A 72,089-nucleotide genomic window follows, 5' to 3' on the forward strand; every position below is an offset into this window, starting at 1 on the left:
AGCGACAGTGCTCTTCTCTCTACCCGGCTCGCGTGCTGGTTTCTGTGTGCGCATGCGCAGAACAGCCAAACACCACGTTCCTGGAACTGTGAAGCGCGCAGTTCCAAACAAAGACTTTCGTACCTTTTTCGCAAAGTGGGGGATGGCTATTGACAATAAGCTTAAGGATTATGTATTGTAAAAGTATAATGAAAGAATTAAAGACTAAAGAGCATACTATATTAAATATTAAAAATAATAATAAGTGGACATAGGGGGTGCTGCAGTTCCACAGTGCTTATTACGAGCCGCCACTGAGGAAATCTATAACAAATCATCATCGCAGAGATTTTTTTGCTGATAAGAACTGTAATGTTTGTGGAGTGGGTACGAGACGTACAGTTGGAGCTTCCATTTGGTTTGGTTTTCCATATTTACAAAACATGCCAGGGTTATCTGCCTAAGGGGAGGAATACCTTCATGAAGAACTTTCTAAAGGAAACTAGCTCATATCCACATTACACATTGGTAAAACCACTAAAACGCACAAGCAGCCCACCCAGTCACCTGGTTTTTGGTTTTATTAGATTATGGCAAAGCACTCGAGGGCTATCTGCCTTAAGGGAGGGATGCCTTCGTGCAGGACTTTCGAAGGGAAACTGGCTCGTATACACGCTACACATGGGAAAAACCACGAAAACGGCCATGCAGCCAGCCCGTTCGCGGGATTCGAACCTCGGACCGAACTACCAGTGTTCAGCGACGTTACCGCTCGGCCGCTGGTGGGCCACCCAGTCTCCTGGAATCAGACGATTAGTGTTCAGTGACTTCACCGCTCGGCAACTGCGGGCCTAGAAATTTCATCTGAAGTTATCGGTCCAGCTTTTAAAAGTTTTGCATCAGTAACTGCATGGAGGGGAGCTAGGATGATTTCAGTCATGAAAAGGAAATAAATTCTAGTATGGAAGTATCAGTATCAATCTTGCTTTTTAAACAAGAAGAAAGAAGATGAGGACTTTGGCGAACGCCGTTTCCTCCAATCCGTGAGGGTTAATATTGAAATTAACAACAGACGTTTTTACAAATTTTTATTAAACATATACAAACATCCATGCCTTCTCCGGGATTCGAACCCGGACCCTTCGGCACAGTAGTCAGCAACGCTAACCACTATACCGGTTGGGCGGCATAGTATGGAAGTACTCAAACTGATGACAACATGCATCCAGACATAACACCAAGTGAATTTTACAAATTACTTGGAAATTCGAATTCTGACACGGACTTTGAAGGAATTATATGATTTTTTTTTTTTCCTTTTTTTATACAGGCTACATTCAAAACACTAAAAAAAAAAAGTTAAAAACTGAAGTAATTTTCCTTTTTTTTTAAATGTGCTATTACTATTTTTTTTTTTTTTTCCATTTCCTTTTTTTTTTTTAATGTGCTATTACTATTTTTTTTTTTTTTTTTCCATTTCCTTTTTTTTTTTTAATGTGCTATTACTATTTATAGTTTTCTTTTATTACTTCTGGTGTACATTTTAGTACTTTTCAATTAGCCGGCCACAAATTTCACCATCAGATTTTTCATTTTGGTGATAATGCAGCAAGCCAGACATATAAAAAATTTCTAAAATGAAACTACTCATTTTCATAAAATGAATAACTTCTTTCGTTTAAAAAAAATTTCTTTTAGTAAACATAAGAAATATAAACAAAATAAACAAATGTCAAATATATTTGGCAATTTATCGCTTGCATATGTTTAACGGACAATTTCCTACTTTTTTTTGCAAGATTAGTGGATCTGTATATAAGCCGACCTCCATAACTTAGCTTTAGGAAGACTTCCAAATATTCTTGGCTTATACCTGGAAACATATGGTAATTTTTAGAGGGAAAGTGTTTTCTAAAATAGTAAAATATTCCAATTAGTTACATGTTAGATAGTCAGGCTTTTACTGAAATTAAATTGTCTACATTGGAAATGTACAAGTTTTCTATATTAAGAAGAATATTTTTAATTTACAGAGAATTCTTCTGTTGTATCAAAGTTGTTCATCAGCACTGAAAAGCTACAGAAGACTACTTTATGTAACTACAGAATACCTTTTTATAATATTCCAGGAATCTGGTACTAAAGTATAACTGAAGGTTCAAATTTCTGGCTTGTATTTTGAAAAAGGATTATTTTGCAGATAATTTTTCACATAAATTTTAAAGGCAACATTAAAGGTATTTAAAAAAAGAAAAAATGTGGCAATTCAAGTCAAAATTAAAAAAAAAATTAATAAGAAAAATTTGGATTTACACATATACTGAACATTTGAAAATAATGTAATGTAGTAATGTTCATTTTGAAATCTCCAGAGCTTTCCAAATTTATTCAAAAAATACGCATACGAATTTATCATGAAGTAATAATGTATTTTTCATACTGATCTATATGGTTAATTCACAATATAAAAACAAAAAGATATGACATAAATAGTGACCAATTTCAACATATGCTTTTAAGTAATGATTTACATTTCTTCTCTCAAAGAATCCTCCACCCACAACAATCAGTTTACTACCTCTTACATCACAAGAATTCAATGACCATGGCAAGCCAAATATACATATAATCATGCATTCTTAAATGCACAATCTATTTCTAATTGAACACCCTGTATAGTACATTGCCTGAGCCTTAAAACAATCTACAAAAACAAAATAAATATAAACACAGCTCTTCTTTAATGATGGCGGCCGAGCGGTAAAGACGCTGAACACTGGTAGTTCGGTCTGAGGTTCGAATCCCACGAACGGGCTGGCTGCATGGGCGTTTTCGTGGTTTTCCCCATGTGTAACGTGTATACGAGCCAGTTTCCCTTAGAAAGTCCTCCACAAAAGGCATCCCTCCCTTTAGGCAGATAGCCCTCGTGTGCTTTGCCATAATTAAATACACCAACACTTCTTTAATGATGCAAACTACAAACCAAAAACAGCAAGTCAAATTTTTCACAGGTGCTACTGACCAAATTCTAAATATCAAATGTCACTAGTTTTAAAAAATATATTTTTATAAAATGTTCAACAGAACATAAAGCACTGCAAATGATACAAACAAATTAAAAATGATTTAAGAAAATTTATAAATGGACTTCAGCCCATAAATTTTCTTCATTGAACACCATTGGCAATGCAATCTCACGATATCAGTTTCTGCTAGACAAGTGTTCATTCAAGCTACCAGTCTTTCTAACAGTACTTGCTGGAATACGACTTGCGGAAGCACTTCCGCAAAGAACCCAGTAAATATAAACACCGCCAACAATGGTGATAATAGTTCAAATCTGGTAACCCATCGGATGCAACCTATTCGCCTGTTCGAAAGTTGCAACCATTCCTCGTATGTTGATTTTGTTGACTTATCACCCTTGTTGTTCACATTTGCAGATTTAAATTATTCTACATTTATTTATCATTATTTTTTTGGGTTTTCATTATTTTCAACAATGAACAGATAAAAATATTTTCATATAATTAAGGAAGTTTTCGGAGACATGCTGATTTTCCGGAAGAAAATATGGTAGGAGGGGGTGAATGATAGTTGGTAACACAGTTGTTAATGTAGTGTTAAGTACGCAGAACCATGACGTTTCCAACCCCTAAAATATTTTGATTTTGTGGGCCATCAAAAATATGAATTTTAAATAATTTTTGTTATTGGTTATTGTCATCTAAAATAATGAGAATAAATAAATATTTATGACTTAAAATTTTAATGAGATAATATAGTGTTAATGCGTTTCTAACAATGAACTTTGAGAGAATGACAGGTTAAATTGAAATTAAAAATATTATTGATTCTCTAAGATGACAATATAGTTTTATAGATCCCCAGGGTCATCAAAATTAGCAAACCACCATTTGTGTAATGAATCAAAGTTCAAATGACTCATGAAAAGTAATAATATGTATAATGTTTTAGTTTTATTACAAGAATGAATATATTGAAGAATATATTCATTCTTGTAATAATATATATTGAATTGAAGAAGAATATATTGAAGAGAATTTGATTGAAGATTACTGGTAATGTCAAATATATTATGAAAAAGACAGACACTTATTTCAATAGAAAATGCTTTAAAATGTGTGCTAGTAAATCGAAAAAAATTGAAAAATGAAAAAAGACACTTGTAATAGAAATATTAGTATTCTATATGAATTATAGAAAATACATAACATGAATGACCAAACACTTAAAAAAAAAAAAAAAAAAAATTTCCTTACCTCAGTATTTGAAAAAGCAATCCTACCATGTAACACGTAGCTAACTTTTGGTTATATGATGTTACAAGCATTTTCTTTAGATCTGTGCTACGAGTGGTTAAAATGGCTGAATACTGGTAGTTCAATTTCAGCTCAAATCCTGGTGAATGAGCTGGCTGTGCAGGTTTTTTTTTTTTTTTTTTTTTTTTTTTTTTTTATGTGTGTGTGTGAGATTTTTCACATGTGTTTTGTGAATACAAACCAATTTTCCTTATAAAGTCCTTCATAAAGGCATCCTTCCTCAGGCTGATAACCAATGTGCTTAGCCATATTCGAATAACCTAATTTAACATTACCTTTCCTTCAGATTCTACACTCATATGTTATATCTCGTATCTGTTAAGATTTGTTCAAAGCAGAACAATAATCACCAAGCTTCTACGAATCTGGCAGGTGCATACTTAAAACATGTTAAAACCATGCGATTTATAACAAAATTGATCATGTTTGCATCTTGCAAACATTTATAAATGTTCTGAATTTTCTTAAGGATTCTAATATTTTTAAGGATTCTTAATAATCTTTTTATTTAGAAATGTGTTTATTGTTACTTTTATATTTACAAAAGATATTTCCCTTTTTCTCCAGCTCACTGTATTGAAATCGAGAAGACAAATGAATGGAATGATAACCTAATAATTCAATCCAAGTTTCAAATCTGGCAAATAGGCTGGCTGTTTAAGCTGCAATTTAAATTTATCAAAGGGCTCGTACTTTATGTTATGAGAAAAGTATGTGTCTAACTACGTGTTTCACTTCTTAGAAAAACAGAAAATATACATAATTTGAATACAGAAGAAAATATCTTAAAAGCATAAAATATATATTATATATATAAGTCTATAAAATATTACAGAAATTATATAAAACAGCAAATAAATTTATGTGATCCAAGCTACTGCACATTATCTCTTTCTCTTGTATCAGTTGATTTTGGAGGATCCATGGCGAACAATGACTTTTCAAAAAAATTTTACGTAAAGTTTAGGATTAAATTTTCTTAAAACTTTTTCATTTAAGGATATTGCCATTGAATCTGTAGCATCTCTTCTTGTCAGAAATATTGTTCATCAGGTTAAAAGGTTATTCAGACTAACAAAGTTCAGTGAGTAACGTGTTTTTCTTTGAGAAAATAAACTAGCAAAAAAAAAAAAAAAAAACAGCGGGCTTGAAAATTAACCTTTTAACTGTCATGCCCGAGATGCACTGGTGTTCGAAAATGTCACGCCCGAGTATTTCTCGGGGTAATTATTTATTTATTTATTTTTTTTGAGTGCATCGTATTGTCATTCCCGAATATACATCGGGAGATGTTTATTTCGGCTACATTTGGTTTTTCCAATAAAAAAATTTGACAATTTGTGTACCCAAATCATCAAAATAACTTGACAGTTAAAGGGTTAAGAAGCAAATTTAACAAATGGATCAAGCCTCCTTATGGCTCGATTCATTAAACACTGGATCAACTATAACACTTAACCATTGTGTGTGAGCATTTTCGTGGTTTTCCTTAAGTGAATGTAAATGTGACTCTATTTACCAAAGAAAATATTCACAAAAGCATGCCTTTTTCAGCTAGCCCTCACATGCTTTGCATACTGAATTAAATAAACACATAAACCCTTCTTATTCTTAAAATAATAAAGTAATTAATTTCACATTACATGCAATGAAGCTTTTTAAAAGCTGGGATACTTTCTTTTAAAATTACAGTGCTAAGTAGTGCTATGCTTCTCGGTTACATGTGAATAAACATCTCAATATCACTGCTTATGATATAACATTTGTTTCATATAAATCTTCTTATGCAGTCATAAGATGGCATGAAAATACATAATCCATACACCCTTAATAACTGATATTTGACATAGGTTTTATGTTGCATCTTTCAGATTCGACTGTGTGATATTGTGACTAAATTTCAGAAAACATCATTGATAAAATTATCGTGTGAAAATTTAAAAGTAAAATTAAAATCAGAAGATAAATTGAACAGTAAAATCAAAAACAGAAATGCTGTCCATAATATAATATTAACGAACATAACCTGTTACAAGTTTATGTTCCTTAACCGATCGATTTACCATAGTTTTTTTTGTGAAATCGATTAATTCGTTCTGGAGACCCTAAAAATTAAATTTAAGAAAAGATGTATAATTTCTTAGCAAATTTATTAAAAATAATACATACACATAGTCTTGTATATTAGTCAGTCCTTTTCCTTTTTTGTTTATGGGACATGTCCAATGTCAATTGCTTTTCACTCTTTTTCAGGATTTTCCGGAAGTGATTAATAGCATTGCCATTGTAAAGATCCCCAACTCTACTGACATCAGTTTGGTTTGGGTGCCATTCTACGACCATTGCTCTGACATCCTCCCACTTCTTCAAAATATCTTTAATGGAATTGGCACACTTTCGTCTTCCTCTTGTTCAGAAGGAGACACATGTAGCTGTGTTTCTTGGTGTTCTTCATTCTTCGTTGTCCGAACATAAAAATCTTTCGTGAAAGTGGTCATTGTCTGATTTGTTCACAGTCCGAACTGTTCATTAACCAATCACTCACTATATTCTTAATAATAAATAATGATAAAATAAACATTTTAAATATTCATATAATAAATATATGCAATTCATGTAATTCGTATAAATATATGCATTTAAAATTAGCTAACTTTGACCATATTCACAATTTTTATAACAGTATTAAATATGGACTTTAAATAAAATTTTTAGCAGCATGCATCAGTTAAGTTTGCTTTGTTTAAATCATGGCAAAGCATGGTAGAGATATCTGCCTAAAAGGAAGGATGCCTTCAAGAAAGACTTTCTGAGAGGAAATGGCAAAGAATATATTTTGTTAAGAAGGAAAACTTCGTAACAGGAGTGGCTGTGTTCCAACATAGAGGGGAAACAGCCTGTGCATGCGCAAAATATTTGTTGCTAAAGCTCGAATCCGGTGTCGAAGTTCGAAGGTCACAATATCAAGAGTTCATAAAATGAATATATTTAAAAATTTCTTTAAACTTAAGTCGGACAAGAAAATATTTTTTGCACAAGTAAATTAATGAATCAATGAATGAATTAATTAATTTAAGCAAAAAAATGGGGGGGGAGACAAAAATCCGACTTTAAATTATTGTGAAAAGTCAAAAAAGACACGTTTCGTCAAAGAAAGTTTCTTCTCAACACGTGTTCGCCAATTTCCTGTACACATCACGGAGAGGGAAATTCTTCACCAAATCCCTTGTCGAACTTTCTCCACTTTCTAGTGGCATAATAGCAAACTGGTTTACATTAAATCTATGGAACCTTTCCTTTTTTACATAGATGTTCTGTGCAAATGGTTTACTTCCACGTTACATATTAAGAATACCATGAAAACAATCATAGCCCATTTGCTTGGCTAACCAAACTACCAGACTTCAGTCACTTTACTGTTTGGTTGCTGATGAGCTGCATATCAGTTGAAAAGCACTGAATAATAATTAATATGTTCCTTGGTTCTTGTTGCGAGTTGCATGCAAGAAAACAAGTCTTAATAAAAATTAATATGCCAAATTTAAAGTGAATATTTTTTTTTTAATTTTTGTGCAATACATAAAAAAAGGTCAGAGCAGAATATAATTTTTTACTAAAAAAACTTTTAAGTAATCAGATAGTTGCAATTAAGTTTCTGTTTAAATGAGAATATCTGTTGATTTCATTAATGTGATGAAAATGGATTTTCAATCATAGTTTTGGAAGTACTTTGAAATTATGCAATGAAGATATTAATTACATATTTAATTAATACCTATCTATATTATATATATAATTAATAATTCATATTAATTATATATATAATGAAGATATTAAGTGGATTTTTGTTTCTACAATTTCCTTAGAAACTGCACCCTTAAAAACAGGAATATTTTGGAATTTTACAATATTCAAAGATATTTAAAGACAGATCTGAATTTTACTAATTTTTTCCATTAAATAGATAACTTTGTCAAGAAAAGGGCCCATTATTACATATTATTCTACTTCTGTTAGGCTTTATATATTGTTTTCTGTGCTAACTTGAATTTAGTACAAATTTATTTTCGTATATCCCATTTAATCGGTTAATTTTGCATCCATACGCTTAATATCTATGAATGTTTATTTTCATCTGCTTAGTATATTGTTTTTCTCTGCTAACTTGAATTTATGCCATTTTATTAAACTTATTTTGCTTATATGCACTAAATATCACGTTTATATGGCTTACTTCCATGTATTTTTAATATCTGATAACCATACGCCATTCACCGTCAACATCGATCAACCATTGGTGAGCTTGGCGGGTGAAACTGCAATGACCCCAACAGGTTCTTTGCCAGAGCGCCAATGGGTGCATTGTGGAAGAAAACCAAAAGCATTGTTCTGAAAAATTTAATATTCGTAAGAAAATGTTCAAGAATTTAGTAGAAGGTTTAATTCAGAACTCAATGTTTATGTTTGAAGGAAAATTATTATATATTCCTGAACAGTGCGTAAACTTTTTAACATGTTATACTTTTTAGAGAACGATATACATATATTACATACACAATTTCAAAGCACAACCGCAGAGCTTCGTATATGTAAAAATCAGCAAATGTGGCCATATTCAAAGCTACTAATCCCATTATTCTTAGGTAACAACCATACCTTCTGCATTCATTCACTGCTCTTAGCAGTTTGCACGTTGTATCGCGCTTATCATTGTCTTCGCATATTTATTTATTTTCTCTGATTTCCACAATATGTTTTCTAAAAGTTATTTTCATGAAGAAAATGCCTTTACTTGTTTTGTCATGAAATTAAACAATGGCTAACACCCATTCAGGGAAATTTTAAATGCAGTTCTTTCCCAATAAGGTAATATTCTTAAAAATGCCATTTGGGGGTGGGATTCTATTAAAAAGGAAATGAAACATTGCTGGGTAAAACTGGATATTATGGGCCAGTTTGGCACGTTTTGGAAAAAAAATCACAAATTTGCTTTGCTATAAGTGGGAAAGCACTTTTAACCACTTTGTAATAACATATTTAATTTGAAATCAATTTCGATATCTAACAATTATTTTATGCTAATTTTTACTTATATATGCTTAATATGTTTTCATCTGCCAAGATAAATTTATGTACTAAATATTATGTTTAACTGGCTAATTTTTTTGTTTGTTTGTTTGCCAACTTAAATTTATATTTACTAAATATGTTTAACAAGCTGAATTTTACACACATGAACTTAATACTTTTCTCCCAGGCTTTAATTCATTTATATTTATAGACTAAGTAACCTGCTTAATCAGCTAAAATTGGCATATACATATAATGCTTTGGCTCTACTCTTATATGTGCCCTAAGATCACCATATGTGGCGATATGTGTTCTGTGCTGGTTTTTGGCACAATTGCATGTTGTATGGCAACCCTTTTGATGTTGAATACTCTTTTGCTGGAGTGTTTTAATTGCTCGCTGGTTTGTGTCATGCGTCAGTGCTTAAATTGCACCGGAGCCCTAAATAAGATGAGCTCCAGTACTTCTTTTTATAAAACTGAACCACAATTTAAAGGGAAAAAATTTAGAATTCCTAACATTTTAGTTTAACAATAAGCAGACTTTGCAATACTCTATTTCCCTAGAAATACGAACTCATGAGAACATGAGACGTTCAAGTAAAGTCCCCTCACTTACATGAGGAAACCAAGTGGAAGAAAATGCATGTGGAAGTAAAGCAATAAATTTGGGGGAGTTTGTTTAGGAATGCCTAAATTTCTCGCCATGCCATTGTATCTAGTGTATTGTTACCGATGCTTACAGTTAGTTATCCTCGCAAGAAGGAAAATTTGTATTCTGAAATGTGCGTTAAGTGACAGAGAGTACATAAGAGAGAAAATATTGAGATAAACTGCTCAAGCACGTCCTATACACAGTCTTGCCACAGTATCCACTAATGGGGTGGGAAGCGTAACCAGCAACTTTACATTTAGGCATGGAGGTAAGAAACTTCCTACCTCCATGCATTCAGGAGTCCGATGCATTTACCCCTGACACGCATCTGCTTGATGGCTATAATTATATCAACAGAGAGCAGCAGTCAAACAGAACGTTCTCTCTCATCAAGATTCCCCTCATTTTTTGTTTCCACCCACTCATACCCTCATTCTGTTTCGCCCTGGAATTTTCATCAGCTATACTTTAAGTATATTTAATTTTTGTGATGATAAAAGAACTCCCCCCCCCCATGATCAGAACTTAAATTGGGCCGGAACCTACCGGATCTCAACTGGCGGTGCTTCTTAGTCTCAACTGCCGATGCTTCTTAGTTTTTGTAATAAATCATAAGCCAGAACGCACTGGAGCCCTGAATAAGAAGGCTTCTTTTATGTAATTGAATAATAATTTCTGTAGAAATTTTATCTCGAAAATTTTATTTTAACAACAAAATTATATTAAAAATCACATATTAAATTTCAATACATCTCTTTGCATTTTATTTAATTTTAATTAGTTAATTACTTCAATCTGTTATTATTTCAATAAATAATAAATAATTATCAATTAAATTATAATTAATTATATAATAATTATTGATTTAATAACAATTTATAAACATTAATTAAATATCTATTAATTAATTTGATAATAATTAACTATTTAATTTTAAATTTATTAATGAGTTTAATAGTCATTTTATTTATTTATTTACTCTTGTTCCTCTCGTCTGATGGTCTTCCATAGGGCTCCGGCACTTCTAATTTTAGAAATTAAGCCCTGTCGTGCGTGTTTTGAAATGGCCTACGTTGCAATAAGAGACGTGGTTGCAAGAGAATCTTACAAGGATTTAGAAAAAGAAGGTTTTGAACATTTGTGAACCATAGCATGAATTTTCTGGATAGTTGTCTGGCTGTTATATAAATACAATAGTGATTACATGGCAGCATGAAATTGGTATTTCTACTGTTGGAAACAGCATTCATTCATTCATCAAAAGTGCATTTTATTTTATTCTTGTTTTGTAGAATGTTATGTTCATTGTTTTTTTAGTATGAATTTCTGTCGTTATTGTTGTTTTTTTTAATTGTTTTAAATTTTAGTTTATTTTGTTGATTAGTGCTGGTGCCTAGATTGTGCAATTCGTAGATGTTTTTTAAAGTTGAAACAGAATGCTGTGTACATGGTATTCTTTGAAATTTATTGTTATGTTAATTTATTAAAGCAAGGTATGCGTAGCTCATAGATTCTTTTGCTGTCTAGATTGTGCAACTCGTAGATGTTTTTTAAAGTTGAAACAAAATGCTCTGTACATGGTATTCTTTGAAATTTATTGTTGTTATGGTAATTTATTAAAGCGAGATGAGCGTAGTTCATAGATTCTTTCATTGCCTAGATTGTGCAATTCGTAGATTTTTTTTAAGTTAAAACATATCGCTACATACCTGGATTCTTGTCAAATATTCTTGGTTAGAAACTTTGTTTTCGCTACATAAATATTTTGTTTTGGATTTTTTAGCTTAAATTGCGTGTTCAAAACATGGTTTTTGCATGCGCGAAACCACGTTTTTGGAGACATTTTAGGCTTAAAGTTTGAAATGTACGCAAAAAATTTAGATAGTAACATGGCACCGTGGAGTTTCTCAACAAAAATGTTTGGCGGCTTAAGGGCGCACATAAGAGTAGTTCCAATGCTTTTTCTAACTTTACGCTTAGTATGATTCCCTCCGCCTACTTAAATACAGTTTAACTTGAATATGGTTAATGCCACACTATTTCTCCCAACTTTAATTAATGTATGCCAAATACCATATTTAACAAGCTACATTTGGCTATATATGCTGAATATCATGTTTAAAATCATTGACAATTAACTACAGGGAAATAAATTCATAGTTACCAACAGGTTCTCTATGTCAGTAAACCTGATAATTTCATTGCGATGCAAATGAGATGATGAGCAACGACTTAAAATTTGCTATATCTCGTAAATATAATGCAGTTCAAAAGGGTCAGGTTATTTGTATATAGCAAAGTACAAGAAAGCTTTCTGCCTCAGAATGATAGCTTAGGAAGACTTTTTAAGCAGTTTAAAAGGAATGAAGAAGCTTTACCCTATATTCTCAGAATAAAAGGTTTATGCATAGTTTGCTACTACTCTTATATATGTCCTCAGGTCACCAAATATGACGATATGCGTCCTGTGCTGGTTTTTGGCACAATGTTGTTTGTATGGCAACCCTTTTGACATTGAAACTTGATTTTGCTGTGGTGGCTTTATTTGTTGGACGGGTGTTTAAAATGGCTTATGGCTGTTGGAGAAGTTTAAGATTTGGATCGCGATTTTCGTGTAGTAAGTTAACTTTGGAAGGAGTTTTGATCGTTACTTTAGAAATTTTCAATCGCAGAAATATGTGCGATATAGAAAAATCATGGCACTTTTGTTCACAGACGTTTGTGTGACTGGTAAAATTTTATTCACAAATGTATGCTCTGTGTCTCAGAAGATGGGGGAAGGATAAAGTGGTAGAAATTCAGTTTTACTGATGTTTGAAATTGATATTTCTGCTGTTTGAAGAAACATTCACAATGGTAAGTTCATTTTATTTTATTGTTGTTCTTATTTTGTAAAATGTTGTTTTCATTGTTTTATTGCTATGAATTCTTGAAGAATTGTTTGTAATTTATTTTAGTTTACTTTGTTGATTTGTGCGCAATGCCGAGATTGTACAATTCGCTAATGTTTTTTTAAGTTAAAACAGAATGCTGGGTACATGGTATTACTTGAAATTTATTGTTGTCATGTTAGTTTATTTTAGCGAGGTGTGCGTAATTCCTTCACTGCACAGATTGTGGAATTCTCCGATTTTTTTTCAAGTTAAAACAGATTGCTATGTACATGGATTCTTGTCAAATACTTTCGGTTAGAAACTTTACGTTTTTGCTATCTAAAATCTTTGCTTTGGATTTTTGGCATAAATTGTGTCAAAAACGAACCTTAAATTTCGAAATTTCTTGCCAACCAAAAGCATATATAACTGTAGTTCCCACAGTTTTTATTTCTTTTGCATCTAATGAGAATTAACATTATATGGAGGTAGAGGTTACATATAAAAATTACTATAGAAGACAGCCTTTTTTCAAATTTTGCTTACATATGCTGTCCCAGAAGGAAAAGCCATTGGCAATAAAAAGCCAATCGATCGGTAAAGTGTTAATTTGAGCAATGCATTGCGTAAAATGACTATAAATATATCTCTACAATTTAAAATATGTTTTTCTATTGATTTGTTACAGAAAAAACTTGTAATTAATATTTTATCACTAATACAGTCAAAAGTCGTTAATTCGGACACCCATAATCCGGAATGATCTATAATCCGGACCTCAAAGCTAAAAACTTTCTGCGCATGCGCCGCGTTGGCACATGTGCACAGGCGTTTTACGCGTGCACTTAAGACCTTGACTACTGCACATATGCGTGTGCGCAAGTGCAGAACACGTTTTCGCCTGCGCGTTTAATGTATAACGGATGGTGTACGCTAAAATTATCTAATTATATATTTCAGTTAATGTTAATGATTGCGTTGTTCCTTAAACTTCGAATTGGATCCCGCTTATTATTTTTTGCAGACTGTAAGAGCAATTTTATAAAAGTAAACTTGAACTTTTGATTATGTCAAATAGAATTTCCGATGCTAGAACTTCAAAGGATCTACAAAACGAAATTATGTTTCGATGTCCAACAAACAAAAAGTGGAATTGCTACAAAAAATGGATAAAGACATGAAGAATGTGACAGAGAGGTTAGTGAAACGAAAAAATTTCAATTGACAAGTTAGTCGGTATTCTCGGCACAGCAATTAACGGGACTTGAACAGCGGAACTTTGTAACTGAACAAGAAATTATGTCTTTTTATAGAATTAAAGAGAAAGTATTATCACATAAAACGAAGCAACTTAAACAACTTACATTGAAAGAAATGTTTAATAAAATAAACAAATAAATATTAAGCTCTTTTTTTTTTTTTGTAAATTTTGACACCCTTTAGATCATAATTATTCTTTATTTCATAAATTATGGTTTCATATTTTTAATTTTAGAATTTCTGCATGCCATCTTACGCGATTTAAACTGATGATCTATAATCCGGAATCGCTGAAGTCCCGACAAGTCCGGATTAACGACTTTGGACTGTAGTTTATATTTAAAATAATTAAACTTCTTTATTTGAAAAAAATACATTAGATTACAAAACAAAGATGTTGAATAACATGAAACTTGAAAGGGACAGGTTTTTTTTGCCTACAATTACACATTTTAAGATTTATATCTAAAAATTTCAATTGACTTTTTTATAATTTGAATTGTAGAAATGGTTGATCTTTGGAATATGGCAACAGGTAGTTTGGCAACATTTTGGAGGCGATAAAGGTTACTACCTAGGACTTTGGGAATAATGTGAGAAGTACTCAGTTCCGATTATGCATTATTTTGTGTGAGGGAAATGAGAGATCATGAGATATGTCATGTGACATTAATGGTCGAATCACTATTCTTTAATCGGAAAAAGGGGTATATTTGTAAAAATATCTGCTGTACTTTATAGCAGTAGTTTCATTCTATGTTCTGTGAAACAGTGTTGTTTAATATTTGGATCCCATGGCCCTATATAAAGTAAATCCGAAATTTTTATTGCGTTTATGTGTAATTGAAAAGAATTGCTTAATTGCGGATAAGTATGAATGTCCAATATGTGGGAATGAAATGAGATTGTGTGAAAGGAAGGATATTACAGATAGTTTGAATGGCGGTGCAAGAAACCTGGTGAAAATGGACATTTTGTGATCCGCCATGTACTCAAGATTCTGTAGATTAGGTAAGTTAGTATTTTTAATTATTTGAGGATATTATTTTTATGCTTTGTTCTAAATGTAAGGAGTAAATAAATTAATATGGTATTATTGGAAAATTGTTATTAGCAATGATTTAGTTTAAAGTAATTAGGATTGTAAGCTAATTTTTATTAATTTAATGTATGTGCTTATTTATATTTTAAGTAGTGTTTTTTAATTTAATTATATTTTAATTTAATGATCGTGATTTTGAGAGTTATATGGTTGTAGTATTTTGGAATACGTTTGAGTAGAATTAAATGTGCATGGAAAGAATTTAAGTATTTGTAATCATTTTTAATGTTTTGTTATAAATTCGTTGGTGACGTTTATAATAGATAATTTAGAGGTAAAAGTTTTTGGATATTTTATTTATTTTATACGTGCAAATGTCCATCCTTGCAAAGGGTATATACTTTTTGGAGATCAGCTAATTTCATACATGTCCTTTTTACCGAATTTAAAGATTCACAAAATTTTCATGCATTTTCGTGAAATTTTTCTAATTTATGAGAAAAAAGCAGTGTACATGGATATAGTGAAGAGTGTGCGCAATGCCATTTTTGTGCAATTCTGGGATGTTTTTTTAAGTAAAAATAAGTCGACATGTACATGGTTTAATTATATTTTAATTAAATGATAATTATTTTGTGAATTATATGTTTGTAGCAATTTCGTATATGTTTGAGTCGAAGTAAACGTGCATGGAAACAATTTAAATATTTGACACTAAGTATTTGTAACCATTTTTAATGTTTTGTTATAAATTCGTTGGTGACGTTTATAATAGATAATTTAGAGGTAAAAGTTTTTGGATATTTTATTTATATCATACATGGAAATGTTCATCCTTGGATAGGATATATACTTTTTCGCGATCAGGTAATTTCATATATGTGCTTTTTACCAAGTTTAAAGATTCACAAAATTTTCCTGCATTTTCGTGCAAATTTTTGTAATTTATGAGAAATTAGCAGTGTAGATGGATAAAGTCAAGAGTGTGCGCAATGCCATTTTTGTGCAATTCTGGGATGTTTTTTTAAGTAAAAATAAGTCGACGTGTACATGGTTACTGTGTATGTGCAATTTTGAAAAACGCGGCAAGGAGTTTGCGATTCTGCACTTTTCCCCAATTTTGCAGTTAGTATTTGTCATGATTAAGCAATTTTGTTCCATAAAATTTCTAGCATAAGTGTAATTCGGCTAGCAGATTGTTGGAAAAAGTGTTGAGTAAATAAAAAGAAAAGAAACATGTCTTTACTTCGTGAAGACAAAATGGCGGCGGGAAAAAAAAATAGGAGGTTGCTGTAGCAGAGTTGGTCGCCAAAAAATCGCCAAGTTACCATAATCCAAAGATCAACCGTAGAAATATATTTACAGTCAATCTTTGTGCAATGCATTGCTCAAATTAAACTTTAAACATAATTTATCTTGAATTTTTCTTTCTTTTCTAAGCAAAATTTGAAAATGGACCAGAAATTAATTTTCACTAAATAAACAAACTTTTCTTCTTGTTTCAACAGATAACTGCCTCTATATTTTATCTATGACATAAACAGCTCATTCAACCAAGTTGTCTGCAAAATTAGCTGAATACTGCAGTTTGGTGTTCGTGATTCCCATGTCTGCGAAAAAATACCCTCTCCAATTGCTACTGAACATACTTTCGATAACTGAAGATTTGTACTAGCCTCCGATAACTATCTTAACTAAATGAAAGTAATTTGATCAATCTATTACTAAAAATTAAACCCTAAATTAAAACAATACCAAAAATATAATGTAGTAATAAAGAGAATATAGAAGAAAAAATGAACAAATTACACAGAACGATTGCTGCATGCATGAAATTGTCACTCACAATATTATAACCAACTTTTTTTGCAGCATTCAAATGTTAGTAACACTTTCTAGAGAACAAAATCAATGTTATTTTTTTCAAGAATTACTTTTCATTGTTTGTGAAGCATTAACTATTACATAAAAAAGAAATAATTTATTAAAATTTTTTTTCATCAAATGGAAAATATATCTAATTATTGAATACACTTTTGATAAGCACTAAAAGCTCTAGTTTGATATAGTTTAGCAGTTTGAATAACATTATCAGAATTGCATATACCCCTTCCAACAATAATTACATCTGCACCATCTTTTACTGCTTCTTCAGGAGATTTATACTGTTGTCCTAATGTGTCGCCACTATGTTTTATGTTTACACCTGGACACATATAAATAAAGGCATCTTTTTCAGGAAATTTATGTTGGCTTACAAACCCAATCACGAAGTCTGGATGATTTTCAGCCATTTCAATAATGCTTTCTTTGTAAGCATTATTTGTTAAAGCACCTTTTGAACTCATTTCTGCTATAAGTACACAAGCTCGATCCTTGTAATCTTCTGCAGCATTTTTCAAAGCAGTTATAATTCCACTTCCTGGAAGCCCATGAACTGTGACTATATCAGCCCACTGCTTTATTTTATACAGACCACTTTCATATTGATACATAACAGTATTTCCTATATCAGCAAATTTTCGATCTTCAAATAAAAGGAAATCATGCTTTTTGGCTAATTTAGTCAATTCTTCTGTTACACTTTCATTAAAATCCATAAGTATATCAATGTGAGTTTTAATCATGCAAACATAAGGCCCCAGATCACCTACCAACTTCAATAACTCCTCCGCATGAATAGTATCCACAGCTACGCAAAGATTACTCTTTTTCTTAAGTATTATTTTAAAAAGCTTCTTGACTACAGGATGATTAACTTTTTCAGCTTTTTCGGCAAAAGTTAAAAATTTTGATTGCTGCGGTAATTTTTTTACAGGTATATATGCATTTGTTTCTAAATACAGTTTAACATTCTCAATAATAGTCGTTTCTACCTTATTAACTGTGCAATAACTATCAAATATATCATGTATGTCAAATAATGAATGCAAACATATACCTTCTTTTTCGAGGTTTTCCAAACCCCCTTGCATCCTGTTTAGGACTACAATACAATCTGTCACTATTAATCCTTCTTTCCTTAAAGTTTCAGCAGTCTCTAACACACTGGAACCACTGGATACGATGTCTTCAATTATTAAGCAATTGCCTCCTTCCTTCAAGACGCCTTCAACCATTTTCTTAGTACCGTAACTTTTAGCTTCTTTGCGACGTAGCACCATAGGAATGTTGTGTAAAACAGACAAAACGGAAGCAATTGGTAGAGCGGTATATGGAACACCGCATAAAACATCTACTTTTAACTTTCGCTCAACTTGTTTTTGATGAACAGCTTCAGCAATATCATGAACAAGATCCGGGTAATGGATGATGTGTCTTAAATCAACATAAATAGGTGAGATGACACCACTCTTCAGAGTCCATTCTCCTATTTTTAAAACACCAATGTTTACAAGACGTAAAAGTAATTCAGTTTTTTTAGCCATATCTGTTACCTTATCAAACACTCGTGCACACACAAAAAGCACACAGATGTCTTGTTTTGCACCCGCTAAGTCTTTCTGCACGGATGGACGAGAAATGAAGCTTAATAACGCAGATCGTATTTTAGAACAAGGAAGGATTCTGACAAAATAGTGCTGATGATAGACACTGATGATATGAAAGCACACATTGACTTATTTTATTGCACTACGATATGAAAGCACACATTGCAAGAATGAAAGTACAAGAAAATGTTTATAGATTACTTGCAATCAATGCACATAAAATAAATACTAAAAAGCTATAGAATAAAACATGTTTGAACATCGATGAGTACAGGGAAGCATAACAAAGCAAATGAAAACACAAAATAAAGCATTAAATAAATATTTACAGGTGGAAGACACTTATTTTTACATATATTATCAATATTTTATATTTTATTCAATTATGTGCTATTTCTAATTTAATAATTTTTGCTTGATAAGCAAACATAAATATTTTCCGAATACATATCCCGATCTGGTGTTACGGATAATCCCTTAGCAGGGAAAAAGTATCACGCTGTCCTTCTAGAAGAAGTACGTCATCGGATGACAACCATAACTTGGTCTACCATAATAAGCTGTTTCTCCCCGTTTTGGCGCTAAGGCTGTTCTAGGCGCTAAGGCTGTTCTGCTGATAAAGTTCACCTTATCCATTTCCTTTTGCGCATGCGGTTGGTGTCACAATTTCGTCAAGACCTGATAAATCGCTAAATTTAGTAACGGGCTGCGTTTCCTAGGGAGGAATTAAAATACGCGAACCGGAATTTCTGGCCTTGCTACAACTCGGAGAAATCTCGTAACGCGAATGAAGGGAGGAAGGAGTTTATTTTTCTGTCTGTCAGTGTGACATATGAAGAAACAAATGATCTGTATATGTTGCAAACTAAAATGAAAGTTTTGTTTCTCTATAGTTATACACTTAGCAATGTGTACTTCGCAATGACATAAAATGCGATCATTATTTAGCATGTATAAGGAACTGTGAAGCACTAGCTAAGAAATCTAGAAGAATCAAAACTTTATGTAATAATAATTATGAATAATGAATCATATGTGATGAATTAACACTAAATTATGTAAATATTCTTGAGCGAGAAATGGAATTCCTGCATAATGTAACAAATTGAATTTTACTGAAATGTGCCTGGAAGCTTATGCAATACATTAGATAAGTCTCGTGAACAATATGTAATAATATTTAATCAAGATAACTATGCAAACCAATGAAAGTAATTGTGTAATATCCAGAAGTAGTTTGGGGTGAAATTCAGCTAACTGTCCTATTTTGCATCCTTGCAGAGCATAAACATCATCTTGATTTATGTTTACATAATAGCCTGCTTATAGTGCCCGAGGTAGATTATAGATTTATGTAACACGCTCTTAGTATCGAGAAGAACCTTTTTGTCTAGATGTGTGCAACCCATCTTTTGAAAGAAGAAATATGTAATAATAGCTTATGGATACCCATACAAAACAGATATTTCATGTCTATAAGAAATTTAATCAATCATTCAGAAGAAAGTTTAGTTTAAACAAGCATATGCTTATTCACACAGGAGAGAAACATCAGGGTATGTAGTATCTTTTCATTTAAATCATTCAAATTTATTTAAATGAAAAGCTCACTTAAACATACATATGCTTATTCACCTAGTAAAGAAGCCATGTATGTGTAAAATATGGAAGAAATCATTTAATCAAAAAAACTCAGTTAAACATGCATATGCATATTCACTCAGGAGAGAAACTTTATATGTGTGAAGTATGTAAGAAGACTTTTAGTGAAAAGGGTAGTTTAAAGAAGCATATGCTTATTCACACAGGTGAGAAACCTTATATGTGTGAAGTATGTAAGAAGACTTTTAGTGAAAAGGGTAGTTTAAAGAAGCATATGCTTATTCACACAGGTGAGAAACCTTATATGTGTGAAGTATGTAAGAAGACTTTTAGTGAAAAGGGTAGTTTAAAGAAGCATATGCTTATTCACACAGGTGAGAAACCTTATATGTGTGAAGTATGCAAGAAGATGTTTAGTGAAAAAGGTAATTTAAACAAGCATATGCTTATTCACACAGGTGTGAAACCTTATATGTGTGAAGTATGCAAGAAGATGTTTAGTGAAAAGGGTAATTTAAACAAGCATATGCTTATTCACACAGGAGATAAACCTTATATGTGTGATGTATGTAAGAAATCATTTAATCAAAAAGCTACTTTAAACGTGCATATGCATAAACGCTCAAGCGAAAAATCTTGTATATGTGAAATATGTAAGAAATCATTTAATCAAAAAATTAATTTAAACAGGCATAGACTTATTCACACAGGAGAAAAATCTTGTATATGTGAAGTATGTAAGAAATCATTTAATCAAAAAACTCATTTAAACGTGCATATGCGTATTCACACAGGAGAGAAACCTTATGTGTGTGAAGTATGTAAGAAGACATTTAGTGAAAAGCGTAGATTAAACAATCATATGCTTATTCACACAGGAGAGAAACCTTATATGTGTGAAGTATGTAAGAAATCATTTAATCAAAAATCTAATTTAAACCATCATATGCGTATTCACACAGCAGAAAAACCTTACATTTGTGAAGTATGCCACAAATCATTTAATCAAAAAGCTGTTTTAAACGTGCATATGAGTATTCACACAGGAGAGAAACCTTGTATGTGTGAAGTATGTAAAAAGACATTTAGTGAAAAGCGTAGTTTAAACAAGCATATGCTTATTCACACAGGAGAGAAACCTTATATGTGTGAAGTATGTAAGAAGACATTTAGGGAAAAGGGTAATTTAAACCAGCATATGCTTATTCACACAGGTGAGAAACCTTATATGTGTGAGGTATGTAAGAAGACGTTTAATAAAAAGAATAGTTTAAATAAGCACATGTATATTCACACAGGTGAGAAACCTTATGTATGTGAAGTATGTAAAAAGATGTTTAGTGAAAAGGGTAATTTAAACAAGCATATACTTATTCACTCTGGAGAGAAACCTTATATATGTGAAGTATGTAGAAAATCATTTAATCAAAAAGGTAATTTAGACATGCATATGCATATTCACACAAGATAGAAACCTTATATGTGTGAAGTATGTGAGAAGATGTTTAGTGAAAAGGGTTATTTGAAAACAAACTTATTCTTATTTACGTAGGAGAGAAACCTTCTATGTGTGAAACCCACTTAAGCATACGTATTCACACAGCAGAGAAACCTCATACGCTTATTCACACTGGTGAGAAAATGTTTGTGTGTGGTATGTAAATGTTCATTCATTTTTATATAGAGGATTTAATTATAGATGTAAACACAGGAGAGAAATGTCATGAGTTACATATGTAACAAGCCATTTAGAGCAGTGAAGAAAATGTATGTCTGATCTACACAGAAGAGAAGCCTCCAGTGTTTTGAATATATGTTAGAAACAACTTTTGCATTAAGATACTTGTCTGTGCAGCTAGAAAATGTCGTTTGAGGTAATGTCTGGATTTTTCTCACCAGCTGGCAGAATAATTTAGGTAGAGCAAATTTCTTAGAATTTAGAGAGGCAAGTCTGAATAGCATAAATCGTACTTTGTGGGAGAAACATAAATTCTCATTTGATAAAAATAAATTATAAACCATTTATTTGTTTCCACAAGATGAAACCTTTTAAAGATATTTTTACATGAAAATAAGTGTTTATATCTGCTGCATAATGAAGTCTGGATAAGAACTTCAAAAACTGAAGTTCTAAAAGGTGGCTAACTGTTTCATCCTATAGGTATGCTGTAAATTATATGTGTTTTGCGTTAAACTTAACTGTTTCTGAATTTCACACATAAATTACCGCTGTGCCATTACAGATAGCAATACCATTCTTGGTGCTTGTCAAGAAAACTGTATTAGGTATTTCCACTCGTCATGAACAAGTACTGGAGATCATGCCTATTTGGGTCCAGTATCAAATGTGGCAGTGTATAAAATTTACAAAATTAGTGCAACATTTCATAGCAATATTAGAAAGGCGAAATGAAATCTCGGACATTTTCAGTCTAATTTTGGACATACTAAATTAAACAATCCCAAGTGTGTAGGGTGTATAAGAAGGAATTTGGGAAACATAATTTCTCTGCAGGTAAGGATTCTGTGCATAATAGATATTTATTTTGAAAACTTTTATATTTTTTCCACGTAATAGTGAAAGAAAGATAAAATAATTAATTTGTATTTTCTTCCATGTTATTATAAGATGAAATTGTTTTCCATTTTGGGAACTTAGGAATATTTTGGCTCTAAAAAATAAAATAATAAATGCTATAAAGCATATATTATTTAAATTAACAAGTTAATAAATGCCATACTCAGTAGCTTTTTTGTTAGGTGTTTCGGAATTACTGAGCAAAAGCAAACATGTTACTTTGATTATTGTAATATTAGTTTCATTTTTCTTCTTTAATAATTTTTTATGATTACTATATACGGGGATGTTTCCGTAACCGGCACTTGGCGAAATTGCGGATTTGTTTACATCGGAAGAGAGCGTACGTGCGCCAGAATATGGCAACTCTGATAATTGTTGAAACCGACACAGGGAATTTTCCTGAAGGAGGAAAAGGGAAATTTTCTGTTTACTTTTCAAACATTACGGTAAGAGAAAATAAAAGAGTTTCTGTATATTTAAATGTGTGTCAGTTTTCTCTATAAAATTCAGTTTACACTTTTCTGATTACTTTTCTTTTTTTTTTTTTTTTTCCAAAATTCATAAGTTTTGTGTCTGTTTGCTCGCACAAAGTTTGTATGGATGTCTTTTCAAATTTAGAACAGGCATACTCAGGATTTAAAGGCATATGATTAAGTCTTCCTGATATTATCATTTAATGGATGTATTTTGTGAGAAATTTGTGATGAGTAACTTATTTTTTGGAGAACTTTTTGAAGAACATTGAAAACAGAACTATTTGAATTTTCTACTTTTGATTCTGAAAGTTGGTCGCTTAACATGTTTATATTCTCTTTTTTACCCATCCTGGTAATTGAAACAACTGATTAACAACAACCATAGTACTAGCTGTATGTGCATTTACCACAACTTCCTCACGTGAGCACAGATGCCGCAGAGCGCTATAAAATTTGTATAGTTATGTCTATCCCTAATTCAGTGGCACTTCAGTGTATTAACATTATACTAAAATTAGATACCTGTTTTAATGAACAACATACCTAATACGATCTAGAGTTATATTTGAATTTGCCGCCCAGGGCAAGAACCCTGGCTTGACCCACCCTGCTAGATACAGGATCTTTTTACATTGAAGAATCAACTGTAAACAAGATAATCTGTGTTACTTCTGTCAATTAACCCTTCAGTACACGTGCATCAGTGTGCTACATTAGTACACAAATTTTACCCCAGTGTTTGTTGCTCAGAATTTTTACCCCAACTCATAAGTAAATGCATTTTCAATATTGCTTACTTAAAGTAAGCCATAAAAATCGAAATTTATACAAAATTACTAATTTATTTAAGATGCATTTATATGATTTCTTAAATTAGAAAAATCAATTTTAATATGTACTTATCTTTTAAACTTTTAAAGGGTGTTTTTTGATAAAGCACTATAGGAATATTAAAAGCCCGCATTCTTACTAGCTTTTTCAATAAAATCTAATATAATGTCATACAATTAATTATACAAATGGAAGAATAGATCCTAAATACAAATATTAAAAAAATAAATAGCTCATAGGTTTTTTTTCTCTTCCCTGATTTTAATTATTCCAACTATCTCATTTTGAACAATCCTCACATAGTGTTACAACATGTATTTTACAAACACATTTGTTGCAATTTGTACAAGATACAGAGGTTTTGCGATCGTCTCTTCTGGGGCATATATCACAGCGTCCTGAAGTCCTTTTTTGGAATTTCTTAGGTTGAAGATCTGCTGCATCTTCTATGCCTGCCAACCTTTTTACACCAGTCTTGAGTTTCTTCGAAAAAGATGGAATTTCAGCCCTTTTTAGGAGATGTTCTTTTACAAGCTCTAATGCTAAATCTTTGAGAAAAGCTCTTTGGTTCATATACACTTGATCATTATTTGATTTATGAATAATAAAAGCATTTATACCTGCAGTGTTCATCAGTCCGAAAAATATCGTTAGAGGCCAATGGCGGCATTTTCTTGAAAATGAGTAATTTCCACATAACTCATCTGCAGTATCAACACCACCTTTTGTAGAGTTGTAAAAAGTTATCATTTCGGGCTTGAGCTGCTCTCTTGACAATAGATCAATTTGATTATCCTCTTGCATGGATGATAGAACAAGAACTAATTTATTCTTTTTTGGAACGTATGATGTAAAAGTTAATTCTTTAGCTCTAAACCCAAAAAGTGAAGAGTACAGGGGCCTATTTTTATTTGGCAGAAATCCTTGTGGAATTTCACGCTTATCTTTTCGAAGAGTTCCAACGTATGTCAATTTGTGTTGTTTCAATAATTCATTGGCCAAAGGAATGCTCATGTACCAATTGTCCATAGTTATGTTTCTTCCTGTGCCACTTATGGGTGCAATAAGTCTTTGTACAATATCCAGTGCCGCATTTGATTGTCTATATGGACCGACAGGCTGCTGACCTGCATAAATTTCTAGGTTGTATGTGTAGAAAATGCGAGAATCGCACAAAGCAAAAATTTTTATTCCATATTTTGCGGGCTTACTTTTTATATATTGTTTAAATTGACACTTTCCTCGAAAGGGCTCTAATTTTTCATCGTTAGTACAATATTCAGATAAAGAATATATGTTTTGTATGTTTTTGATAAATGTTTCAAAAACATTTCTAATGGTTGCAAGTCTATCAACAGGAAGTGGAATCGGTTGATATACATTGTTGTTTGAAAAATGGTTATTCCGCTTCCGTCAGTTGACCACAAATCTTTTGCGTTGAGATGTGCTGCTCTCAGCACTCCAGCGTAATATAATAGTCCAAACAATGCCTTCAGTTCATCTACATTTGTGTCTTGCACATCACGTTCTCTAGAGAATTTGCTTTTTATTGATGAAATGTAAATATTTGTGGATTTCCATTATTTCATCATCAAAAATTTGCAATAAACACTCAGCCGGCGTTTTCAAATTTCTGAAGCTTTTCTTAACACCAGGTAAATGTGTCACTATATTGTCCTGCCGTGTCCGAACGTTTTTCTGAGGTACTTTTTTACTCCACTTTGTTCCGCCTTTTCCTATATAAAAATCATCTGAAACCATAGAAGATATGCTCCCTAAATCATGTGAATTATCACATTCCTGTTCGGAATCAGTTTCGTGAGCACTTTCAGAAATATTATCACTGTCAGAATCGGAATCTTGAATTTCACTATCGGTTTCAACACTTGCGAGAAGATCCCGCAGTCATTGCTGTTCTCACTCGTACGCACTCATCTCAATGAAAATCTCTCTAGAAGTGAAACCTTAGCACACGCGCGGGGTAGCTACAATCCCATTTCATATTTCTTCCGCGAAAACAAAATCCCAAGGACATGGGAAAAATTCCTCTGGATGACCCCTTCCTAACCTTGACCTTGAAAGGTACAGGAAGTACTAGAAAGGTCACGTACAACTTTCCCTTATTTTCTAAAGAAAGAATACATGTGGGGTGGATTTTACCCCAGCGTGTGTGCTGACAGGTTAAAAAAGACCAAGTTGATATGTAATTTGACTTATTGATTATAAAAAGGTATAAATGTTATGGAACATACCTGAACTGTTATAGAAGCTTTCACAAAATCCTAATCCATAAACTAATAAACTCAGAATTAAAAGTTTAAAAATAATTTCATACTTAAATGATAACCCCAATCATGTAAAAGTAAATTAATAAAAAATAGTAGAAGGCAACCTTTTTCTTTTTTTCTTTTTTTTTTTTTTTTGTAAAGTGTCATTATTTCCAGGGATACAATGATCCAAATATTCGAATACTATTTATCACGAGGAAAATATATGTTCCACTTTCTGCTTTAGAAACAAATTAATTACAAGGTTTTTTTCTTATGATGGCCATCTTCCATAGAAGACTAACTATAAAAGTGATCGGTATTTCTGAAAACGGCGACTATTTACTTAGAATATCAAAATTGTCTACAGTAAAAGAACTCGTAGTATTTAATGAATTCAAATTTCACAAAGATAAAATAGTTGAATAATACAGTAAGAATAATTACATTTTATATTCAAATTAATAAATTCCTCAAGGTATTGACTAGAACAAAAAAAGTGCAAAATCGCATTCTGTAGTTTAGCAGTCATTAACTCTTATCTTTACAGATAAAACATTGTCTGAAATTCATTTTTATTTGAATTCAAATTATTGTTTGAAATTAAAAATATGATTTCTTATATTGAGCTAAAAATTGTGAAATGAATCTATCATACGATAAGTTTTAAATATTGTTTTCACTATGTTGTTATGGATATTTGCTCTGTTTAATATTGTTAAATGGCTAAGTTTAAATATAAGTCTGTTTGTACCTTATTTGTGTCTTAACGTTTTAGTGGCTGAAAAATTTGCATTTTTATATACATTAAAACATACATTATGAAAAATTTGCATTTTTATATACATGATCCAGTCTCCCTCCAACGCTTAGGCATTCTAGAATAGAAGAGAAACACGCCAGTGTGACAATCAAAATCGCAATAACAACCTTGTATTTTGCGTACATATATTAAAACAATTGATTTCAAGGGCAGCTAAAGGTCCTTCTTCATCAGGAGAACGAAATTACTAGAAAGGGGAAAAAAGAAAAGCATTGGCTAAGGAGTCTCAGAAACATGTGGTCGTAACCGGATTTTGAATCTAAAGATCCTTCAACTTCGGACCTCAAAGTTAAAACTGCTATTAAATCTTCTCATAACTGCCAATGCAATTGAAGAAATCACTTAATCCACCTATTACTAACTGCGCTAGGCTTTATGCTCTCCCAAAAGTCCACAAAACTGGTATTCCTTTTCGACCAATTGTTTCCAACATAGGTACAGCATCATATCCTTTGGCTAAATATTTAGTTTCCAGATTTTCTCCTTTACTTGCTAACAAAATTCACAATGTAAAAAATTCTTTTGAAGTTATCGATAAACTTAAAGATATTTCTCCACTGCATTCCATTATGGTTTCATTTGATTTCAAATCACTGTTTACTAATGTTCCAGTCGAAGGAGCACTAAAATGTCTTGAAACTAGGCTTTGGGAATTCCATTTCACACATACTGAAATTGATAAGTTGGTTTTGCTTACTAAAGTCTCTCTGAGTCAAACTCAACTTTGTTTTCCAAAATGAATATCTTCGTCAAATTGAAGGATTGGCTATGGGTAATTATTTCAGTCCTGTATTTGTTGACATTTATGTGCACTATTTTGAGGTGAAATTATTTGATAAACTGTCGTTTCGTCTCTGGATTCGGTATGTAGACGACACTTTCGTGCTTTTTGATGTTAATAAGGAAGATTTATCGGAGATTTTATCTGTTATAAATTCATTTGATCGGGCCATCCAATTCACTCTTAAAATTGAATCCAACAATTCCCTTCCCTTCCTTGATATTCTTATAATCCGCAATGAAATTGATTTTAAATACACTACTGTGTACTGTAAACCCTTTGTAGTTTCTTTACCACTCCATGCTAAGTCATGCCACCCTGTTAATGAAAAAATAGTTTCTTTTTACTACAGTCAAAAGTCATTAATTGGGATAATCCGGAATGATCTATAATCCGGACCTCAAAGCTACAAACTTTCTGCGCATGCATCGTGTTGACGCATGCATAGGCGTTTACGCGTGCACGTAAGACCTTTACGGCTGTGAATATTTGTGTGCGCATGTGCATAATACATTTATGCATGCGCGTTTTATGTATAACGGAAGGTATAAGCTAAGCTAAAATTATCTAATTCAGTTAATGTTGCAGATTGCATTGTTCCTTAATCTTCGAATTGGATCCAGCTTATTATATTTTGCAGACTGTTAGAGCAATTTTATAAAAGTAAGCTTGAACTTTCGATAATGTCAAATAGAATTTCCGATATATATTTACTAATATGTAAAGGATCTACAAAGCGAAAGTATGTTTCGAAGTCCATTAAACAGAAAGTGGAATTGCTGAAAAAATGGATAAAGGCATATCCTTTGATTATCTAATCATTCCGAAATATGTTTATCAATTTCACGCTGCTCTGCGGGAGGAGTTAAACGACGCGGCGCGCAATGAATTGGAAGTTGATCTGTCGGCACTATCCTTATCTTCAGGGCAGATGTTTTTATTTTATTTGGCTTATAATTCCTTACTAAATGTAGTATTTCATCTCGATGTACTCCGTCTTTGATATGATTTAAATCAAGTTCCTCATCATTATGATTCGCTTCCGATAGTGAAGAAAGTGACTCGGAGGTTATTGAAAACGAAAAAATTTCAATTGACAAATTAGTCAGTATTCTCGACACAGCAATTATAGGACTTGAACAGCGGAACTTTGTAACTAAACAAGAAATTATGTCTGTTTAATAGAATTAAAGAGAAAGTATTAGCACAAAAAACGAAGCAACCTAAACAACTTACATTGAAAGAAATGTTTAATAAAGTAAACAAATAAATATTAAGCTTTTTCTTTTTGTAAATTTTGATACCCTTTAGATCATAATTGTTCTTTATTTCATAAATTACGGTTTCATATTTTTTATTTTATAATTTCTGCATGCCATCTTACCAGATTTAAACTGATGATCTATAATCCGGAAAAATCGATAATCCGGAATCGCCGAAGTCCCGATGAGTCCGGATTAATGACTTTTGACTGTATTATGTATTTCGCGCGCTCACCGTTTGTTCCTCAGAATCTTTGCTTACCAATGAACTTAATTATTTGAGAGCAGTTGCTATTGACCGAGGATTTTCTCCCGTGATCATTGATAAAGCCGTTAAAAATTTTTTTCAGATTCCCATTAAAGAAGACATTCCACTATTAGAAATAATATTAATGACCTTGTCGTGCTTCCATTTTATCCTTCTGTTAGTTATAAAGTTGCACGGATCCTCCAGAAATACAATTTTCAAGTCAGTTTCTCCCCTCTCAACAAAATTCACAGTTCGATTCTAAAATATTGTGTTTCTGACTTTAATTCTTGGGGAATTTATAGTATATCGTGCCAGTGTGGCTTGAGATATATTGGCCAAACAAAAAGAGCGTTAAAGTTTCGTATCAAGCAACATGAATCTTATGTCCGAAAAAGGCAAAATTAACAAGTCTTTAGTAGCATATCATAGTTGGAAATTTAATCATAATTTTGACTTTGGATCTGCAAAAATTATCCAAAAGGCTTCTTCCATTGGTGAATTGGAGTTTCTTGAGGCTTTTCATATTCACAAGGATTTAGCATGTTTAGTGAATAATTTCAAGTCCAATCCAGTCCTTCCTAACGCCTTTAAAATTCTATTAACATAATTCTTGGTTATTATTTTTGTCGATAAATGGCTTTGCCTCCTCACGTTTGGTACTACCGGAGTAGTGATGAGTCAGTACTACCGAACCGGGTATTTTGTAACGGGTACTAAAAATCGGTACGTCCAAGTGGCCGTTACTTCAGTACTGAAATCGGTACTTTTCGGTATTCGTTACTTCTGTACCAAAACGGGCACTTTTCGGTATTTGTTACTTCTGTACCAAAACGGGTGCTTTTCGGTATTCGTTACTTTGTAACGAAAATATGCGTCTCTTCTCGGTATTTCGGTATTTATTACTGGAGGATCAATGAGGGTTCAGCTCACTTCGGTTTTGGTACGAGGACAGTAGTATCTGGTTGTATTTGCGAAATGGTGATTTGCGCTCCTTGTGTCCATAAATGGTCTGCTCCTCAGACACTTCCGTAGTTGACATGTTTTCTGATATTCAAAATCTTACTCCGTACAGATAAAATCAAACATGTGGTGACGTGGCAGAGTTCCTTCAGTGCGCAGAATCGTTAGCTGCGTATTTCAGTACTCCAAATCGTTACTAGGGCACTTCGGTACTCCAAATCATTACTAGGGTACTTTGGTACTCCAAATCATTACTAGGGTACTTCGGTACTCCGGTACAGTAAACCGTTACTAGGGTACTCCGGTACAGCAAACCGTTACTAGGGTACTCCGGTACAGCAAACCGTTACTAGGGTACAGCAAACCGTTACAACGGTATTTCGTTACTTCAGTACTCCAAATCGTTACTTGGGTACTCGGTACTTGAAATCAGTTTTCGGTACTTTTCAAAGTAACGGGTATTTTGTACCGGGTACTTGTTTGCACCCGGTACGAGAGTAACGGGTACAAGAATGTACCGAAGTTGCCCATCACTATACCGGAGGATATAAAAGCCGGCTAATCTTTGGAATATGGTAACAGGAAGTTTGGCGACATTTTGGTAAGGCGATAAAGGTTACTAGCTAGGACTTTAGCACTGTACATGGATAAAGTCAAGAGTGTGCGCAATGCCATTTTTGTGCAATTATGGGATGTTTTTTTAAGTGAAAATAGATCGACGTGTACATGGATACTGTGTACGTGCAATTCTTAAAAACGCGGCAAGCAGTCTGCGCGTTCTAATCAATTCAATTTCGCAGCTAATTTTCGTCATGATTAAGCACTTTTGTTCCATAAAAGTTTTAGCATAAGCGTAATTCGGCTAGCAGATTGTTGGAAAAAAAATTTTGAGGAGTTAAAAAAAAAAATGCCATTACTTTGTGAAAACAAAATGCCATCCAAACAAAAACTAGCAGGTTGCTGTAGCAGGGTTGGTCGCCAAATTTTCACCAAAAAATCGCCAAGTTACCATAATCCAAAGATTAACCAAAAAGCTATTACAGAGGTTGCTTTCCCTTTATTCGAAGCTCAGACTTGGTGTCTGAAGGTGCAGTTGCCCCTCGCTCCCTATTTTTTGACTATGCTGATTTTTTTGCGTTTTAGTCTATGTGTTTTATGTTTGATCAGATAACCTGGCTCAGTAAAAGTAGACGGCCAGTGTAACTCTGATTCAAAATCTGGTTACGACCACGTGCAGTGCTCAAAATGACCACGTGTTTCTGGGACTCCTTTGCCAATGCTTTATTTTTCTTCTTTTTTCCTCTTTCTAGTAATTTTGTTCTCCTGATGACGAGGGACCTTTTTAGCTGCCCTCGAAATCGATTGAGTGTTTTAATATATGTATGCTAAATACAAGGTTGTTATTGCGATTTTGCTATTCATTCTGTTTCTTACATAACTTTTAGTTATTTCTAAAAGAAAGCTGGAAAAAATATTGCATACATTGTTATGCACTTACATCATTATGCTTCATACTTTGAAAATAAAATAATTATTTGCAATCGTTTTGAGAATTACGACTAATAATAATTTAAGTAATCTGTTTTTAGATTTTTTTAAGAGTATTATGTGTAATATTTTAAAACATACATGAAAGAGAATTTCTGAAATTCTTAAATAGTACAGAAAACGTAGTAGTTAGAAAATTAGAATGCCAAAGAATCTGAAATTGTCAAAAATTCACAAATTTATCATATTAAATAAGCTTTTGTTTTATTAGTAAATCAAAAACACTAGATAATGTAGTTATATGGCCACTTCCCTTGCAAAATTTTTTGAAAAAGTTGCAAAAAAAATCACATTTTTTAAATTTTATTTTTAAATACAGTACAAAGTACGAAATCCGGACGTCTATTATCCGGAATGATCTAAAATCCGGAGCTCAAAACCACCAACATTTTTCTCCTAGGCTTTACACATGCACATTTGATTCTCTCCTCTGTGCATATTAAAACATCTGGAGAATCCTGATTCTTAATTTCCCTTTGACACTAAATAAAATACCTTGTTATTAAAGAAACAAACATTTTAGCATAAATTTGTATGATCAGTAATTTGGCTCTTTGGCTGCGTATCTGCTTTTTGGCACACATCTCAAACTGAAGAATTCCACATAGATACATTGTTGATCTGACACCAACCTGGTGAATCATTATTTATTATACTTTCCTTTCATCACCGCATGTTTATCAAAATATGACAACTTGAATAATGACTCATGTAGTGATGCCTAAACAATTTTTTTATGTTAACAGTGGAAAAATAAAGGCGTATGGTAACCTTTTATGTTAACATTATTCTTGACAATTATTACAGATGTATGTTAAATGGGCTAAAAATTTTGACGAGGAAATATTTACCAAAACTTTCTTTTCATATGCTAAAAATAGATTTTATTGACGATTGACGATACTTATAGACCCAAAGATCACATTTAGGGCTATTTGAATAACCGATTTGTTATTCACATAAACCCAACACCAGGGCACATTTGGCCGCATGGAGTCGCAGAATTTAGGAGCCACATAGACTGCATCAGGCGGTAAGATATCTAGTGCTGTACCTCAATAAGACCTCAATAAAATTTCTTTCCAAATGCTAAAAATAGATTTTATTGATGATACTCATAGACCTAAAGATAACATTTAGGGCTATTTAAATTAAGATTGACTGATTTTTTATTCACATAAACCCAGAACCAGCGCCAGGGCTCGTAAGATGGCACCGGGTCGCACAATTTAGGACACACACTGCATCCCACAGAGACTGCATCTGACGGTGACATATCTAGTGCCGCCCGTCAATAAGGTATATATAAATAAATATATGTGGGAATTTATTTATTTAGAACTCTGGTAAGCCTTAAGCATGTGCAAAAAATGAACATAAGTATAATAAATAACTAAACTAATACAGTTCAGGCTTAATTGTCTCAGTGCTTAATTATCTCATAGAAACAAAATAAAATTTAACGGAATAACTTGTTAGTCGCAAAGCTCATGATGCATAGCCAAATATGTATACAGTCAAAAGTCGTTAATTCGGACACCCATAATCCGGAATGATCTATAATCCGGACCTCAAAGCTAAAAACTTTCTGCGTGTGCGCCACGTTGGCACGTGCGCATAGGCGTTTTACGCGTGTGCGTAAGATTCTTTACGTCTGCGCATATGCGTGTGCGCAAGCGCAGAATACGTTTTCGCGTGCGCGTTTTGTGTATAACGGACGGTATAATCTAAAATTATCTAATTATCTATTTCAGTTAATGTTGATGATTGCGCTGTTCCTTAATTTTCGAATTGAATCCGGCTTATTATCTTTTGCAGACTGTAAGAGCAATACTATAAAAGTAAACTTGAACTTTCGATTATGTCAAATAAAATTTCCGATTCTGGAGCTCCCAAAAGATCGTACAAAACGAAAGTATGTTTCGATGTCCATCAAACAAAAAGTGGAATTGCTGCAAAAAATGGATAAAGACATAAAGAATGTGACAGAGAGGTTAGTGAAAATGAAAAAATTTCGCTTGACAAGTTAGTTGGTATTCTCGGCACAGCAATTAACAGGACTTGAACAGCGGCACTTTGTAATTGAACAAGAAATTATGTCTGTTTATACCCCTCAGGGGGCTCACTTTCGTGAGTACGGGTGTGGCAATCCCGAGGTACCCTAGCACTTCAGGGGATCATCTTCTTGGTGAGACGGGTGTCACGATCCTGGAGCCCCAGTGATCTTTCCTCTTTTCCGTCTCCTCTCCTCTTGGCTGGAACTTTTCCCCTTCCCCTCTCCCTTGTGGTTTCTCTCTACGGAGTTTGCGGCTCGTCACGAGAGACTGGAACAGACCTTGTCTCTAGTTCTAGAGTGGCGAGAAAACTGCCCACGTGTTTGCCGTGCGTGGAGACCCGTGAGGCTGGAAAAGAGGGTCCTGGTAGTTGAGGGGCGAGGTACTGTCCCCAACACACTGCTTTGGCCTCTGCTTCAGCTAAACGGGAGGCACCTTAGTCGTCCTCACGGGTGTCAATCGGCTGGTCACTAGTCCTTGTGTCAGTGGCTTGGGGTCAAGCTCTCGGGAGTACCTGCTTTCGGGAAAGCCGACTGTGGGGCTTCAGTTTGCGTATAGGTCCGGCTAGCCCTAACACAGGAATCTGTGTTCCCTTGTTGGGCTGCGTGGTGGGCGGGGCCGTCGGACCCGAATCTTTCTTCTCTTCAATATGGCTTCATCACATATATATTTAATTAAAGATTTCGAGGTCACTCCAGTTACTCAAGTCACTCCAGTCACTCAACATAGTTCTGAAACGTCTGCTAAACCAGTCATTCAACCTAGTTCTGAAACATCTACTGCTAAACCAGCCACTGAACCTAGTTCTGAAACATCTACTGCTAAACCAGTCATTCAACCTATTTCTGAAATGTCTACTGCTAAACCACTCACTCAACCTACTTCTGAAAAGTCTACTGCAAAAAAGTTACGTACAGATACAAATGAAAAAAATCATAACAATAGTCCCTGTTTCCTAGTCATCTCTAGTCCTTCTGGCGAAATGCATAAGATGTCTCCTTTCGTAATAAACAAATACATCCAGTCCTGTATTGGTGAGCCGAGAAATATAAAGCGTCTCCGCTCCGGAGACTTGCTTATTGATACAACCTCAGCCACCCAGTCTGCTTCTTTACTTCAGATAACTAAACTTGGGCAAGCGAATGTCACTGTAACACCACATAAGTCACTCAACTATTGTCGGGGTGTAATCTCAGAACTCGACCTTCTGTATGTTTCTGAAGAAGAGATCGCTTCTGAGCTCTCCGAACAAAATGTCTGCGGTGTAAGGCGGATCAAGATGCGTAAAGAAGGTAAGTTGATAGACACGAAACACGTGATCCTTACCTTCAACACGCCTGATCTGCCTAAGAATATTAAGGCCGGATATCTAAATATTCCTGTAAGACCTTATATTCTAAACCCTATGCGATGTTTTCAATGCCAGCGTTTCGGCCATTCTAAGACGTCTTGTCGTGGCAACCTCACATGCGCCCGATGCTCACAGATTGGCCACGATTCTGAAAATTGTACCGCTGCGCCTCTTTGTATAAACTGCAAGGGTGAGCACCCAGCATTTTCACGCCTCTGCCCAAAATGGAAATTGGAAAAAGAAGTGCAGACTGCAAAGGTTACGAGGAACATCTCATATGCCGAAGCCAGAAGATTAGTCCAGAGCACACAGCTTCGACCAAATACATCATACACCAGTGCTGTTAAATCATCTCGTACAGTTGCCACCCAAACATCAATAGGCACACAGACCCTACCAAATAAAACCCAACCGTCTACATCCCACAAGAAAAAAGAAAATGCTACCCATATAGTACAAAAGAAAGAAACAGTTATTCAAAGTAAGCCCAAAACTACTACACATAAAATATCCAATAAAAATAGAAGTCACAGCAATAGCTCTTTTGATGAGATGATTTCTGAATCTGCGGATTCAGACTTAATGGAAGTAGAAGAGGGTCTAGAAGTTCCCAGGCATCTACTTCCACGAAAAACAAAAGAACAGCACAGAAAAAACAAAAACCATTCATAATGGCCACCCTCATGTCATGGAACTGTCGCGGTTTCCACCGAAATTTGCTTGACATCAAAGCCATAATTAATGCTTATCATCCTGTATGCTTCGCAATACAGGAGACAAATCTAAAACCAGAACAACAGGCAAAACTTCGGAGATTTTCTTTCGTCAGGAAGGATAACATTGCAGGTGAGCGTGCCAGTGGAGGTGTAGGTCTCCTCACCTCACTGGATTATCCCTCAAATGTGCTTTCTTTGACGACATCCCTCCAAGTTGTCGCTACTCAAACAAATTTTGATATTGTTGTTACAGTCGTTTCTCTGTATTTGCCTCCAAATGAGCATATTCATCAGCAAGATTTAAATGGTCTTTTAGAGCAGCTGCCTGAGCCTTTCATCATAATAGGAGATTTTAACGGCCATAGTCCGCTCTGGGGTAGTAAGGATACAAATTGCCGAGGAAGACAAATTGAGCAGATGATCGAAGATCATAGCCTTTGTCTCCTAAATAATGGGCAGGATACGTACTTCCATGAGCCTTCAAGGACATTCCACGATCTCGACCTTGCCATCTGTTCACCATCTCTCTTGCCATTTTGCACATTTAGTGTCGGAAATGACCTGTACAACAGCGATCATTATCCCATTTTTGTATCTCTTGCACGAAGAGGAGCAAACCCCATGTCGAGACTCCCTCGGTTTATACTGGACAGGGCAGACTGGGAACTCTTCTCTTCCATTGCAGAGCTTAGAGATCAAATGGTAGAAGATCGGCATATCGATGACGCTGTGGAAGCTGTTACTAATACTATTATTCAGGCAGCTATGCTGTCCATTCCTAGAACATCAGGAAAAATGCTTAAATATACGAAACCATGGTGGAATCGCGACTGTCATGAAGCACTGAAAAAACAGAAAAAAGCATGGGGTATTTTTCGTAGATATCCTACTCTGCGAAACCTCATAGCCTTTAAAAGAGCCAAAGCAAATGCACGAAAAGTAAGAAGGCAGAGTCAGAGGGATTCCTGGATTTCATATGTGTCCTCAATAACATCCTCTACGCCTAGTAAGCGGGTTTGGGAGAGAGTTCGAAAAGCATGCGGAATGTATAAAGACCACTCACTTTCCTTTCTGGAAAAAGATGGCCGAGTGATTAGCTCCATAGAAGAAATTGCAAATACTATTGGTGAGACATTTGCTGCCGTTTCTTCAAGCAGAAACTATTCACCTGCATTTCTCTCTATCAAGCAACACTCTGAAATAAATCCCATCGTATTCAACTCTTCCAAATCTGAGCCGTACAATAGAGACTTTACTATGGTTGAATTAAGGAGAGCTTTGTTGCAGACACATAGGTCTTGTCCTGGTCTAGATGGCGTGTATTATGAAATGCTAAAGCATCTGTCCTATAAGTCACTGAGTGCCCTTCTCACACTTTACAATAGAGTGTAGAAGGAGCGTACATTTCCCAGTGCATGGAGGAGAGCTGTTGTCATTCCTATTGCGAAGCCAGGGAAAGACCCGAGGAATCCCTCGAACTATCAGCCAATTGCCCTTACCAGTTGTGTTTGCAAACTGTTTGAAAAGATGGTAAACAGCCGCCTAGTCTACTTCTTGGAAAAGAATAATATTATATCGCCTTATCAGAGCGGTTTTCGAAAGGGGAGAACGACCGTAGACAATATGCTTCTATTAGAGACATCTATTCGAAAAGCCTTTGTCAGAAGAAGTCACCTTGTCTCAATATTCTTCGACGTTGAGAAAGCTTATGATTAGGCATGGAGATACGGTATACTCCGGGATCTTCACGAGAGTGGCTTGCACGGCAACCTACCAATTTTCATACAGAATTTCTTGAACGCTAGAACTTTTCAAGTAAGGATTGGCTCTGTTTTTTCGGATGTTTTTCAACAGGAAGAGGGTGTCCCTCGAGGCTGTGTGTTTAGTGTAACGCTGTTCAGTTTAAAAATAAATTCTGTATTAAAAGAACTTCCTCATACCATCTTGGGATCACTATATGTAGATGATTTACAGATTAGCTGTCGAGGAGCAGACATGAGATACATAGAGAGGCAATTGCAGATGGCTCTGAATAAGATCCAAGAATGGTCAGACAAACAGGGATTTACTTTTTCGAAGCAGAAAACTGTGTGCGTGCACTTTTGTAGGAAGCGAGGTCTCCATCCTGAACCTGAGTTATATCTAAATGGTACAATTATTCCAGTTGCGCCCGAAGTAAAATTTTTAGGAGTGACGTTCGACCAGAAATCCTTTCTCATATTTTAAACCTGAGAAAGAAGTGTCTAAAAACACTAAATATTTTAAAAGTGTTGGCGAACACCTCCTGGGGTGCAGAGCGTTGCTCCATGCTTCGCATTTACAGAGCGCTTATCCGCTCTAGACTGGACTATGGCTCAGTTGTTTATGGATCTGCTCGCTCATCTGTTTTGTTAAAACTGGATCCTGTTCACCATCAGGGTTTGCGGATTTGTTCAGGAGCTTTCAGGACTTCTCCTGTACACTGCCTATATGTTGACTCTAACGAACCATCACTTTATCTGAGGCGTGAGCAATTGTCCCTTTTACAATATTTTAATATTTTATCCCAACCTGAACATCCCAATAAGCTGTGCTTACTTGATAATGACTGTAACACACTATTTGAAACACGTCCATCCTTTGTTCCTACTTTTCCTTTAAGAGTTCGCCCTGTCATTGAGAAATTTTCCCTCTCTGATATGCACCCCCAAGCAGTACAGGATTTTGAAATTCCACCTTGGGAAAATTCACGGATTCAGCTCCTTGATGTTTTCAAACATCACGTGAAGGCGAGCACTAACGAGATTGTTTACAGAGAACTGTTCGCTGAGCACAGGCACAGATATAGCAGTTATTATCCGATATACACAGACGGATCAAAGTCAAATGATCATGTCGGGATGGCTTTTGTATTTGAAGATTACATTGAGGGCAGATGCCTACACCATGCTTGCTCAGTCCTAACATCTGAACTAACTGCAATATATTATGCTCTTTTGTACATCTCGAAGCTCTGCCACAAAAAGTTCTTAATTTATACAGACTCGTATAATGCTCTTAAATCTTTGGAAGCTTTTCCCAACACTCAGAATCCTGTGGTAGTAGATGTCCTGAAAATTCATATAAATTTAACAATTCGCGGATATGAAGTCCTGTACTGCTGGGTTCCTGGACATGCTGGAATAAAGGGAAATGAGCTTGCAGATATTGCAGCCAAATCTGCTGATGAACTGACTAGTCGGCTTATCCCTTTTAGAGATATCTGCTGTGTCATCAAGGGAAAAGTCCGAAAAAAATGGCAACAAATTTGGGATGTTCAGCTTCAAAACAAGTTAAGACATGTAAAACCTAGAATTGAGCATTGGGAATCAACCAAAAATCGTAAGGAGGAAGCTCTTTTGACTCGCCTCAGAATTGGTCACACTAGAGTCACACATAACTATCTTCTTAAAGCTGAAAATGAGCCTGTTTGTTTTAATTGTAATGTTTGTTTATCTGTTCGTCGTATTTTAATTGAGTGTCCATGTTTTAATAGTCTTCGCCAGAAATATTTTAATAGCTGTGACTTACCTCTTGACCGTTTAATCGGAAGAGAGGTCAATTGTAATTTATTTTATTATTTGAAAGAAACTGGCTTTTATCACCTAATTTAATTTGTTTTAAAGATTGTATCTTGAGTTTTAAATGTGTGGTTTTAACTTATATGACTTCATCCTCTGGATTTGATACATTTGTCTACTTGTTTTTATTTAATGTATTTTAATTTCATCAATTGTACTCACCCCATCACGTGTTTGGCGCACTATAATCATCTTTGGTTTTGCGCCATAATCTCTCACTCACTCTCTCTATGTCTGTTTATAGAATTAAAGAGGAAGTATTATCACATAAAATGAAGCAATTTAAACAACTTACATTGAAAGAAATGTTTAATAAAGTAAACAAATAAATATTAAGCTTTTTTTTTTTTTTTTTTTGTAAATTTTGATACCCTTTAGATCATTATTGTTCTTTATTTCATAAATTACGGTTTCATATTTTTAATTTTAGAATTTCTGCATGCCATCTTACGAGATTTAAACTGATGATCTATAATCCGGAATCGCCAAAGTCCCGACGAGTCCGGATTAAAGACTTTTGACTGTAGTGAAGAATAGCTAAATTTGATGATGACAGCCACTAATTTTTAAGGTTTTCAGATATCACAAAACAAAGGTGAAATTTTCCAATTAATGGATTTTGTAAAGAAATGTGAAGCAGTAATAAATGAAGATGATATAAAATAAGTTTTTCATTGTGATGACAATGCTTCTTCGTCATCAGTCAATCAATGAATGGTGAAATATGTAGTATGGTTCTACATCCAGAAAATACCACTACTGATAGTGAAGAAAGTGACAGAGAAGTTAACGAAAATGAGAAAATTTCGATTGGCAAGTTAGTCGGAATTCTCGAAAGAGATGTGTAAACAATGTAACTCAAGAAGAGACTATGTCTGTCTACAGAATTAAAGAGAAAGTATTAGCACAAAAACGAAGAACTTGCATTGAAAGAAATATTTAATAAGGTAAACAAATAAATATTAAGCCTTTTTTTGTAAATTTTGATACCCTTTAGATCATAAATACTTACGATTTCATATTTTTGATTTTATAATTTCTACATGCCATCTAACCAGATTTAAACTGATGATCTAATATGCGGAAAAATCCCAAAACCGGAATCGGCGAAGTCCCGACGAGTCTGGATTTCGGACTTTGTACTGTACTAGCAGCTACGCGGCCAGCCTTCGTCTGGCTTGTAAATGTACCGGAAAAATGCCCGAATTAAACATCAAATGTTAAATTAAAAAACTGCGCAGAATTTTACTCTGCAGAACAACTTCATAACAAATTAAGAAAAACACAAATTAAAAAAAAAGTTAATAACATATAACAAAATTATAATGAAATAAGCAATATCTCTTAATACAAATATTGATTATCCTAATAAATAAATTAACAGCCTTCCCAGTATCCAAGAGACGTCCAGTATCCAAGAGAGACATTAAATTTAAAAACTGCACAGAATTATCGCCCTCATTTTTCCAAGAGGCAACAGTGCTGATTTTCAACAGTCAGCAATCCAGTATACAATTGAATGAAAAACTATTGCCAAAACCAAATTTCTTAAAGAATGAAACTATTCAGGATGCTGCAATGAAATCGAAAAGATAAAATTTTAAAAAAAAATCGCTTCGAGGTGCACTCACTCTTGTCTAGATGCACCTATATGCCAAATTTTGTAGCCCTGGGTCTATTAACTTACGGGCAGCATGAATGAAAGACACACAGACTCTTTCTTTTATTGGTAAAAGTATATTTTAGGGTACCCCTTGGTGATCGCCACTACACAAAGCCATAATAACAAGACAAAGAATTGCTTAAACTCGATATCCATGTACACATCGACCTATTTGCGCTTAAAATCTCCAAATTGCAAAAAAAAAAAAAATGGCATTGCACATTCCCTTGACTTTATGCATGTAGACATCGACTTATTTTCACTTAAAAAAAAATCTGAGAATTGCACAAACTTGCATTGTGCACTCCCTTCACCATGTACACATCGATATATTTTCACTTAAAAAGTCAAACGAGCACCCAATTCTACAATACAGGCAAAGAAAAAATACATAATCTCAATACTACATTTTAAACCAAACAATAAAATAGCATAAAAAAGGAAAAACATGTTATACATTTAAGCACTACAAAAAGCAAATATCCACTTACCCTATTTAGAAGTTCTTTCGTCTTTAGTCTGTGGCACACAAAATTCCTTAACAGCATCCAAAAACTTCAAACCCACTCAAATCCATCTAAACGGTTTTAACGTTCGACAAGATGCATATCCTTCCTAGGTACAACTCTGATAGATGCCCTAATTTCACCAAATGTGGCGATATGTGTTCTGCTCTGATTTTTGGCGCGATTGCGTGTTGTATAATAACCATGTTGACGTTGAAAAATCTTTCGCTGGACCTCGTTTGGTTCGTGTCATGCTCGTTGATTTGTTGGTTCGGGTCTGTGTCTCAGAAGATATCGGGAAAATATAAAATGGTGGAAGTTGTTGAATTGAAGTTCGGCTAAAGGAAATATCATTGTGGCCATCCTGTTGAGGGCAGTGGATATTTGGAGGTGTGGAAAGAGGGTCTGGGAGATTATTTTTAGTGGCTGTGCATGATAGATATAGGAATTTGTGTTTATTTGTGATTTTATTTATTTGTGAACCATAGTATGAATTTTCTGGATAGTGTGTCTGGCTGTCATATAAATATGATAGTGATTATGTGGAGGCATGTTAAAGGCGGTATGAAATTGGTATTTCTGCTGTTAGAAAAAACACTAATTCATGGTAAGTGCATTTTATTTTATTCTTGTTCTTATTTTGTAGAATGTTATGTTCATTGTTTTTTAGTATCAATTTCTGTCGTTATTGTTGTTTTTTTAATTGTTTGAAATTTATTTTGTCTAAATTGTGCAATTCATAGATGTTTTTTAACCCCTTAACTGCCGCGGGCGTATATATACGCCTTGCTCAGCCGATGCGTTAACTGCCCCAGATGCGCAGCCGATGCATTAACTTTGCGAATAATTTTAGGTGTAGCAGCGCAAAGCAAATGATAGCAGTTTGGAAGGACGTATATATATGCCTGGGGCAGTTAACGCATCGGCTGAGTAAGGCGTATATATACGCCCGCGGCAGTTAAGGGGTTAAAGTTGAAACAGAATGCTGTGTACATGGTATTCTTTGAAATTTATTGTTGTTATGTTAATTTATTAAAGCAAGGTGTGCATAGTTCGTAGATTCGTTCGTTGTCTAAATTGTGCAATTCATAGATGTTTTTTTAAGTTTAAACAGGATGCTGTGTACATGGTATTCTTTGCAATTTGATGTTAATTTATTAAAGGGAGGTGTGTGTAGTTCGTAGATTCATTCATTGCATAGATTGTTCCATTCGTAGATTTTTTTTTAAGTTAAAACATATCACTGTGTACATGGATTCTTGTCAAATATTTTTGGTTAGCAACTTTACGTTTTTGCTATCTAAATTTTTTGTTTTTGTTTCGGATTTTTAGCTTAAATTGTATGTTCAAAACGTAGTTTTTGCATGTGCAAAAACTGTGTCTTTGGAGACATTTTAGTCTTAAAGTTTGAAATGTAGACAAAAAATTTAAATAGTAATATGGCAGTGGGGAGTTTCTCACCAAAAATGTTTGGCGACTTGAGGACACATATCAGAGTAGTTCCCCTTCCTAGATACAGGACACTTATAATGGCTACTAAGTAAACCTTCATTTACATACCAGTCAATTAACGCTCTTTTCCCCTTTCATTCCAAATCGTAAAAAAACTTCAAATTAATCTTACTACATTCAGCCATTCTTCTGTCTAAACAATAAAACCAACACACACCACAAAAGCACTTACAAAACATCCCATGATTACAAATTACCCAGAATCATGCACCCGATTACATCACAATAGGGTTTCCATAACATTCAACTACTACGTAAATGAAGCAACAACTTGGTGATAAATGAAACAACAACTTCACCATAATGCAAGGGGTACCTTAAAGTCTAACTCTTTTATTATATGTAGAGACAAGTAAACGAAACAGAACAAAATATGTAGGTTTTTAAGTTAAATTTTTAATTTTTTATATGTGTAAAAGCATTTAGTTGTAATATTAGTTTACTATCCTGATTTATCTCTGGCAAATGAAAGAAAGTTAAATGTTAGACGTTATACGATAGATTTTAAATGAAGGATAACACAATGTGATACCTGACATTCTGTACACTAGTATCTGGTCTTTTTTCATAGTGGCTTACCTCTCGAATCTCTTTTACGGGAGCACAGAATGCACTGTCTTGTTCAGTTTGGCAGCCGAGCGGTAAAGTCGCTCAATACCGGTAGTTCGGTCCGAACGGGCTGGCTGCATGGGTGTTTTTGTGGTTTTTTCCATGTGTAACGTGTATATGAGGCAGTTTCCCTTAGAAAGTCCTCCATGAAGGTATTCCTTCCCTTAGGCAGATAGCCCTCGAGGCTGTGCCATAATCACACACATACGTCCTTGTTGGATTTGATTTTTTTTCAGTAGCAGAAATATCATCTGGAAAATGCCTTGAGGTTAACCTGAGTGGTGAAGGACTAAATCATCGCTTTTGCTATCTTGCATCATCACCATCATTTTACTTTTCTCCAATGCAGCTATCCTTCTTTGTACATTACTAATCCACAAGCCGACGTATACTATACAATAGGGAAAACACATGTCCAGCCCCGCCAAAAGAATCGCGAAACCAACAAAACTTGGCAAACTGCCGATCAAAGTGAATATTTCCTTTCATTTTCTCCAGGCCGAATAAAACCGTGATAAAACAAATCGTACTGACAAATTCTGCTTCGCCCAAGTTTTCTTGAGATAGTAATTAACTGCAGTATATACGAACCCAAGATAACTTGGGATAATCAGGCAAGCAGTTAAATAAAGCAATACAAGTCGTGAGTATTCCATTAATTAATAGTGCAAAAGAAATTGCGAAAAAAATTTTGGTTTTTCAAACACAATATGAAGCTAAAAAAATGCAGGGAAAAAAAAAGAAAAATAGATATATGTTTGCTTTTCAAACATATTATGTCGTTCGAAAAATGCAGGAGATGCATCGTTAAAAAATAAAAATTAACAATTTATTTATATAAAATGTGTAACTTCTGTTTTCTAATGCACACTGCATTTTACTTTTACATTGCTTAGTAAAAAAAAAAGAGTTTCAAGCTTCACACATTCTGAATTTCATTATGAAACATTTTACGCTCATGAATAAAATTTCTGATCACTAATAATTCAATTGGGCTTAAATTCCGAGGAGCAAGATAGCAGAGGTATTGGTTTTTCATAGTTTCTTTATGTATAATGTGAATATGATCCAGTTTCTATTAGAAAATCCTCCATGAAGCGATCCCACACATTAGGCAGGTAATCCTGTGATGCTTTTACCATAAGCAAATAACCTAAACATTTACACTTATGTGTTTGTCCAGAATTGATTTTTTTTTTTAAGACTTGTGCAAAATTTTATTCCTTTATGGATGATTAGGACACTTCAAATAATGCAGAAACTTGTATCTAAGATTTGTCATTGTATCTAAGATTTGTCGACAGTTTAAAAAATATTAGAGAAGAATTCTTAGATTTTCTCATACTAGATAGGATTACCAGAGAATATATTTCATCCTGTATAATTTCAATAATTTCAAAATTCGGGTTAGATACTAGCAACATTAGAGGTCAGAGTTATATGATGGCGCAGGTAACTTGTCATTAAAAAAGAGTTGGAAGTTCAAGCTCGTATTAAAGCTTTCACTCCAAAAGCAATTGCCTGAATCTTGAATCTCATTGCCCAAATCTTGTAATCATACATTCATAAAAAATTACTGAAATACATAATATGCTAAACCATAAAATGATTTTCTTACTGAAATTGTCAATCAGAATCCAACACAGGATCTAGGTTGACGAAAAATAATAGACCTTTGCTGGAGAAGATGGGCCATGAGGCATAAGGCATACCAGCATTTTTGTCAAAGATTTTTGATGGCATTGAAGTCCTAGAGCACCTTCTGTACTCAACCAAATGAAATGCTGATGCATAAACAGTGGTGTGCACAATCTAAGCAAGACATCATTTCATCTGCTTTCATTGTAACATTCATAACAGCATATCATTATCTGTCTCATTGAGAAGGAATTACAGTTAAACTTCAGGGATGAGCTGTTGATATCGTGGAAGTCTTTAACATAGTCCAGGAAATAATTGAGTTCTATATTTATGAGCGTAAAAATGTAGAAAAGAGTTTTGAGAGTATTTTTTATCATGCTGGGCAAATGCGTAAAAATCAGATGTATAGCTTAAAATGCATCATTGAAAGCATGTCTATCAAAATAATGCTCATTGTGATTCTGTGTTTAATTAATACAAAACTATTTTTGCAATCCCTTTACTTGATTATTTCATGTTCCATTTAAAATCTCAATTTTCAAATTTAGAAAAGACTACATCCTGTTTTGCATACTACCATCAATTTGTGCTGATCATGTGAATAAAATTGCTGTAAATAAGTTGAAGTTGACATGTAAAATGATTTACTTTCTCCAGAGCTTCTAAACACAGAGATGAAATATTGGCTATGACATTCTATTCCCAAAGGAAAGCTGTCAGACACACCAGCTTTGGCTTGAAAAGACATTTTTGGAAAATATGGAATAAAGACTTTTTTCAAAATACTGATGTGCATTTGCACATAGCAGCTACATTGCCGATAACATTTTGCGAAAGTGAACTTTCAAAAGTGCTTCGAAAACATTACAGATTTATAATACAAGTACTATGATGGAAAAGCATAGAAGTTCTTTGACACTAATGCATATTTATTATACCAAAGAAATATTAATTGACAAAATTATTGATACATTTGCTAGTTTACAGCCACAAAAAATGGAATTCAGGAATATTTTATTTGCTGAACCAAAATGGAAGGCCACAAAAATGTTTGCATTTTTTTTTCCCATTTTTTATTTGCAATTTAATTTTATGTCCAAAATAAATGATGCATTTGCAACTTTTATGTATTTTATTCATTATTTTTATTGTGTAATTATAAAGGAGAGAAATATGGATTTTATATATTTATTTATCTTTATACTTGTATTATGAATCCAAAGTAAAATATATTTCAAAATTCATTTAATATTGCTTTATGAGTGTGTACGTCAGAAATGAAGTTAAAATACTAGAAGTACTTTTACTAACATTATTCTATTTTTGTTATTAATTATTTCATGTATTATGCTTGTTAAAAATTGCTTTAATAAAGATTAAAGCAGTTATGTTGAAAAACAAAAACATTGAGTATGTTTGTAGTAATGTAATAATTCAAACATACTCAATGTTTGAATTATTAGGATTCATTTAATATGTTTGTAATGTAATAATTAAAAATACAATATTTGAATGCAGTTATCCGTAGTTATGTTATATAATTTTAGTATGGATAAAATTTATACTACAATTCTTATTCATCATGTAGTAATTACCTATGTACTTGAAAATGCTGTAATAGGTAGAAGAATAGTGTAGGCATTGGAGTGGTAGTGTCCCCCCCAGCCGTATTTTGAGGTGGCTATGCCCATAGAGTATCATTTACAATCTGCTTCTTGCATATGGAAGGAAATTTCTGATATATTTCTCTTATTGAATATATTTAAACACATCTGAATGATGTTAGTCTTTAATGTCAATATGAAGGTTAACATGCGCTTTTGTATTCATACAAAGTTTTAAGTAATTTTTATATTATGTAATTTTTTACCTCTTGTTATGTGCAGAAATTGATTTTGCTGTAAATTAAGAACAAATTCTGAAGTACAGTGAAATAAAAACTATTTTACAAATATATTTACATGCAGAATTATAAATCTAAATGCAAACATGTGTAACAAAAGAGTGTTCAAATACTAATATAGGATTTTGCTATGCACTTTTGTCTAAGATAAAATTAATTACATGAATATACATGATATATCGTTTATACTATACTATGTTCTTTAAAATAGGCAACTGGAAGCAAAATTTTCCTCTCATTTCTTCTTTTTTCATAGCTGTGGAAGCACTTGATTTTGATAAGATAACAGTTTCTGAATTTACTTTTCCTACTTTTATTTACTGCTGTGAGTAAACGTAAATGGATGAAAAAGGACTAAAATTATCAACCAAATGAAAATGAGGAAAATATTGATCATTTCCATGGGAGTGTGAGGATAGATATTTTATGGAAAAATCGAAGTAAACTTCAAGATGCATTTCTCAAGAAATAGAATATAATAATTAAATATACATTGCAGAGTATACAAAGTTTCAAGCAATTCTGAATGGTAAGATGTGTGGGTAACATCCTCAAATCGCTACATATAATAAAAGGAAGAGTCTGTCTGTGTCTTTAGTTCATGCTGTGGATAAGCTAATAGACTCAGGGGTACAAAATTTGGTACACATGTGCATCTAGGCAAGAGCCAGTGCACCTCGAAGCGATTTTTTGAAAATTCGAATGAGATTTTTTTGTTTTATGTTTTTTGATGAAATTGCATCAAATCCGTAATTCTCTCTCATGATATCAGCAACAATGGCTGTTTGCCACTTGGAAAAAATAAGGGCAGTAATTCTGTGCAGATTTTAAATTTAATGTTTCTCTTGGATACTGAACATTTGTCAAAAGAAGGCAACGAGGAGTTGGTTAATTTATTTATTATAATAGTTAATATTTGTATTAAGGGATATTGCTTATTTCATTGTAATTTTTTTTATATGTAGTACATTTTACCAATTTTTTTTTTTTTTTTTTTTTTTTTTTTTTGTTGAAGTTCTGCAGAGTAAAATTCCCTGTAGTTTTTTAATTTTGTAGGCATTTTTCCGGCACATTTAGAAGCCAGATGAAGGCTAGCCACATAGCGGTTAGTAACTGAATAAGAGAAAAGAGGGTACTGTTCTGTTATCAGGAACAAATGCAAAAATGTATGAATGTGTGTGTTCATGTATACATATTACTTTAAAACATCTTTCAAAATATAACTTACCAGTATGGATGCACACTTTTAAAATAATTCTACTTTAATTAAACTTAGGAGATAATATCATCAATTAATCAATACTGTTTAGGAAATAAATTATTATTAACTAACTTGCGCAAGTAATAATAACTTGTATTCGCACTAAATGGATTTAAGTTCATACAACATTTGTATATGTATATACATATACACATATATGCACATTCATACACATGCATATACATTCGTACATTTCTAAATCCGATCCGCCCCCCAATAACAGAACTGTATGGAAAAGATGTAGATGCAAATATTTACATTAGCATCTGTATATGTATTAAATTTACAAGACAAAGTTCATAATATTACAAGTGATTGATTTATCAGCCTTAATAGTTACAGTCATAAATTGATGCTGATATGGGTAAAATACAAAGAAGTAGAATTTAATGTAATTTTTATACATATATTTATGATTTTGTATATGTTATTTGCTGACAAATGTATTGTAAAGAGCAGACATGGGTGTCTTTTAACAAGATATTTTGTTACTTACATAATGGAGAAAATATGCGTATGAAAATGTGTATAAAATCATATTTTTGCATTGTTTCCTGAGTAATTGTGTTGCAAAGTTTGCCTTCTAAAATCAATACATATACATAATTAAATTTATTCACTGCTTCACAATTGTTGGCGAACAATGCCATTTTTGGTCATAACTATGATAGACATGTTTAACAAAATGACACTTAGCATATTTTTAATAGAGATTCTGATTTATCATTATTATGCAGAACTTTGCAGGTAGTACAACATGGTGGAACTGAATAAGCAAAAGGAAATAGTGATGTCGCATATAGTTGTTTTCAGGAATTACAAAAAAATTTTATTCTGCTCAAATTAAGGTCAGATATGAATTTTTCAATGTAATTTCCTTTGACAGTAAAGACATATTTGTATTATACATGCTGTTTACTAAATTGTCAAGGGCATCTTCAAGGATTCTGTGTTTCTCATCTATCAGGACAAATATGAGTCCTCGTACAATTTTAAGTGTGTTCTGTCTTTGAGCAGTACAGTGCTGCTTGGCATGTAGGTCTTGCGCAATATCTTCCCTTGCTACTGTTTCAGACACTTCAGCTAATTCATGATCATGAATATTGTCAGTCCTGAAGATAAATCTAGAACAAATGACCTTGGGAAAGGTTGACATGAGCTAGACGAAATTTAATGCAATGCTGGTGTGATGTCATTGTACCTCTATCAAAGGTGTGAAAAAGAGATTTTGTTGCTGTGCATGATACACAATCCTCCAGTTTACTCCTTAGCCATAGTGATGAATTTTCTTTTTGAATATCTTGGTGATAATAACGAGTTCCTCTCTGTTCATGGTAAAGCTAAACTGGTCAGAGAATATGATTCTTTTGCTAACTCTAGCAAATATGCTTCTGACTCCAATATAATATTCTCTTATGATGTCCTTTAGTGCAATTCATGCTGAATATACTCCTATGCATGTAAGCCAACATTATTTAATTAGAGAGATGCAAATAGTATATAAATCTCGAAAACATTGGTAAGGCTGTCTGACAAGGAGTAGCATTTCTAATCCTAATTGCGACTAGACTGATATATCTAACTTCTGCAAGTGCGGCATCTCTATTTCCTTCTTAAACTGTTAATATTCTTAAATGCACCTAATTAGCTATGGAAAATTGAGTGACACTTTGCCTTAAGCTGTCCAATGGCTCGAGAACAATCATACACCCTCATATGATGTCTTGCAGACATTTTGCAATCATTTATTGACATCAAAAATTAAAATTTAGAATAATATTTCAAGAAACTTATGATATTTTTCTCTCAAACATTACTGCTGTTAGTTATGAATAAGAAAGCAACATGCTTGCTCTGCCTTTCATATGATTAAGATCTTTCCCTACAACATCCTTTGTGGTTATTTTTCCTCTGATTGTATTTCTGTAAGGAATGAAAATTTGCATAAATTAGTTGTTCCTTAGTCATGCAGTGTCTTTTCGTAGGAACTTTTATTTACTGTCAACTATATATGAAAAATTGTCTCTTCAACAAACATCAGGCATTAACATACACAAGAGAATTAGAAACTGGCATATATACTGAATTACTTCTGAATCAGGCTTGACAGTAGCTGACACATGACGAAGAATTTCAGAGTTTATATTGGACTACCCAGCTTAGGGTCATCCTGCTTGGCTGCTGGTGGAGTTGCATTAAAAACGAAAAATGCACTCTCTTTCCACTATATCATAAGATGTACCATATTTCTTCCAGTGAAAGACGCATATTTTTGTCATCAGCCCATTTGTCCATTCTGAAACTTTCCAGGATATAAGAAATATATTCAGTGCAGAAATTGAGTTTAATTGTTCCAGTGCAGAAAAAGTGAAATGAAATGAGAGACTTTACAAATTTTTCTTAATGGTATCTACTCTGAAGAATATATATAATATTGTATGTTGTAAGAACAGTAAATTTATTTTCCCAGGGGCCAAAAGCCAACATTTTCACATATATGTTTCTGCAAATATGTAGCATTTATTTTTTGTAATAGAAAGCATCAAAAAGAAATGTGCTAGGTTATTTCAGTTTAAAAAAAATTAAGAAACACACTTTTGTATAGCACACTTTAAAATCATTATTTTGACAGTATTTAATTTGAAAATATGAACACTATTATAACAACTAAGGATAACACATATACTTTAACCCTGGCCATGCGTATATCTTTCTGTAGAAAACTATTTAGCAAATATCCTATAGTGTTAAAGCTGAGGGTAGCAAAGTTTGACTTTTAAGGTCGTGAGTTCGAATCTTATACTCTTTTTCCACCTCGTTTGCAACTTTCTTAGTTCTGTGTTCCAATTTGATCTATATTTGTGTTTTAAAATTTATTTCTATTATTGTGTGCATAAAATATAATATTTTATTTATGCTCTTATTTAGTTAAATTTTCCCCTCAAGAATTTATTTATTATAATATAACGCGAATTTAAAGTATACTTCCTGTATATATATAAATTTTTTTTTTCGTTTCACTTTTGTGTGAATGTATGTGATGAGACTTTGGGATGTTTCTAGCTCTAAACTTTCAATACCAGTCAACATGAGGCAGTATTAATACCCTGAACATTTTTTAAAAAACTTATTATAATAATTTCTTTAAAATTCAGTCCTCTCCAGCTGAAGCACAGGATATAATAAATTAAATATTTCCATTTTATTTACCTTAGGTATGTATGCATATATAAAGGGAAAAAAGTTTATCTTTATAAATTCGTCTGTAAAAATCTATGAATTAAAAATTTATAAATTACAAATAATATTTTATGGATTATGCATAAAATATAACTGTGCATAGTGCACTTTAAAACAAATGAGATTTCTAATAAATTATCCAGCTATGACACTGAAGAAACTGATGCTAAAATTTTATATACAGCAGTACAAAGTCCGTAATCCGGACTCGTCTGCACTTCGGCGATTCCAGATTAGGGGTTTTTCCGGATTATAGATCATCAATTTAAATCTGGTAAGATGGCATGCAGAAATTATACAATTAAAAATATGAATTCGTAATTTATGAAATAAAGAACAATTATGATCTAAAGGGTATCAAAATTTACAAAAAAAAAAAAAAAGAGCTTAGTATTTGTTTGTTTACTTTATTAAACATTTCTTTCAATATAAGTTGTTTAAGATGCTTCCTTAAAAAATTCAAAAAGCTCCTTTTGCTTGTGTCATATATAGTGGACTTTCCAATGCCATACTTCTCGCGTTATTTTGAAACGAATAGGCCTTTATCCATTTTTTGCAGTAATTCCACTTTTTGTTTAATGGACATCGAAACATGCTTTCGCTTTGTAGATCCTTTGGCAGCTCCAGAATTGGAAACTCTTTTTGACATAATCGAAAGTTCAAGCTTAGTTTTTATAAAATTGTTCTAACAGTCTTCAAAAAATAATAAGCCGGATCCAAATAGAAGATTAAGGAACAGCGCAATCTGCAACATTAACTGAAATGCCTTAGTCAGTCAGTCAGTCATACCGGTATCGCAGAGACGTGTCCTGCTCAATGATAGAATTAGCCGTATGGGCACATGACGGTAAAAACAGGACGGGCCAAGGAGGCATCGGAGGTAGGTGAGAGGAGGTGACCATGCGTCACAAGGGGAGAAATACCAAGGAGAGGCTGGTTTCGCGCAATCTGACAAGTGTCTGTTCGTGACATAGAAATGCCTTAGATAATTTTAGCCTAGCTTATACCGTCCGTTATACATTAAACGCGCATGCGTAAACGCATTATGCGCGTAAAGTTTGTAGCTTTGAGGTCCGGATTATAGATCATTCCAGATTTTAGACTTTGTACTGTATCTGTTTTCTTCCCAAATTTGCACACATTTTAAAAATATACAATCTTACATAGCAGCCAGCAGTATGCAAGCATAGCAAATTTTGTGTAAATATTGTGAACTTTTCTTTACAGTTGCTCTGTATATTTAAGGTACCAGCTATTTTTAAATGTGTTTATAACTTTTTTTTTGTTTGTTTGTTTTGCAGTAACAGTACATTTCAGTTTTAATTATATATTATTTCATTAATATTTAAGGCTTCTAGAAATGCAAAGAAATTTTTAAGATTACTCCGGCTTCTATGCAATTAGACATGTTCATAATATGCATTGTAACTTTACTTATCTAAAAACTGCTAACTTGCTTTACTTTCACAGTTCATAAGCAGAACTAAAACTTTCCAACAGCATCGAATTTAAGTATTTTTAGAGTCCGAAACTCGTAAGTTAAATGAGAGACATCTAGTGGCAATGAATGCAATTGATCACCGAACCAAAGAAAGTCTAGTCAATACATATTCTTTGACCGAACTTCCGTAAGCATAAATCCAGCGCAGAGTCATAGCTAGGGTTTTCAGCGCCCAGGGACAACTGAAGATTTCGCGCCCCCTACTGCTTGCCAAGGATGGAAAACATTTAATTCTAAAATGTCGTAACATCAGTTTGGCGCCTCTTAGATTCTGCGCCCGGGGACAAATGTTCCCCTCTAGCTACGCCCCTGATCCAGCGCAATGGTGTAAACGATCGTTCGTCTGCATAATGTTCGTGTTGGTAACGCACTAATGGAAACGGGGCTTTTAATGCGTTAACATGTTGGATGAGAAGCTTGACTAATTACGGACTTAAAAGTTATTAGTGTTGTTTTGTTTCTGTCACACTTAGAAACATGGTTAAATATTCATCATAGTAAAAATTTTCTTTGCTACAATGGGCACTAACATTCTAATTTGTAGAGTGAAATATGAAGCTAGTGTGAAGCTAAAAATAGTGTTCCTTATTCTTGGTTTTAATAACATGCTGGAAAAGTCTGAGGAGATAACCTTTTAGTATCAGTGAAGACTATATGTTAAGATATAAGTTAATTAAATTAAATATAAGGTATTAAGTATTAATGCAACCAGCCTGGGGCAATCTTCCGATTTTTTTACAAATCAAAAGGTAAAAGTCTACACCAACTCGATAATTTCTTGACTTTAATTGTTTGTTTTACGTTGTGTTCAATTTTGAAAATTCAAATAAAATTTCAGAACTTAAAAGTAAGTTTATTTTGTAATTCTAGATATTTTCTTATTTGTATTTACAGTTTGAAAGAAATGGCATTATGGTGATTAGTATAAAAAAGTGGGGTTCAGCTGAAGTTTCACAAGAACAAAAGTCATGCAGTGGGAAACATTTGAAGATTATACAGTCAAAAGTCGTTAATCCGGACTCGTCGGGACTTCGGCGATTCCGGATTATCGATTTTTCTGGATTATAGATCATCAGTTTAAATCTCGTAAGATGGTATGCAGAAATTCTAAAATTAAAAATATGAAACCGTAATTTATGAAATAAAGAACAATTATGATCTAAAGGGTATCAAAATTTGCAAAAAGAAAAAGCTTAATATTTATTTGTTTACTTTATTAAACATTTCTTTCAATGTAAGTGGTTTAAGTTTTGCTTCGTTTCATGTGATAATACTTTCTCTTTAATTCTATTAAACAGACATAATTTCTTGTTCAGTTACAAAGTTCCGCTGTTCAAGTCCTATAATTGCTGTGTCGAGAACACCCACTAATTTGTCAATCGAAATTTTTTCGTTTTCACTAACCTCTGTCACTTTCTTCGCTATCGGAAGCGAATTATAATGACGAGGAACTTGTTTTAAATCATATCAAAGACGGAGCACATCGAGATGAAATACTAATTTGGTAAGGAATTATAAGCCAAATAAAATAAAAACATCTGCCCTGAAGATAAGGATAGTGCTGACAGATCAACTTCCAATTCATTACGCGCCCGCTGCGCCGTTCCCCCCGCCGAGCAGCGTGGAATTGATAAACAGATTTCGGATTTCAAAACATACTTTCGCTTTAGATCCTTTACATATTAACAAATATATATCGGAAATTCTATTTGATATAATCGAAAGTTTAAGCTTACTTTTATAAAATTGCTCTTACAGTCTGCAAAAAATAATAAGCCGGATCCAATTCGAAAATTAAGGAACAACGCAATCATCAACATTAACTGAAATAGATAATTAGATAATTTTAGCTTATACATCCATTATACATAAAACGCGCACGCGAAAACGTATTCTGCACTTGAGCACACTCATATGCGCAGTCGTAAAAGATTCTTACGCGCACGCGTAAACGCCTATGCGCATGTGTCAACGCGGCGCATGCGCAGAAAGTTTTTAGTTTTGAGGTCCGGATTATAGATCATTCCGAATTATAGGTGTCCGAATTAACGACTTTTGACTGTATATGAGAGATATCCTTGCAAAGGCTGCATTTTTTAATAAACTCCTTAGCTAATTCACTCATGCATGCAAATTATTTATTGCATAAACATTTTCGTGAGAGTAAATAAGCACATGTAATGCTAAATGATCTTTGAATTTAAATGAACTGCTATATTTAGCACATGTTTATAATTTCTCAAATCCTCAGCCAAAATCAACAAAAATTAAATAACCTTAGTAAAGATCAATGTGTTGAAAGAAAAATTGACTGTGTTTTTGGAACATCAGGGCATGCAGTTTATACTCTTGCTATTTGGAGAAGTCATCGAGCTCTATGGAAGCATTTTACATTGAATGATCAATATAAGTGTTTTATTAATTAACTTGTAAGTTGGAATTTTTAAGACTGGTCATTCATGATTATTAGTATCAAACATCAATTATAATCTCTAAAATTTTGTGATGTTTTAATTTAAAAATGATTTCTTTTCTTACATTTTGTTTTCTTCTTTTTTGTTGCTGTCAAAAGTAAAACATATTATTAGAAAAGACATTTTGTCTTTATAGGATAATGTGTGAATCCTTTCTTCAAATCTTCATAGCTCTCCACTGGTTTGATAGAAGTAATTGTTGACATGAATTAAACAAAGGCCTTTTCTTTCATACTGACAGTTCTTTCTTTTATATTTAATGCAAATAACTTCACATTATGTATATCGTTTCTTTGTAATAGGAGTTTAAATTATGCCCTGTTAAACAAATAATAGCTCACATTTCTCACATATTATTTTTTATTTTATGTAAAGGGGAGGGCCAGATTGAAGCACAGATGACCTAGGCAGTTACTATGATATATATAAAGGTATACTGTATTTACTCTCATATTCATCCCCTTCCCCAGTTTTTTATTTATTTATTTTCAAACTATGATTTAAAGACTTCTGATTGATGGTAGCAATGTAAAATGTATGCACAAATAGGAAATTATTTTGTGTAAGTAAAAGAAATGTTATTGAAATTGATAAATTCATTGAAATAAATGACATAATACACTCGAGTTAAAAAAATAAGCTTCAAACGCTAAAAGAAAAGTTACGAATGTAAAGAGGGGAATTAAAACACACAGTTAACACATGAGGTAAACATTGCTCCACCAAATGCAAATAGACAACCAAAATTAGCATAAAATGCAATCCTCGAGTCATACCAAAATTTCTAAGAAAGAAGCATGTTGGACCTATGCGTCAGCTTGCAAGCAATAATACCATTATCTTAGTTGCATGTCCAACTTTAGCCTTGTGGCTTTAACGAGATCATCTTGGAAAATTGAATCGGGGGTACTTTGGATAAAAAGGATGAAGCATAAAGCCACGTAAAAGCCAAAGATTAATCATAAAAATCATTCTGAGATGATAAACTGTAGTCTTTGCTTAAATTTAAAATTGCAGTTGAGAAAGATGTAAAAAATTTTGATAGTAAGACTTTACAGCATTTACAAAAACATAATGCAGACATAAAAGAATCTTGGATAACTAGTTGTACGTAGGAATAAGCTTGTTTAAATATGCATAAGTAAAAATATGATACAAATCAGAGAAAAAGTGGGACTCGAACTCTGGATCTGACAATTCGGAGGTGAGAACTTTATGTGTTGTGCTAAGAGAGTGGGGAGGAAAGTAAAATGCAGGGTAGTTTCCAGACTTCAGGTTGAGTCTTGATGTACAGTGCAAGGTCGTTTGTACCTCTGCATATCTGTGTGGTCGTAATTTAAAATCTCCAAAATTTCAGCTGAGCTAGACATGGGCAGGGTTGTGAAATGATTTTCGGCAAGTCTTAGAAAGCTCCTATTCAGTGGTCGTGATCTTGAGGTCAGCATGGATGATACTGTTTCGTAAAAACCTTGGGACATGAGAGATGATGTGAAGAAACTTATTTTATTGTAACTTCTTTTGGTTTCGATTTGGACTACCAACCCTTTCTGGGGCTTCATACAGAATGACAGGGTCATCATACTTAGAGAAATAACTCTTTTATTTTCAATGCTTAGGTGAAAGTTTATTTTTAGTAAGGGATAAACTGCCACGAAAGCTTTCTGTACTTTGATTCAGATGTTATTTACGTCTGGCATGCATGACCTGCATAACAGAGTTGTGTCATCTGCAGATTTGGCAAGAAGAGTATGATGAGGATTAGACATATCATTAATAAAATTATTAAAGAGATGAGCTGAAAGGACAAAACCTTGTGGAACATCAGCTTGAACTGAATTAAAAGGAGAAAGAGTTCCAGATTTTACTCATGAACTTTTTACTTTGGAGAGAACTATTGATGATTTTCATGAGGTAAGTAAAAAAATTACAATTTATCATTTTGTGGATAGTTTCAGAATGCCATACTTTCTCGGAGGCATTTTTTTGATGTCGAGTAAGCAGCCAACTGCACATTCTTTATTATTAAAACTTATGTGGATGTGTTTGATAATGCGAAGAATTTGATAAGTAGTAGAATGTTTTCCATGGAATCCAAATTGGGTAGGAGAAATGGTAGAGTTAGTATTTATCAATTTTTGAAGTCTGGTAAAGATGATAGATAAGCAAGGATAGTTCTACGTAATCCGAGATGCATATTCCTAACACGTACTCGCAATACCCCTATAGAGAAAATGCTGAATAACTATTGGCTGAATGACTGGTACCTAATAGCATCGCTTGTTAGGTGATGTGATAACACAATTGCTTGCGAGATGAAAACGTATTCTGGAAAATGTTGTAGAAGTTAATTTATTGGTTGCTGGATAAAACAAAATAAACTTTGTATGCATATACAATTCCAAATTAATAATAAGCAGTTAAAAGCTATAGCTATCGAAGAATGTAGAACACAGAGCTCTTCAGACATAAAAACTTGAAGTAATTTATTTCGACAACGGATGTTTGCTAGGAAGAGAAATTTCGTTGAACAAAATATATAATGATATACAGGAAATTTCATTACCAGAACATAAGTATTTATAATTGGACTTCAGAATACTGCCGAATGTTTCGTATAAAATATCAGAAATGGTGAAATAACAGAGGAGATTTTATTCAGTTTTTGGAGAACGGGAGCTTGAGATGAAAAGATGTTTTTTATTTGCTTTATAATAATTTTTGTTAGAAGAAGAGGTTAATGTTTTAATATTTCATTGGTATGTCTATATTTTCTGAAATTATAAAATGCAATAGTGCATGGTAATGTAAAATGCATTTACATTAATAACTAAAATTCTGAAAAATAGTATTGTTTTTGATTATTTGAAAATATAAAGCAACTTCTAATGATGCCTGTCTTTTGAAAAGGTATGTGAAGACAAATTGGAACATTATCTAGTCACCAGTAAAGTATCAGAAACCAATGAACGTTCGTTTTGGATGTGGGCATCGGCTGCACACTAAGTTATGCAAATAACAGGAAAAATATAAAGCATCCCAAAATGTGGAAATGATTATGTTATTTTTAGACAAAGTTGACATAATGAATTAATAATTTTAATTATTGTTTAATTCGTGTTAAATAGTTATTGTATAAATAATACATCTGCATGAAAGAATTTGTATTATTGATTAACAGTTATCTGAGAGATTTCTTTACATAGTTCAAAGTTCATAAGCCAATAGAATTTTATAGTATAAAAAATATGAATGCAGTATTTATAACCTTTACTATATGATAGATAATGCAAAAAATTAAAAAAACACGGTGTCATCAATGGCATTGACCACTCATTCATTACATAATTTTTATTTATACTTTTCCCATATACCAGTATATTGCAACTAAAAATAAACATAGCAATATATCCAAAACAAAATTAATTCTGTTTATGTGAAATACATGCATGACACTTTACATAATTTTATTTTATATTCCCCCCACACCAACAGATTGCAATTAAAAAAAGAAGATGCTTTCAATTACAAAATAGCTATACACTCCTGACGTAAACATTAGCAATATATCCAAATCTAAAATAATTATATATATGCATGAAACTTGGTTACCTCAGTATGTTACTTATAAATACCAGACTATCTTGGATGATGTTAATCAGAGTTTAACAGATGAAAATTAAACTTGACATTATGATAAGACACTGCAAGTTTTCACCATCATAGTAGTAGGGATATCTTTGAAGACATAGTTAATGACATCAATAAAGTGAAGATCTGAACTCAAGATATGAATCTTCCAAACTTATTGAAATAATGCCTATTTGTAACATAAAATGAGGTAAAATTCTGAGAAAAAAAAATCTAAACGTATGTTATAGAAAAATTAATAATAAACACCAAACAGGAACAATAGTTTTCAGGAAATGACGAATAAAGTGAAAGAAAAAGTATTAATTAGGAAATATGCAAAATGACATGAAAATGTATATGTGTTACAAAGGTGCGTAAATCCTAACAAGTTAGGTAAACTGTTTCATCAAAGAATTGAAATTTCTGTTAATGATTTACTACAAATGAATTAATAATAATATTACATATGTGTACATTTGAGAAGTGTGTTCAAAACATTCCTTCAGCACACGTTTTAGTGATATCAACATTTAATGCTTGAACCATATGACTATTAATTGCACAGTATAAGAATTACCCTGCAGAATGAAGTAGATGAATTTGAACAACAAAGGGACATTTCTTTAGATCAAATATTAAAAGAAAATGTTAATTGCCTTTTCTCCAATTTGTAGTTTTTCTACAGTCATTTCAATTTTTTCCAGTTAACATTACTGTCTGTTTTAATGATAATACACCAACAGACATTAAATGTGTAACATTGTAGAAAATAGCAGATATCAAAGCCATATTTATTACACAAATAACTTTTAATATATAGATAAATTGTACAGGAGTAAACAAACCAGTTAAAGTACACGGTTTAAAAAATCTTTTAAGGCTCATTCCCACTGGAGTTTATCTCAGATAACAGAGACAACTGCTGTAGCCGACCCATCTCCAAAACCTGTTTTTCCCAATAAGGCAGCAAGTTGAAAAATCTGAACTGCAGGCACAGCAGAGCTAGTCGACACATGAAACTGACTCCATTAGCTCAGATAAACCCCATTGGTAACGGCCCTTTAGACTTGGAACATACCACCCTGTGCAACTATTGCATAAAACTGCTGCATAAACAGACACTGGATGTGTGCCTGTAATATTTGAGAAAATGATATTTAAATTATTACATGTTTAACTGATTTAGCCATGGATAGCCTGTGAGGTGATAATATTTTGTAATCATAGACCTGATATATTGAGTACAGTAAGACCCCGCTTAACGCTGTTTCGGTTTAGCGCTCTTTTATTTCAACCTCGGGATTCCCCGAAATTGCTCGCAGCATGAACTACGGGAATTCCTCGAAATTGTGCGCAGCGGTAGGTTTCCAAATAACATATCCGAAACTTTGTAGTTATGTTTCTTGTTTGGTGCGGTGAGGTGCTGTACGGAAGCATTTTTATCATTTGAAACATTTGTTGACATTATTGTAAGTATAAATTTACATAATACTATAACGATTAATACAGTGACAAATATTATGATCTTTAGTTTTTATCATGGGTGATAATAAAAAACAAGAAAAGAAAGCAACCAGAAAAAGCATTTCACTGGAAACTAAAATGCAAGTGATTAGCAGATTAGATTCTCGTAAGCGTCAATCTCAAATTAGTGCTGCATTGAATTTGGCAACTTCAACAATAAGGACAATTCTTAAGGCCTACGTTAAAAAAACGATTTCGGCGAAAAAATTCGATTTTTTTTTTTATTGCCCAATTTGAAAGGTCAATTTTGTAAAATTCCGAAAATGGTTCATTTTTACGTTTGTGATAATTAGAAGAGAAGGTATAGCCAATTAACTGCACTGGTAGTGAAAGCAGAAAGACCGGAAGTGCCATTTAAAAGGCTTAACTTAAAGGTAAACAATGTTGTTATCCGTGTTTTTTTTTAACTGTTTGTGTGTAAAATTGTGCTAAAACATATTTTAATTTTGGGTACTTTTTTTTTTTTTTTTTTTTTTTTTTTTTGTTTCTGGCAATAATTATTTGCCTTAATTCTTTGAACTGGGACTGGCAACATTGCGGTTTTTTTAACTGGGGTTGGCAACATTGCGATTAGGTATAAAGACTATGTTGCTGGGTGCATATATAGCCGTTTTAAGTTTTAATTCAGGGTATCTTGGATTACTTCCTGTGTTTGAACATTTAGGCATATCAATTGAACAAGAAATGATTAAAAATTACTTTGGAATTGATAACGAAAGAATAAAGAACTCGAAAATTCATTCGTCGCTCATTTCGAAAATAGCCAGAAAAAAATTAAAATCAAATAGGAAATCAAAATTACTTAAGTATAAAGATATGGAGGGTGTGATGTACAAATGTGGAGAATTTTAAGTGTGTAAATACAACAGAACAGTTTTTCTGTTAATGTGAAATCTTTAAGTGCGTTTTCTGAAAAACTAATTTTTCTAGTGTTTTTACATACAAGAAATGTAATTACTCAAAATGTTCTAAAGATATCTCTATTAAATTTCACTAAAATGTTTTCTATATTATTTATTAGGTTTTAAGCTACAATCTAAGTGATATTTATTAATTTGATTGTTTTATAAGTATTTCTATATAAAACGATAAGAAATATTTTACAAAAAACTGTGTTTTTTCATGTAATTACACATATTTTAGTAAATTTTAGAAATATCATATACATTTTAGTTCATAACACAGATAAGTGTTGTAGTAGTATACAGTATAAAAAAAAATTTAAATATATGCTGTGAGAAAAAACATATGACATTTAACGTAAGTGTTAAATTCTCCTAAAAATTTGCATAAAATTGCATATATTTCAAAAATTTATAAAAATATTCCTAAAAATTTACCTATTTTCATGATTTGATATCATATTTTGACTAAATAAATATATATTTCATCAGAATTCTATGTTTTTAAAAAAAAGTGCTCCGAACGTAGGCAGATACCTTAAGAATAAAGAAAAAATACTGTCATCGGCAACTGCAACTACGTCAAGTTCTGCAACTAGAATTACCCGTTCTAGAAATAACATTATAGAGGAAGTGGAAAAACGACTTTCTGTATGGATTGACGACGAAATTGAACGCAATATGCCATTAAGCTAATCTATCATAATGCCTTCTTGAAAAAAATAAAAAGGCAGAAAATTGGAAACACGGAATAGACTGAATGATCTGACTGGCTTAGAATTTTATTTGTTTTTATAAATATATTCGTTTACATTGTTTTTATTTTTGTAAGAAATAAATGTTTGGTTTTATTTTTATTAAAAAAACATTAAATTTAATACCTAACCAATTTTCTATCCATCTTCCCCTAACTCCATTAGTTACATATTAAGATAGCCTCGTTTAGCGCTGTTTCGCATTACGCTCTACTTTGATGGAACGGATCCCCCGCGTTAAGCGGGGTTTTACTGTATATAAAAGGTCAGATGAAATCAATGATGAAGAAGAAAAAATAGATCAATAAAAAAGTGGTGGGAATTCAGGAGTTGTTCCCTGTTATTTGCGAACTGTAGCCACATGCTCCTTCTTACACATACATTACTTTTCACACACTATTCACTGCAATACGTGTATAGTTCTAGACAAGCTACATACAATAATCGTTTTATGAATTGAACTAGAATCTCAATTTTCCTCGCACGCTAAAATGTTTTGTTTATGTGTCATTGGTCAAATGGCATATTTCCAAGTGGTTATTGAATTCAAATATTTTTTATACCCTGAAATTGGCACAAACCAATCAAGAGAAATACAATCTCCTAAACACTGATTATGGGAAAAATCAGATCCATCAGGAACACTATTAAATTAGTGACGTGGAACGCGTGCAGTGTCCAATACAAACTTAATGAACTCACTAATTTTTTAATTAAACATAAGATCGATATGTCAGTCTTATGTTTACTACGCATTCTACACCAAGCACTGGAATGAATATTTCTAACTTTTAAGTGTTATCATTGCGATAGACTGAGTCACAGAGGTGGCAGCGGTCGCCATCTGTGTTAAAAATTCACTGCAGTCTTGCATGATTAATGAAAATAGGAATAACGGACAAGAACTGTTCACTGTTTCTGTGCTATTACCATATGATATTATTTTACCGTAGTGCAGAATCCCTTGGAAGAACGCATGTTGCAAAAATTTTGGATACAGATTAAGCAGGTAATACTTGCAGGTGATCTCAATGCAAAAAAACACTGAGTGGTAAGTATAATTTTAATGGTGAAATGTCATTTGAATTTATTAATAAACACCCTGTTTATTTCTAAGCACAGACTGAGTACACCTTCCTCCCAGATAATCCAACAAGAGGAAATATCTTGGGTATTTCTACTATACTTCTATCCCAATTTATCTGGAAGTATTGCATGAGTTAAATTCAGATCAATGTCCTGTAATCGCCACTTCAGGCACTACTAAAAATATAGAGACAGACTATCTTTGGACCACTGCCCGAAAACCTTTTAATGGCTTCCTCTGCAAAAATCCACCATATATTAATAGCCCCAAGACGACTCAAGATATTAATTTTGCGATTAGCAAGCTGATCATGAAATTTCATACAGCTTACAATAAAGCCGCTCGTAGGTTTCAGTCTTCACTTCCCTGACAAATTGCCGCCTCACATCAGAAACAAAGTAAAGAACGGAATAGGCTTAGAAAGAGGTTTCATTTAACCTGGGATCCCAACACGAAAAACCACTTAAATAGACTCAATGAGACCATTAAGAAAATGATCTCTAAACATCATAAAGAACTCTGGGATGAGAAAATTACAGGGTTCAATGAGCCTAGCGATGCTTTTTGGTCGTTTGTTAAAAGACTCAAGAACAAATCCACTGTAAACAAACAGATCTGTGTCGATAGTAAGGTTGCATAATAAATCATGAGAAAGCTGGAGTTTATCAGAACACTGACAAGCAATTCATACCTAACAGTAGCCCGTGCGATTTTGAATTTGTCTACGATGTCAGACACTGTGCCAATGATTGGCTGAATACCCCTCTGACAAGTAATAATCTTGAATTTAAATCTCGGAGTGATGTAAAATGTATAATTTAAAAAGCTCAAAAAAAATAGAAAAGCGTCAGGCTTTGACGATATTACAAACGTAGGGATTAAATGGTTGCATACATGTATTATTTCGGTGCACAAAGGGAATTTAAACGACTGCCTATGCAATACGTTTTTCTCATGCAGTGGGAAAATGCAAAAATGATTGTCCTCTCAAAGCCAGGTGAAGATCTGACACAGCCTGAAGGCAGTGGCGTAGCAAGCTTAACTGGCGCCACGAGCGTCTAGACCCCAAACCTCACTGTTGCTCATAACCGGTTTTCCCCCTTCTCTGGGAAATGAAGAAGGGAAAGGGATTTTGAGTATAGGGAATTTTAGTCCATAGCGTTGTTCATATTGTGTGTGATTGAAATTACTGTGAATATGTCTTCAGAAAATATTAGCGTATCTTCTGAAATAATAAAACGGCCCTTTTCAGGGCCAAGTAATTTCTCTTCGGAAATCCAGCCGATACACCTGGAAACATGTGAAGGATCTTTTTCAGGCCCAGATATTGCTGACACTGAAAATGTTGAAAAAGTGTTGACTTCAAGTTTCTCTTGTATGGAGTGCGGAAAAATGTATGCCACAATTTTTAACTTGAAAAGACATGTGGGAAGTGTTCATCCCACAAAATTGCATGACTTAAAGCGCAGGAAAGATTGCGAATTTAAGTGTTCTAATTGTACTCGCCAATTCAACAAACTATTTCATTTAAAAGCGCATGAAAGGCAGATGCATGGAGCAGCCTTGTTACCACGGCACCAATCCCACAAATGTGTATTATGCGATTCCTATTTTAATAAGCGAAATATCATTTTGCATTTTGAAAATGATCATGATATAAGAATAGACGAAGAACATTTAGAATTTTCTTCATTAGAGGCATTTTATAACTGGAAAGAAGATATTCAGAAGGAAACATGTTCAAAATATATTGTTGAAAGCACACCCAAAAAATCCAGCAGTGCTCCGTGTTATTCTTTTATTTGCCATAGATCTGGTATATTTAAATCTGAAAGTCAGGGGAAGAGACATTTAAAAATACAAGGTAGTTGTAAGATAAATGGATTCTGCCCAGCGAGCATCACAGTTAAAGAAAATAATAGTAAATTTACAGTAGCGTTTCGAAAAACTCATATTGGACATAAAAATGATATTCGATACCAAGCATTATCAAGTACTGAAAGGGATCTTATGGCCGGAAAAATTGCTTCAGCCATACCATTCACTAATATTCTAGACGAAATACGTGATTCTGTTTCAGGTTCTGAATTGACAAGGCTACATTTATTGACAAAAAAGGACCTGCACAATATTGAAGAGTCATACGATATATGTTCAGATGCAGTCAGGCATAAAGATGATTCACTTAGCGTGGAATCGTGGATTATGGAAATGGAAAGCAATGATGATTCATGTATTTTATTTTATAAACGGCAAGGGAGCATATTAGAAGGAAATTCTAATTTAAAAATCGAGGATTTTGTACTTATTATAATGAATAATGCACAAAAGGAGATTTTACAAAAATATGGCTGTGATTGTATTTGTATGGATGGCACACATGGCATGAATGGCTATGACTTCGAATTAGTAACGCTGCTTGTTATTGATGACGTTCGGCAAGGCTTTCCGTGTGCATTCTTGATATCTAATAGAACAGATCAAGCCGTTTTATCTCTTTTTCTTTCATGCATAAAGGCTAGATCTAGGATGTTGAAACCAAAAGTTTTTATGTCTGACATGGCCGAGTCATTTTATAATGCATGGATACGAGAAATGGAAGAGCCAGAGAATCGTCTATATTGTTCATGGCATGTTGACAGAGCATGGAGGAAGAACCTGCGTAAAATTAAAAACAATGAGAAGCAAATTGAGGTGTATAAAATCCTTCGAACATTACTTGAAGAAACAGATCCAGCAGCTTTCACAAAAATGTTAGCAGAGGCAATAGAAAAATTTCATAATGATCCCGATACAACAGATTTTGCAGCCTATTTTTCTTCGCAGTATATAAAAAATGCTAATCTGTGGGCATACTGTTATCGTCTGCATTGTGGTTTAAATACAACTATGCACATTGAAAGAATGCACAGAACATTAAAATATGTTTATCTCCATGCAAAAATGTTAAAAGATTAGACAAGTCAATTCATGCCATCATGAAATTTGTAAGGGATCGACTATTTGATAGATTGCTGGTGATGCACAAAGGAAAGCTAACAACAAAAATTGGAGAAATTAGAAAAAGACACAAATTGAGTGAAACTTTAAGTTATGAAATATTTGAAACTGAAAAAGATGGCTGGGCAGTCACCTCATCTAATGGAAAGGAACTATACGCAGTAAATGCAAATTGTACCTGTCAATTAGTGTGTATAAAATGTTCTTCGTGTATCTATAGATATACATGCAGCTGTGTGGACTCTGCAGTTAAATGGAATATATGTAAGCACATTCATTTAGTTTACAGGTTCCGCAGTGAACACAGTGATCCAGAGTTTGATAAAACGATGGCAAATATTGATAATATTTTATGTATTGAATTGAATGAAACAGATCCTGAAACAGAAGTTATTACAAATCAACTGAAACATAATTACCAGCCTGCTATGGGACAAGAATGTTCGTCTCGGGAAATAAAGCTTGAGAACTTAAAAAGAAGTTACAATGATTTGATTTCGTCCTTGCCCACTGACACTGAAATAGATATGATGGAAAAAAATTTTAAAGCTTTAAAAGCAAAAATAGCAGCAGTGAGGTCTAACATATGTCCTATTGCAGTGGCTAAATATGTTCCTGTTCCTTCAAATAAAAGAATACAACCTCAACGGCATTTATTTTCTACCAAAAAGCAACGTAAAACTTCAGTTCAGAGCATAGTGAAACCAAATTAGGAGGAAAGAAATCAAATTGCTATGAATATAATTTTAGACAAAAATTAACATTTTATGTTTGGAACTATTTTTCTTTTTCTAGGAACCAAGAAAACGTTTTGAAAATGAGCAATTTTTAAACTTACTGTCAGCAATAACGGCATGGCTTGGTCAGAATGACACTGAAGTTGTTTACTTTTTTAAATGGTACTTATAGCGATCTCACTGGATCGCTATATTTCTTGAAAGGCGTGCCTCGGATGAAGACAGAGGAGAACAGGTGGTGACATGGCTTCAGGAGAGGAGAAAGCAGACAGGCGTCGGAGAACACTGACTCTCTTGACTTGATGTTCTGAGGTACGCAGTAGAACGCTCCTGTAAGTTTCAGTATGGAAATGCTGTAACGTTTTCCCTGCGCGCTTAAGTAACTTGTAAAAATAAATACTAACTTGAATATAAATGCTTTATAATGTTTTATTGAGGATTCTAATATATATTTAGTAAAAACCCTTAAATTGATGATCCAGTGTGCAGCATCCGCAAGGATTACAAATTGTGAATCCTATTCCATCGACAAATCACAAGGCTTGAGTGAACTTTCCTTCATCATAACTTGCTACTAGCCAGTTTCTCTTCCGAAATATTTGATTGATTTGATAAAAGGGAAAATAAGGGCACAGAGCAATCCACTGGAAATAGCACGTGTAGCGGTGAAAGCTCCTCCCTTCTGGCGGGCAAATCCAGAAATCTGGTTTCGGCAGATGGAAAGCCAGTTCGCGTTGGCCACAGTAACAATGGAGTGCACAAAATTCCACCACATAGTTTCTGCTTTATAACCCGAGGAGTTAGTGGGTGTGGGCGATATTATTCTTAACCCTCTCTTCATATACGGCAATCAAAAACTGTCTCTGTACGCAATATGCCGATACCGAGGAACAGCGGCTTAGAAAACTCATTTTTGAAATGCAGCTTGCCGACAAAAAACTATCACGCTTGTTACTGGAGATATGAAGTAAGGCTTGCTCATAAATTAATGAGGATCTTCTTAAATCGCTTTTCCTGCAGCAACTGCCAACGCATGCACAACAGATTTTGTGCATTTCCAGTGATACGTTAGACAAGCTAGCCGAGATGACCGATGGTATCATGGCAGCCACCAGAAACGGTCCTTCAGTGTTTGAAGACAGAAGAGTGCGCTAAAAGAATTATTAATGGATATTTCATCTCGCTTTTCTCGGATTGAAACATGTTTCAGATCGTGTTCAACCAAACGAGAGCAGCAGAACAACATGAACAGAGGCCGTTCATCAAGTCGCCAACAACGAGGTAATACAGAGCATTGCAGGTACCATCGGTGTTTCAAAGAAAAAGCTACCCAGTGCACAAAACCCTGTACCTTCAAGGCGGAAAACTAGTGCCGCTGTCACTCGACTCTTCGGGTGATGGCAAAAAACGAGATCTATCATTTATACCTCTCAGATAAATCCACAGTATTAAAGTATCTGATTGATATGGGAACATATGTTCAGTAGTTCCGCCCTTAGTTACAGAGCACAATCAGCCACCCGCCAAGTGTCAACATTTTGCTGCAAATGGGACTACAAAAACTACTTTTGGCCCAAAACTGATTAAATTGGACTTATCTTTATGTAGGGAATTTCAATGGCCATTTGTCATCTCTGCAGGCTCTCAACCTATTATTGGGGCTGACTTCCTTTGTAACTTTGGATTACTGATCGACATTCGTCAAGGATGTTTGGTGGATCTGTAGTGGCCCAGTTAGTGCATGAGAAATAATTATTTTTTATTTCATATATTTGTTCATATATTTAATTATTTTATAAAATTAACTTTAATATTTTGTTAATATTCATATTTATATTTAAATTTCTTTATGCTGAATGGCAACTAGTTCTAGTTCTGATTCATGATTGCTAGGTTTTGGTTTCAAAACGTTGCTCGTAGCGTCGCATTTCGATAGCTGGAAAATAAAATGCAATAACTTAGCTATTTGTTTATAATTCATGCTGTTACTAGTCATAAATTAATTTTAAACATTAGTAGCCAAGGCTACATCGTGGTGACCCTGATTAATTTTCGAAATGTCAACAAATGACTCTTCTGAAACTGCTATAAAAGATACGATGCAGTCACCGGAGCTTCATAAGGTGAGTGTAAAAATACCTCCTTTTTGGACTGATAAACCGGAAATATGGTTTTTTCAAGTTGAAGCTCAGTTCAAAATTAGTAATATCGTTTCAGAAGAAACGAAATTTAATTATTTAGTTTCACAGCTTGAACCTAAGTTAGTCGAAAATATTTGGGACATTGTAACGAACGATAGTGCCACAAAATATTCGGATGCTAACATTAGGTTATTACATTTATTCAAAGAAAGTGAAAATGTACGGATTAAACGTTTGATTACTGGTATCGAACTTGGAGACATGAAACCAAGCCAACTTTTGCAGAAGTTGAGATCAGTTGCTACTACAGATGTGTTTGAAAATCTAATCAAAACTTTATGGCTGGAGAAGCTACCTGACTCCATAAAAAATATATTATTAGTTAGTGATGAAGATGTAACCAAGTTAGCATCTATGGCAGATAAAATTAGTGATATGAATCGGAAACCAGAAGTATTTAGTACTAATGCTCCTTCCGTTCCCGAAAATGATTTGTTGCAAAGAATTACCTTTCTCGAACAAAAAAAATTGATCAAATAACCATTCGCTCAAGACGCAGGGACTCGGATTTACGTAATTCACGTTCACGATCTCGAAGCCGATCTCGTAAACGATATGACCCTACTGGCAAATTTTGTTTTTATCACTTTCGTTTTGGAGCAAAATGCATTCCAGAGAAATGCAAGCCTCCGTGTGCTTGGGTAAAAAACGATTTCAAAAACCAGGAAAACTCGAATCTGCAGTAGGTTCAGCGGCAAACGCTGCTGCAGAAAATATGAAGGATTGTCGCAAATTTCGTTTATTCGTTCGTGACCGAAGATCAAATTTGCACTTTCTTATTGACAGCGGAGCTGACGTAAGCATAATTCCTGCTACTTCACAGAATAAATGTAAAACTGAATATAAACTGTATGCAGCTAATGGCACAGATATTTCCACTTATGCCATAAAAACGCTAACTCTTGATTTGGGATTACGTCGTGATTTTCAGTTTCCATTCATAATTGCTGATGTCACAAAAGGTATTTTAGGAGCTGACTTTCTTCACAAATATAAATTGCTTATCGATATAAATAAGAAAAAATTAATTGATGGCGTAACAAAGCTTTGTGTCCAGTGTGATGTCGCTGCTATTTCCAGTGATTACTCAGTAACCACATTAAATAAATCCATAAAAATTTTCGATTTACTGTCGAAATATCCCGAAATTTCTAAACCTAACCTTTTCCTACACAAATTAAACATGGTGTTACACATTTTATTACGACTGATGGTCAACCCGTTTATTCAAAGGCACGACAGCTCGATCCAAAACGCTTAGCTATAGCTAAAGAGGAATTTAAATTTATGCTTGACAATGGAATAATTCGTCCATCAAACTCCCAGTGGTCAAGCCCCTTGCACCTTGTTACGAAAAAGGATGGTTCATATCGTCCTTGCGGAGACTACCGACGATTGAATGCGCAGACGATACCTGATCGATACCCAATTCCTCGCATTGAAGATTTTCATCATATTTTAAGAGGTACAAATATTTTTTCTAAAATTGATTTATTCAAAGCTTATTTTCAAATTCCCATTGCAGAAGAAGACAAATGTAAAACGGCTATCATCACTCCTTTCGGTTTATACGAATTTAATGTAATGAGTTTCGGTTTAAAAAATGCTCCTGCAACGTTCCAAAGATTTATTCATGAAGTCTTTAGAGGATTAGAATTCGTTTTTCCCTATTTAGACGATATACTCATTGCATCCAGTACTCATGGAGAACATGAAAATCACCTTAAATTAGTTTTCGAAAGATTACATACATTTGGGTTAAGAATTAATGTTTCAAAATCTGTCTTTGCTGTTCCCCAAATCAAGTTTCTAGGCTACCTAATTACACCTAAGGGTTCCCGTTCTTTGCCAGAAAGAGTTCAAGCTATTACTAACTACAAAAGACCAGAAACAATTCATGAACTTAGAACCTTTCTTGGAATAATTAACTTTTATCGTCGTTATATAAAGGATGCAGCGAAGAATCAAGCATTGTTACATGCGTATCACAAGGGAGCTAAAAAGAGGGACAAACGTAAAATCGAATGGACTGAAGAAGCTGAAAAACAGCTTGAAACGTGCAAGAATGACCTGGTGAACACGGCACTGTTGTCTTTTCCCAATTCTGAACTACCTCTGGCGTTATTTACA

At 33.5% G+C, this 72,089-nt stretch overlaps 1 protein-coding gene and 1 long non-coding RNA gene across 2 annotated transcripts; one reads left to right on the forward strand and one right to left on the reverse strand.

Annotated features, from left to right (window-relative positions):
* Positions 1-17,187: 17,187 nt before the first annotated feature.
* Positions 17,188-18,715, reverse strand: LOC118179386 (uridine 5'-monophosphate synthase-like). Its single transcript, XM_035348560.2, has one exon. It carries the CDS (start codon positions 18,647-18,649, stop codon positions 17,243-17,245), a length of 1,407 nt encoding a protein of 468 aa, XP_035204451.1. The 5' UTR covers positions 18,650-18,715; the 3' UTR covers positions 17,188-17,242.
* A 703-nt stretch (positions 18,716-19,418) lies between these two features.
* LOC118195761 (uncharacterized) lies at positions 19,419-59,420 on the forward strand. The gene is made up of 3 exons (XR_015043905.1): positions 19,419-20,268; positions 56,499-56,554; positions 59,031-59,420. It is a non-coding gene; the product is annotated as an uncharacterized LOC118195761 (long non-coding RNA).
* Positions 59,421-72,089: the final 12,669 nt, after the last annotated feature.

Source organism: Stegodyphus dumicola, chromosome 11 (genome assembly GCF_044657685.1).
Source record: "Stegodyphus dumicola isolate Sdum_Otavi_A_Nest chromosome 11, ASM4465768v1".
NCBI classification, from domain to species: Eukaryota; Metazoa; Arthropoda; class Arachnida; order Araneae; family Eresidae; genus Stegodyphus; species Stegodyphus dumicola.

What these genes read in the sequence shown, in the direction of transcription:
- LOC118179386 (XM_035348560.2), bottom strand. Translation starts at nt 18,649, where the DNA reads ATGGCTAAAAAAACTGAATTACTTTTACGTCTTGTAAACATTGGTGTT.